The sequence below is a fragment of the Ruditapes philippinarum genome, unplaced genomic scaffold, assembly GCF_026571515.1.
Source record: "Ruditapes philippinarum isolate M1 unplaced genomic scaffold, ASM2657151v2 ctg3793_1_1_1_1, whole genome shotgun sequence".
NCBI lineage: Eukaryota > Metazoa > Mollusca > Bivalvia > Venerida > Veneridae > Ruditapes > Ruditapes philippinarum.
This window is the reverse complement of record NW_026863577.1, coordinates 49,578-113,686: the sequence shown is the minus strand read 5'-3', so window position 1 is coordinate 113,686 and position 64,109 is coordinate 49,578. Positions and strand designations below refer to the sequence as shown.

The 64,109-nt window shown below is 33.3% G+C and overlaps 3 protein-coding genes and 1 long non-coding RNA gene across 4 annotated transcripts; 2 read left to right on the top strand and 2 right to left on the bottom strand.

Annotated features, from left to right (window-relative positions):
- Positions 1-3,111: 3,111 nt before the first annotated feature.
- LOC132722563 (uncharacterized) lies at positions 3,112-6,783 on the bottom strand. The gene is made up of 2 exons (XM_060707083.1): positions 5,913-6,783; positions 3,112-5,200 (listed from the first exon to the last, which is right to left on the bottom strand). The coding sequence occupies exon 2, from the start codon at positions 5,197-5,199 to the stop codon at positions 3,232-3,234; it is 1,968 nt and encodes a 655-aa protein (XP_060563066.1). The 5' UTR covers position 5,200; positions 5,913-6,783; the 3' UTR covers positions 3,112-3,231.
- A 671-nt stretch (positions 6,784-7,454) lies between these two features.
- LOC132722564 (dnaJ homolog subfamily C member 13-like) lies at positions 7,455-35,860 on the top strand. Its single transcript, XM_060707084.1, has 18 exons — positions 7,455-7,463; positions 7,929-8,045; positions 8,632-8,988; positions 10,662-10,775; positions 11,949-12,065; positions 12,828-12,881; positions 13,450-13,585; positions 13,982-14,073; positions 14,465-14,639; positions 16,605-16,805; positions 17,581-17,662; positions 18,153-18,369; positions 19,669-19,848; positions 20,530-20,670; positions 21,098-21,238; positions 21,817-21,916; positions 23,639-23,653; positions 35,524-35,860. The coding sequence occupies exons 1-18, from the start codon at positions 7,455-7,457 to the stop codon at positions 35,622-35,624; spliced, it is 2,349 nt and encodes a 782-aa protein (XP_060563067.1). The 3' UTR covers positions 35,625-35,860.
- On the bottom strand, positions 30,518-32,444 carry LOC132722559 (uncharacterized). Its single transcript, XR_009624626.1, has 3 exons — positions 32,013-32,444; positions 31,561-31,638; positions 30,518-30,816 (listed from the first exon to the last, which is right to left on the bottom strand). It is a non-coding gene; the product is annotated as an uncharacterized LOC132722559 (long non-coding RNA).
- A 6,323-nt stretch (positions 35,861-42,183) lies between the features above and the next one.
- On the top strand, positions 42,184-49,044 carry LOC132722562 (uncharacterized). Its single transcript, XM_060707082.1, has 5 exons — positions 42,184-43,430; positions 43,592-43,750; positions 43,990-44,430; positions 45,233-45,323; positions 45,525-49,044. The coding sequence occupies exons 1-5, from the start codon at positions 42,840-42,842 to the stop codon at positions 48,116-48,118; spliced, it is 3,876 nt and encodes a 1,291-aa protein (XP_060563065.1). The 5' UTR covers positions 42,184-42,839; the 3' UTR covers positions 48,119-49,044.
- Positions 49,045-64,109: the final 15,065 nt, after the last annotated feature.

Below are 64,109 nucleotides of genomic sequence, written 5' to 3'. Positions count from 1 at the left end.
AACCCCCAAAAAGCCTGTTTTGGGGCCCCCGGGCCCAAAAATTTTCCACTAAGAAAAGATCGGGGAATAGGATAAGTGATCCTGGTTTTATTTTTTCTTGTTTTATTATGAACCTAATATTGATGATAATTTGGGCAAGAATTAAATTGGTATATATTCAAAATGTAAACAATTACTGTTTTGCAAAGAAACAAACCAATTTTTTGGGATAAAATTGATGAATAAGGAAAACAAATACAAAAATAATCAGATCAAAATAAAGATCAATTTAAGGATCAAAAGATAAATATTTGGACCACCTGTAAAATGCCAATATCTTGCAAAAATAACAATAAGTTTTATTTAAAAATTTAAATAAACATGCTGATTACAAATCCAGTTTTATCATGTTTAATATTGAATTTATTCTATTAGGATTAACACTGGAGAATATTTGAGTTTTAGATCTAATCTGTGATTTTTGATCCTGATCCTTAAATCTTTGTGACACGGGGGGCCAGGTTTTTAACAGTAGGGACAAGTTTTGTTAAAATCAGGGGGATTTGACTTTGAAGTCGGAAAACTTAGTCAAAATGACCCTCAGGATTTCATAGCTATTGTTTATTCAAGTTTAATCATAATTACTAAACTGACATTTAGGAAATGGTAACTTACTAAGATCTTGTATTGACTATCTGGTAGAATTTAAATAAATCATTTGCTGTTCCCTGACCAATTGGGAAGCGACACTCTACATAAAATATATTTATAAACTGAGCGATTTAGAAAATTAGGATAGGATTCTCGAGTAATCAGATTTCACTTAGATTTAAGCCAATCAAAATTGGTCAGGTACCGCAATCCTTAAATGAGTACAAAGTGAACATACAAAATTTGATTTAATCAATTTGTTGAAAATTAACACTAATGGTAACAAATTAAAATGATGGTAAATTGACAGGATTTATTTACGGGTACTCAAGTCAACTACATAAATTAACGAAGAAATAGTATCATCTTCTTTTACAAAACTAAACCATAGAAGTTAATTTCTTCAACAATTGGTGATACAAATTACAAATACATATTATGCAGTAAAGCTTAATATGCTTAAAAGTACGAAAATATGGATATTATTATGTACTAACCTATAAAATGGCAGCTTCGAAAAACATTATAGGAAAATTTAAGGAATAAAGATATTTATAAAAATGAGTTCAATAGATGATGATGATCAATGACCAATTACTGATTATTTCATGTGAATATAATGAATACTACCCAAATGATGAGAATCAGACATATTAATACAAAAGTGAAGTTAGTATCTTACTTTGAAATATCAACAATCAGACATGAAAACCAGACTATGAAATATCAATAATCAGACATGAAAACCAGACTATGAAATATCAACAATCAGACATGAAAACCAGACTATGAAATATCAACAATCAGACATGAAAACCAGACTATGAAATATCAATAATCAGACATGAAAACCAGACTATGAAATATCAATAATCTGACATGAAAACCAGACCATGAAATATCAATAATCAGACATGAAAACCAGACCATAAAATATAAACAATCAGACATGAAAACCAGACCATGAAATATCAACAATCAGACATGAAAACCAGACTATGAAAATTTTAATATCAACAATCAAACATGAAAACCAGACTATGAAATATCAATAATCAGACATGAAAACCAGACTATGAAATATCAACAATCAGACATGAAAACCAGACTATGAAATATCAACAATCAGACATGAAAACCAGACTATGAAAACCAGACTATGAAATATCAACAATCAGACATGAAAACCAGACTATGAAATATCAATAATCAGACATGAAAACCAGATTATGAAATATCAACAATCAGACATGAAAACCAGACTATGAAATATCAACAATCGGACATGAAAACCAGACTATGAAATATAAACAATCAGACATGAAAACCAGACTATGAAATATCAACAATCAGACATGAAAATCAGATTAGAAATATCAACAATCAGACATGAAAACCAGACTATGAAATATCAACAATCAGACTATGAAAACCAGACTATGAAATATCAACAATCAGACATGAAAACCAGACTATGAAAATTGTAATATCAACAATCAAACATGAAAACCAGACTATGAAATATCAACAATCAGACATGAAAACCAGACTATGAAATATCAACAATCAGACATGAAAACCAGACTATGAAATATCAACAATCAGACATGAAAACCAGACTATGAAATATCAACAATCAGACATGAAAACCAGACTATGAAATATCAATAATCAGATATGAAAACCAGACTATGAAATATCAACAATCAGACATGAAAACCAGACTATGAAATATCAATAATCAGACATGAAAACCAGACTATGAAATATCAATAATCAGATATGAAAACCAGACTATGAAATATCAACAATCAGACATGAAAACCAGACTATGAAATATCAATAATCAGACATGAAAACCAGACTATGAAATATCAACAATCAGACATGAAAACCAGACTATATGACAGTTTGCTTCATCTCTTTCACATATGGAATTAGGGATGACATACAGTACATACACATATGTATCAAAAAGTGTTTCATATGACAAGAAATTTGCTATATGAAAAAATGTAAGATGATGTTGAGCGCGAATGTTGCTGTCATAATCTAGCTTGTAGCTACCACTCATTTTTTTCCCACTGCCCTTCCCTTTAAAGCCCTTTCCCCCACATTTTTTGCAAAACCTTTTATTTTGGGCATTTATAAGTAACAGAAAAAGAGGTGGGTGATTTTTAAAATCTTTGCAGCGTTTATTTCTCCCCCTTTAAATATTAAGTGATTTCCAATAACACTTAAAGCATCTCCAGTCTACCTTCCTTTTTTCCTTTGCTTTTTCCTAAAAAGATTTGATCATTTTCCTAAATGATTTAAAAAGGCTGTTCCCCGATGCCCAAAAAGGTTTTGGGTTCCTTTTTTTTTTTGGGGGGTTCGGGAAAAGTTTGAAAAAACCCAGCTTGTTTGGGGGTCATGTCTTCCCCAAATGGCTTAACTTTTTTACCTGTAGAAAGTTTTATCTTGCATTTATAAGTACAGACAAGAGTGTGGTGATATGAATCTTTGCAGCATTATTTCTCCCCCTTATATTAAGTGACTTCCAATAACACTGTAAAGCATCTCCAGCTCTACCTTCCTGTTCCATGCATTTTCCTAGAAGATTTAGATGCATTTTCCTAGAAGATTTAGAGCTGTTTCCCGATGTCCAAGGTTTGGCTCCTCTTTTATGGTTCTGATAAGTTTGAAGAGAACAGCTTGTTTCTGGTCATGTCTTCCTAAATGGCTGTGAACTTTGTACTGTAGAAAGTAGAGGTAAGGGAGGGAATCCACCACAGCACAATCCATCCAATTGTTGTCTTCTTCTGTACGAAACATTCTGTCCTCTTGTGTAGATCTAAACATTTCATATCTGAGTTCAGTTGGTACACAGTGAATTTCACATTGCAGATATCTAACACATGATGCTGTTATATACTGTAAGTCTTCTTCATTATGATTGTCACATAAATCAAAGAATCCTTGTCTAGATAGTTCCCTCTCAAATTGATAACAACTACAGACAGGCTCAACAATTTGTAGATCATATCTTCTTTCAATCTCACTGAGTACTGTGTCAGCTTTTTGTATTTCTTGTACACAATATAGAATTGAAGCTAGTTTCAGTTTACTTGATGCAACATCTGTATTCAGACCAAGTGAGATGAGTTTGAGGGCATCTGCTGATACAGTGTTGTAATGATAGATGTTTAGTGAAGCCAGGACAGATCCAAGTGTTGTACAATACCATGGTAACAGAAGATGACTGGCTGTCTTATCTAATCCTTCATATTGACAGTTGATTGTCTTCGATACATAGTTCTTTAATATTTCTACAGCTTCATTAGGACTACATGTACTGTCCTTAAGATGATGATTAATTTTTTTCAGTGTCATATATATATGTACAGCTAGACTAAATAACAGTGATTCTGAAATAATGTCACTTGTCTTGATTGTACATAAATTATAAAACTTGTGTTGAAGCCTGGAACCAAGATCATCACATTTAATCCCAAGAATTGCCACTCCTGCACTGTTGATGATATTGCTTAATATTTCCAGGATGTATGGTTTGACTGCAGGTGAAATTTTCCCCCTCATTAAATTGTTCCCAGTTATGATAAAATGTGGACAATTTTCATAAATGATATTGTTGTACAGGAGATATAAACACAGTGATAGACAAGAAAGTAAGTTATTTTCTCTCCAGATGTTATTATGTGTATTGGAAATACAATGGAAGAGTACAGTTTTACACATAAAACTTGTAATAACATCTTTAAACAGTGGATTTATAAATGTTTTTGAAATAATTTTCATCAAGACATAACAGCGAATCTGTATAATATTCAGGTTGAACATTAAACACCTTTCTGCTAAAGATGTTGATATTCTCCATTCAACTTGCTCATGTTCACTGCCTCTACATCCAACACCAACAACAAAGCATCCAGTTCTGCTGCAATATTGTTTCATTTCAGCAGATGGCCATTGACCTTCACCTTGCTGATCCAACCATTGTCTAGCTTGTTGTGGCCATGTTGTACAATGTAGAGCATACACAAAATCTATATCACTCAAGCCTTGTTGTCCTTGTTGAAAACCTGCTGGCCCATGTATTTCAAGGTTTATATTGAGTAAAGATACTATAAAATTCTTTAAAAGTAATTTTCCTGTTCTGTCTTTGAATAAGTATTGATTAGATTCACCATCTTCAGGAAGAGGAGCATCAGATCTCAGACGTTGAAGTAAACAATATCCAGGAGATATAGAATTATCTTGAATCATCAACAGATTATTTACACCAGGTATCCAGTCACTCCAGTCTTGGATTATAGGGAGGTCTTTATTGCAATATATATGATCTAGGTCTGATTGCAAATCTATTGTAGTTGTACCTTCTGATTGACTCCCAAAAATGTATGCTGAATCATTTCTATTAAGTTGTTGGAGAGTTATATTTTGTATTGATTCCATCAGAAGCCATGTTCTTCTCCTCTTCATCACTATTCTCTCATCAACACCTATATCAGCCAGAACCTCTGATAGCTTCATTGACACAGTCTGGTTGTAATCTGGTACTTGATACATTCTGAAAATATTATATTAATGTCATTAATGTTTTAAAATATTATTAAGTTTCTGAAATATGTAATTTCTTTACTTCTTTGCTGATTTTCCATTTAAGATCACCACAATCAGATTTTTTTTTATTGTTAAATGTATAAATTTTCCTTCAAAGATTTTAAAAGTGCTTGGCACAAATGATCCCCACCATGACACAATCTGCAGAGCTCAACATCCAGCTTGCTACACCCAAGGTCAAGTTCATATGTTCTCCATAATCTTAAATTTGACTATATGGAAGATTTTAAATAACTTGGCACAAATAATCACCATTGTGGGACTGTGCTTATGATATGCATGACACAACATTAAGGTCATGGTTGGTAAAAGGTCAAGAAGTACACATTCATGTTCACTGCAGAAGGGGATTTAGCTGTCCTTCAGACTGCCTTGTTATAGCCAGACAGCGCAGCCTGAAACTGTTTTGAGTTTTCTGAGGTAATTATACAGGTACTATTGTCCTTTTCAATTCAACATTTTACACTTTTGTACAGTTTTGAGTGCTGATTATTATCCTTCCGTTGGTATTGTTTCTTGTAGATGCAGTCAAAATATGGTCGCAAATTCAAAATTGAGCATAGCATATAATCTTTAATCAAATACAAAACTTTTACCTCTTTTTGAAATAAATTTTAATGAAACTTGTCAGTAGTATACAATAATCATTAAATTATTACCTGTTTGTTTATATCTGCAGAAGATTAAAGATCATGAAGTCACTAGATTTTCAATATTTAAAAAGCAAAACAAAAAAACCCCACTTTTTTCAGGAATTTCCCAGTTGCTACTAATTGGGTTTCTCTGGATTTATTTTTAACTTCCTCTTATGAAGATAACTCTGTTGTGCAGTTAGTTTATATCTGACATTTTTTATCTCCCTTTGATAAGTTTGTTTATTTTTACACTTTGAACTTTGTCCAGGACATAACTCTAAAAGTATAAGAGGTATCAACATGAAACTTTGTAGGTAGATAGATCTCATTGAGTAGGTGTGCAGTGCACAAGAACCGTAACTCTGCCTTGCCTAAATTTTGAATTATTGCCCTTTGTTTATTTTTACACTTTGAACATTGTCCAGGACATAACTCTTAAACTATAAGAGGTATCAACATGAAACCCTGTAGGTAGATAGATCTCATTGAGTAGGTTTGCAGTGCACAAGAACCATAACTCTGCCATGCCTAATTTTTGAATAATTGCCCTTTGTTTATTTTTACACTCAAACTTTGTCCGGGACATAACTCTAAAAGTATGAGAGATATCAACATGAAACTTTGTAGGTAGATAGATCTCATTGAGTAGAAGTGCATTGTTAAAGAACCATAACTCTGTCTTGCCTAATTTTGGAGTCATTGCCCTTTGTTCATTTTGACACTTTGAACTTTGACCGGGACATTACTCTTAAATTATAAGAGATATCAACATGAAACTTTGTAGGAAGATAGGTCTCATTGGGTAGAAGTGCATTGCTGAAGAACCATAACTCTGCCTTGCCTTTTAAGCTCACCTGTCACAAAGTGACAGGGTGAGCTTTTGTGATCGTTTTTCGTCCGGCATCCGTCCGTCCGTCGTCTTTCGTCCGTAAACTTTTGCTTTAAATGACATCTCCTCATAAACCACTAAGCCAATTTCATCCAAACTTCACAGGAATGTTCCTTTGGTGGTCACCTTTAAAAATTGTTCAAAGAATTTAATTCCATGCAGAACTCTGGTTGCCATGGCAACCGAAAGAAAAAACTTAAAAAATCTTCTTTTAAAGAACCCAAAGAGCTAGAGCTTAGATATTTGGCATGAAACATCTTCTAGTGAGTGTCTACCAAATTTGTTCAAATAAAAGCCCTGGGGTCAAAATTGGCCCCACCCCAGGGGGTCATTGATTTTCCCTATATGCATATAGTAAAAACTTAAAAAAACTTCTTTTAAAGAACCCAAAGAGCTAGAGCTAAGATATTAGGCATGAAACATGTTCTAATGGGTGTCTACAAAGTTTGTTCAAATAAAAGCCCTTGGGTCAAATTTGGCCCCGCCCAGGGGGTCATTGATTTTCCTTATGTGTGTATAGCAAAAACTTAAAAAAATCTTCTTTGAAAAAACCCAAATAGCTAGAGTTTAGATATAAAGCATGAAACATCATCTAGTGAGTGTCTACAAAGTTTGTTCAAATAAAAGCCCTGGGGTCAAAATTGGCCCCACCCCGGTGGTCTTTGATTTTCCTAAATATGTGTAATGCAAAAACTTAAAAATCTTCTTTGAAAAAAACCCAAATAGCTAGAGTTTAGATATTAAGCATGAAACATCTTCTAGTAGGTGTCTACAAAGTTTGTTCATATAAAAGCCCTGGGGTCAAAACTGGCCCCGCCTCAGAGGTGTCATTGTTTTTAACTATATGTGTATAGTAAAAACTTAAAAAATCTTCTTTTAAAAACCCCAATGAGCTAGAGGTTAGATGTGTAGCATGAAACATCCTCTTGTGGGTGTCTACCAAGTTTGTTCAAATAAAAGCCCTAGAATTTAAACTGGCCCCGCTCCGGGGGCCTATATACAGGAGAGCGACCTCAGGGCCATCATGGCCCTCTTGTTTAACCTTGGTGGAGCTCCTTGAATATTTTCACCAATACTAAGTATGAATATTTTCACAAGAATTTCTCTGATATTTTCAACATTCTCACCAATGTTATAAATATGATTTTCAGGTGTGCATTCACATATCACGATGCTATGCTGTAGCTTCTCAGTTCAAAGGTTGTCGTGAGAGAATCCAGGAGGAACCAACCATTATCCGAGACTTGTGTAGAATACTCTACTATAAGGTTGAATTTTAGCTCCTCCTCTTTCCTTAATTTGTTACTATTTTTAGATCAGACTCTGTAGTCTCCAAATAATTTTTAAACAACTTATGATGAAAAGTAAATAGCAATAACTGGAAAAAATTAATTAGTCTAGATAGAATTTGAAAAAAAAGGTGCTATGTTTTTATATCCTGGTAGTTAATGTAAATGTCTGTAATAAACAAAATATGACTAATTGATATTTAAAACCATGTATCACAACTAGAATCTTACCGTTGCTGTTTTATAAACCTGTCCAAGAAAATGGTTTGAAGTTCTTTAGAATCTGACTATAGCAATTAATAGAATAAAAATTATATTGTATATATCTGTATTGTGGTATTAACAGAGTAAATTAATCTATTCTTGTATAGGAAGTATAAATTTTGCATTTGTCACATTTCTTGAACAAGAAATTTCTCTGTGAAGTGTGAATTTTTTTTTCATTTTGAGTATATATAAAAAAAATAGGTAAGCATTATTTCCTATTACCCTATCACAAAGGTAAAAATGTTGCAGTTAGTTATGAATGTTTTGTATATATCTTTGTTTATTTCTTTTTCTTCAGAACTTGACGAAACTATGTACAGTGGTAGCAGACTGTATTAGTGCTTTCTGTGTGGACTTTTACCTTCAGTCACAACTGTTCCAGAGTGGTGTTCTCTGGCATTTGTTACTGTATTTATTTAATTATGATTACACCCTGGAAGAATCAGGGGTTGAGAAAAGTGATGAATCAAATAAACAGGAAATATCAAATCAGTTAGCCAAATTGTGTATAAAAGCGTGCGCCAGGCTTGGTGGATATTACATTCAACAGGAGGAAGCAGAAAGCCCACCAGATAATCCGGCGGTGAAGAAATCACTGTCGGCCATGTTGACACCTTACATGTCACGGAAATTAGCCAATGAGAATTCTGCAGAAGTATGTATATTGATTAGTCTGCCATATTATGTTTTACTTTTGAACCGTTTTTAGCTCGACTATTCGCAGAATAATCGAGCTAATGCAGTCACCCATTTGTCGGCGTCGGCGTCGGCGTCGGCGTCCCTGTGGTTAAGTTTTTGTATGTAAGCTGGTATCTCCATAACTACTGAAGGGAATGGATTGAAACTTCACACACTTGTTCTCTGTGATTATCTCAGATGATTGGCACAAGTCCCATAACTCTGATTTGCTTTTTTTCATAATTATGCCCCTTTTTCGACTTAGAAATTCTTGGTTAAGTTTTTGTATGTAAGCTGGTATCTCCATAACTACTGAAGGGAATGGATTGAAACTTCACACACTTGTTCTCTGTGATTATCTAAGATGATTGGCACAAGTCCCATAACTCTGATTTGCTTTTTTTTATAATTATGCCCCTTTTTCGACTTAGAAATTCTTGGTTAAGTTTTTGTATGTAAGCTGGTATCTCCATAACTACTGAAGGGAATGGATTGAAACTTCACACACTTGTTCTCTGTGATTATCTAAGATGATTGGCACAAGTCCCATAACTCTGATTTGCTTTTTTTCATAATTATGCCCCTTTTTCGACTTAGAAATTCTTGGTTAAGTTTTTGTATGTAAGCTGTTATCTCCATAACTACTGAAGGGAATTGATTGAAACTTCACACACTTGTTCTCTGTGATTATCTAAGATGATTGGCACAAGTCCCATAACTCTGATTTGCTTTTTTTCATAATTATGCCCCTTTTTCGACTTAGAAATTCTTGGTTAAGTTTTTGTATGTAAGCTGTTATCTCCATAACTACTGAAGGGAATTGATTGAAACTTCACACACTTGTTCTCTGTGATTATCTAAGATGATTGGCACAAGTCCCATAACTCTGATTTGCTTTTTTACATAATTATGCCCCTTTTTCGACTTAGAAATTCTTGGTTAAGTTTTTGCGTGTAAGCTGGTATCTCCATAACTACTGAAGGGAATGGATTGAAACTTCACACACTTGTTCTCTGTGATTATCTAAGATAATTGGTACAAGTCCCATAACTCTGATTTGCTTTTTTTGCATAATTATGCCCCTTTTTCGACTCATGAATTCTTGGTAAAGTTTTTGCATGTAAGCTTGTCTCTCCATAACTACTAAAGGGAATGTATTGAAACTTGAAGAGTTTGTACCTTTTCGGACAATTTATGTATTCATATAGGTAAGCATTATTATACTCAATGAAACACCCTTGTGACAAATTTTCGAATAGTCGAGCGTTACTGTCCTCCGACAGTTCTTGTTGACAGAATGTTTTAGGCTGTACTTCAATTCGTTGCTGTCACCTCTGACTAGTTCGGTTATACAATAACTTCAGTATCATGAATTTAATTTAAACATTAACCTACCTAATAGATAGAGAATCCCAATGGGGAGTTTTACATTTTTACATGTGAAGACACTATTCAGCTAGCTTACAGAACGATGGTGGCTCACTTTAGATGCCCATTTGTGCCTGATATAATGCATGGAGGGACACCAGAGGTCTTCCTTTACTAGTAAAGCTGGAATGCTATCATATGACCTTTACAGTGTTAGTGTGACGTTAAACCAAGCCCCCAAAAAAACTTAATAGATCAGTTTAAATGTTTTAACTATTACAGTTGTTAAAGATTCTAAACAGTAACACTGAGAACCCGTACCTGATCTGGGACAATGCCACCAGAGGGCAGCTTACAGAATTTCTCGCAGATCAACAACAGAAAATGATAAAAACTGTAAGTACTATCATTTTAATATCATGTGTTGTATTGTCCACTTTTATTGAGGGTCCATCCGCATGTTTTAGCACAAAAAAGTAGCTTTCATTATTGAGAATGGACCTTACATGACACCAGTCATCCCTTACAGAGTCAAGTTTGAAGCACAAAGGTCTTGTGTTTTAGATTTGTATTTCTGCATTACAAGAAACTCACAACGAGAATTATAATATTTATGTTGTCATTGCTCATGGCATATATAAATGAATTGATCAAGAAAATGGGAATCTCAAATGAAGACTGGCTGGCTACTGTTTGTCAGATGTACAAATTTGGTATGATACTGCTTTACTTTGATTTAACAGAAGATATTGCTCTCATGACTTGATATGATACATTGAAGATTTAAGCGGACTATGTGACTATACTTGAATAACTTTTTCCAGTAGGCTGGTCACTTAGTTCAACTCCAGATTTTGTTTCTGCTGTATAAATCTATACCTCTAAGGATTTTCTTCAAACTATTCTCATATTACCACCTTACAAAATAGTGTGCAGAAGTTGTAAGACATTTGAATGTGTTGCTTTATAAATCCTTTAGCTCCTATTGAAGGGTTTTCTTCAAACTTGGTTGCTGCTTCTGTGCAAGGTCAAGGACATCTTTGAAGGCCAAATGTAAAACAATGTTGTGTCCGCTCTATAAATTCTATATTTTTAAGGATATAAGGATATATTGCTCATATGTTCACCTCAGCAAAATGTTGTGCAAAATTCATGCCACCAATGTGCTAGCACAAGGCCAAGGTCACACTTGAAAGTCAAAGAACAGACCATTTTTTGTTTAAACTATACAGTCTACTCCTGAAAGGTCTACCATCAAACTAACTCCACAGATATACCTTCAAAATTAATGATCAATGGTGTATTTACTTTTGTGTCATTGAGGGGGCAGTGGTGTTTGCCACTCCTGTGGCAGATGTAGTTGATCTTGATCCTTAACCTTCTGAATTTGAATTTTGAACTTTCAATTTGTTCCATTGTTAAATAGTAAATTGTTTTAGGTGAGTGAAAAAAAAACAGCATGTAAATAAATTATGACTGCACATACAGGTTTGAAAGGATGTACCGGCCATAGTTTTTCATCATTTTCATTATCAAATTCTGTATATTATCATTATTATATATTTTCAGGGTGAATGTGACCAAGATTTTGGTGGTATGTTTGTGTTTGAGATACATGCCAAGGAGCTGATAGTTGGAGAAATATTTGTCCGAGTCTACAATGAACAACCTACATTCCCATTAGAGGTAATACATACTCATTGGTTCAACTTCATATAGTTCCTTATTTCCCAATGTTTTTACTTTAAAACTAATGATAACTTTGATGATGATGATAATAACTTTGATGATGATGATGATTATCTTTGATGATGTTGATGGTGATGATAATGACCATTAAATGACATTTTATTGCTTAGATTTTCACTTAACGCCTGGTTACAGTGACTATTTGGGCCATGATCTCAACTTGGCATACACTCAATATAAGCCAGAGTATGCCTCTGGTTTAAATTTACAGTAGTGTATTGGGGTGAAATAAAACAACTCCACTATCTGTGTATTTTATGGACATTTATGATAAGTACTGGTCTTGTACCAGATTTAGATTAAATTATTTTAAGTCATTTAATTTATCCCGAACTTTTGTGAAACCATCTGTTTCTGTGGTCGAGGGATTAGAGTCGATGACTTCTAATCCAGTTACCTCTCTGGCGTGGGTTCGATCCCCGGGAGATGCTTTGGTAGTTTAGCGCGGAGGAAGGTAGTCTTGTACTGGTGTAACTCTCCAGGAACCATAGTTAGGAAACTACCCGCCTATATGACTGAAATACTGTTGGGAAAAGGCGTAAAATGCAACAAACAAAATTTGTTTCTTACAAGTTCAATTTATGACAAAAAAGTTTGAAACAATTACTATGAAAACAATAAATAATTCATATGAGTCAAAATTGTGAATAGAACAATTAGTTATGTAGTTTTTATAATACCCAAATTTTATCATTTCAGAATGCAAAAGGATTTACTATTGATCTCTTAGACTTTCTAGGATCTCAAGCCCAGGTTGGTTTTCAATTCAAATTTTACATATATTGTATAATGCATTAACCCTTTGGCTGCTAGAAATTTATTTATCACATACCACTGTTGCTTTTGCAACCAAGTAAAAAAAACAGTATTGCATGGCTGTGCATATATTTTGTCATGACGCCATTTGCATTATACAAACATAGTGTAAAGACACACTAAATGTTAGCCTTTCACTATCAATGAAAAAATGATTCTTTTTTACGTAAACAGTTCATATTTTAGATTTTGATAAATTGAATATTATATTCATGTAGGTTCATTACAGAATTTTTTGAACTTTTTGAATATAAAAAATATTTTGCTCGCCAAAGGCCGACATATTATAATTATATTTAACACGTTCAATAAATTCAATATTGAACCTACACTCATTCAATATCGTCTATTTATGAAAATATAATGTATTTGCTGGGGGGGGGGGGACTTTAAAAAGATTTTACTTGCATGATAATGCACGGACAGACATGTTTGAAGTAAAAATGTATTGTCTGTTTAAATGTGCTACAAGTAACTAAGAATTTTATCATAATGTTTATTTCAGTATCTGCATTCCTTATTGATGTTAAAACAGTCTAACCAGAAATCGTCAGAAGAACAGGGTTCTAGTCAGATCAGTAGATTATCCCAGGTGGAGATGGCATTAGAAGCTTTAAGAAATGTCATTAAAAATAATCCAGGTATGTCATTGTCATGCACAGCCCCCAGGGGGGAGGAGGGCATTATAAGATCATGATCCCCCCTTCTCCCATCCGTCAGGATTTGGCTTTTATGATATCAATTCAAGGTTGAGATTCATGTGGGAAAAAAAACTTGCGTAAATTTCTGAGTTTACACTAATTATATGATAACCTGAATTCATCTTGGAAGTTTAGTAAATTCTATGCCTGATATTTTAAGCATACAATGATTAACCCTTGGATTTAAAAATTTCTTCCATCACGTTCTATGGTACCTTATAACAAAAGATAAAGAAGTATGTACTCCTTATTAATTGTAATGAAACATTTTTAAAAAAAACAAGTAGGTTGTTGTATATTTATCACCATGTTGATGAATTTCTTGTATATTTTCAGGTGTAGAGATACAATGTATAGGCCACTTCAAGCTGTTGTTTTGTCTTCTAAGGTTAGATAACTGTGCCAAACTTCAACAACTTGCTCTAGAGGTAAGGTTGGATTTGTGTAACAGGTAAATAGCTTTAAAGGGGGAAAAGTAGAGGATGAAATATGTTATTTTGTATGCTAGTTCAGTGTTAAACAGCTTGCTAACAGCTCATAAAAATTTTCTAATTGCCCCAATTTGGAAATATATCTGCTCGCAGATGATGGGGGTCGGAATATAGACTTGTCCTTGTCCTCACTGGCATGCTGTCAGTCTGTTAAATCAAATTTTTAGTTAATATGAGTTAGTAAATCTAAGACTTTGCTTGAACATTAAGCTCAAACAAAAGTAAATAATCAATTTTGGTAGTCAATAATTTGTGTATCTTTCTATTTCAAGTAGTTTGTTGTGTATTTATAATTTCAGTTAATCAGTTTTGTATATTCCTATTTCAGGTTGTAAATTGTGTATCAGCTAATCAGGAATGTGTTAAGGACATTGCTGCAGCTGAAGTCCTAAGTTACCTGTTACTCGCCATACAAGCTCTTCCAAGTTGCCGTGTTCTTACCTTAGAAAGTTTGGCCTCCCTCATGTCCAGCACCAAAATTGTGAAGGAAGCATTAGCTAAAGGTTAATGTTATTACTTGATTAAGTTTTAAGAGGATTTAAAATTGAATTGTTTTGTTTCAAAGAAATGGTGGCCTTGTATCTGCCTCTTAATTCAGGTAGGCATGGGTTTAAGACTTACTTGAACCATGGCCATGTTTTCTCTGAGGAAACTGATAATTGTAAGTGCCTGGTAGCAGACTCCGCAAACCAGACTAATATTAAGTTGCAATCAATCATTTTTGACTGACATTAATTTTTAGCTCACCTGTCACAAAGTGACAGGGTGAGCTTTTGTGATCGCTTTTCGTCCGTCCGTCGTCCGTCCGTCCGTCGTCCGTCCGTAAACTTTTACTTTAAATGACATCCCCTCATAAACCACTAAGCCAAATTCATCCAAACTTCACAGGAATGTTCCTTTGGTGGTCACCTTTAAAAATTGTTCAAAGAATTTAAATCCATGCAGAACTCTGGTTGCCATGGCAACCGAAAGAAAAAACTTTAAATATCTTCTTTTAAAAAACCATAAGAGCTAGAGCTTAGATATTTGGCATGCAACATCTTCTAGTGAGTGTCTACCAAGTTTGTTCAAATAAAAGCCCTGGGGTCAAAATTGGCCCCGCCCCGTGGGGTCATTGATTCTCCCTATATGCATATAGTCAAAACTTAAAAAATCTTCTTTTAAAGAACCCAAAGAGCTAGAGCTAAGATATTTAGCATGAAACATGTTCTAATGGGTGTCTACCAAGTTTGTTCAAATAAAAGCCCTGGGGTCAAAATTGGCCCGGCCCCGGGGGGTCATTGATTTTCCCTATATGCATATAGTAAAAACTTAAAAAATCTTCTTTTAAAGAACTCAAAGAGCTATGGCTAAGATATTGAGCATGAAACATGTTCTAATAGGTGTCTACCAAGTTTGTTCAAATAAAAGCCCTGGGGTCAAAATTGGTCCCGCCCCGGGGGTCATTGATTTTCCCTATATGCATACATGTATAATGAAAACTTAAAAAATCTTCTTTTAAAGAACCAAAAGAGTTAGAGCTGAGATATATAGCATGAAACATGTTCTAATAGGTGTCTACCAAGTTTGTTCAAATAAAAGCCCTGGGGTCAAAATTGGCACCGCCCCGGGGGTCATTGATTTTCATTATATGTGTATAGCAAAAACTTAAAAAATCTTCTTTGAAAAAACCCAAATAGCTAGAGTTAAGATATTAAGCATGAAACATCTTTTAGTGAGTGTCTACAAAGTTTGTTCAAATAAAAGACCTGGGGTTAAAACTGGCCCCACGCCAGAGGTGTCATTGTTTTTAACTTTATGTGTATAGTAAAAACTTAAAAAAAATCTTCTTTAAAAAGCCCAATGAGCTAGAGCTTAGATGTTTAGCATGAAACATCTTCTTATGGGTGTCTACCAAGTTTGTGCAAATAAAAGCCCTTGAGTTAAATTGGCCCCGCAACGTTGGGGTGGGGGTTGGGGGGCCTATATACAGGTGAGCGACCTCAGGGCCATCATGGCCCTCTTGTTTACATCATATGAGCAATTAATGTGTTATTCATCAAAATTGTTTACTACAGGATAGGTAATATTATTTTTAAAAAAATAATTTTTCACACAAACCTATGTGTTAACATTAATAGAGAAAACTGTTGTAGAGATGTTTCAGGTTTTTATCATTCTTTTGGCTTTAAATTTGATTCCAAACCATTCGGACTCCTGCATCTGAGGAAGCTATCCAGCTAGCTTAAAGAATGTTGATGGTTTTATCCAGGTGCTTGTTCGTGACTGAAATAATGCACAAACAGACACTTTAGGTCTTCCTCCACCAGTAAAGCTGGAAAGTGCCATATGACCTTTACACAGTTCATATGATGTAAAAAAAAAACAAACAAAAAACACACACACGCAAACAAACTTGTTTTGGTCATATAAGATTTCTTTGGGAAAAAAAACTTCAATATTACAATATTTCCTGGTTATATTTTCAGGGGCCACAGTCTATTTGCTGGACTTGTTCTGTAATGCCACAAATCCTGCCGTCAGAGAAAAAACTGCCGAACTGTTTGCCAAAATGTTATCAGATAAACTAGTGGGTCCGAAAGTGAGAATTATTCTTGGGAAATTCCTGCCAGGAATATTTATGGATGCCATGAGAGATTCCCCGGAAGCAAGTGTTCATATGTTCGAAGGTAACAATTCTTGTATTATCAGTAAGATGACACTTTAAAATTTACAATTTAGTTATCATAATTATGTGTGTCCCTTTTTTCTGACATTTAAAACTTACAAATGTAAATTGAGGGGAAGTGATGCAATTTTAATATGAAAGCTATATATACTTCCTATTTGAAATATATGGGGTTTTAAGAACACCAGTACAAAGTCAGATAAAGGGAGAAAGTGCTCTGTTTGTTAAAGGCACATTATGCCTCAAAAATAAAACATTTTTTACTTTCTTGAGAAAGAGCAAACAAGTTTTTTTAATGTTAAAATAATGCTGTAATAGTATGTTAGATGCCTATCACATGAAGAAAGTGTATCTATATGTGAAAATATTTGTGAAATTGTCATAAAAATACAAATGTAGAAAAATGTAAACAAAGTGGTATTTTGCCTTCCAAAGAAAATACTTAATCATTAAAACTGTGATTGCCAAAAACAACAGAAAAAAAGATGGTTCAGGTAATTGGCCAATGAGTAACTGTCTGGAGACAATAAAAGTAGACCAAAAATAAAAAGCTATTGAGAAATAAGAATAAAGGCATTTCCAGGACAGGATAGTCCTTTATAGTGTTTGCATTTTCAAACATCTTATTCAATATTTTCATAGTTATAACACTATGAACTGAAGAGAACAGAATGAATTAAAATCGCCCTTTTAAAGTACATGATTGAATTTAATGTGAGTGAACATTATAGATGTAGTGGATTAGTGTCATGTTATTATTTTGTGGTTGAATTTAGGTACACATGAAAATCCTGAGTTGATATGGAATGATGAGTCTAGGGAGAAAGTATCGAGTGAAGTCAAGAAAATGAAGGATCAGTAAGTGAAACTGTTTAATAAATGTCTATCAGTTACTGTTAAAAGATTAAAGATATTGTTTTTCTCTCTAGTGTTGATAGATGTTGTACTTTATAAATGACTTCTTAAACCTTAACCTGAAGCTTTATCTATCTTATGATGAAGGTTAAAATTATGCGAGGGACTTTGGATTCTTTTATTTGAAAAAGCTACCCAACTGGCTTATGGAATGTCAGTGGTTCTACTCGGGTGCCCATCATTTCCTGTAATAACTCATAAAAGAGATGGAAATTCACCAATAAATAAATTTTATAAGCTGTTTAAAACCATGATTTTAAGTTGTTTTGTGGTTTATCTATGTTCAAAGATCCAAAATTCCATAGAGAAGCCCTGCACATTTGGCTCCTTTCTTTAAAGTTCAACAATGTTGTTACAAAATATCAAAATAAGCTGCTTGTGCTACATTTGTTTAATTAAAGTGTTTTAAGTTTAAAATATTTTTATCTTACAGACATTATAGAGCACAAAGAGATAACCCTGATATCAAATGGAATCTTTCGGAAGAGTTTAACGTCGTTTACAATGAAGTTGCTGGCGAGCTTGTAGTTGGTGGTGTATTCTTGCGACTCTTTATCGCCAATCCAGGCTGGGTGCTACGAAAGCCAAAGGAATTCCTCACAGAATTGTTAGAAATTTGGTCAAAATTGGTAGCTCTTGATAAACCAGATGTAAGCCAAAAATTATCTAAGTGTTGAAAGATTTTAATCGTTAACCTTCTGAATTTATTTAATGAATTTTTCCTGCAGTTTATTCAAAGTTTAAGGGATATACCAAAACAGAGCAAACAACAGTATATAGCCTGACTAGATATTCAGGCTGGCTGGATCTATAGTGGTGGTAAATGCTAAACACTTAAAGTTCTTACATGTTAAAGGATAATTAGATTATAAACCACAGGTATTGTTTGATTGAATTTAAATGTAAATTTTGCAGTCTAATTTTTGTGTCGCCTTGAAAAGGTGACATATAGGGGTTACTTTTGTCGGCGGTGTCGGCGGCGTCTGTGTCGGCGTCGTTGTCGGCGTCCCCTAAAGCTTGTCCGGAGCATAACTCAGTCACTATAAGTCTGATTGACTTCAAACTTGGTATGCATGCTTCTTTCAATAACCCGAAGTGCAGTGCACAAGGACTGGTACTCTGCAGTTCTTATTTTTTGAGTTATTGCCCTTTGTTAATTTTCATACTTTAATTTTGTCCGGGCCATTTCTCTTCAACTAAAAAAGCTATGGACTTGAAACTTCATAGGATGATAGATCTCATTAAGAAGAAATGCAGTGCACAAGAACCAGTACTCTGCACTTCCTAATTTTTGAGTTATTGCCCTTTGTTAATTTTCATACTTTATTTTTGTCCGGGCCATTTCTCCTAATGTATAAAAGCCATGGACTTGAAACTTCATAGTATGATAGGTCTCATTAAGAAGAAGTGCAGTGCACAAGAACTGGTACTCTGCATTTCTTATTTTTTGAGTTATTGCCCTTTGTTTATTTTCATACTTAATTTTTTGTCCAGGCCATTTTTCTGAAAGTATAAATATTATGGACTTGAAACTTCATAGGATGATAGATCTCATTAAAAAGAAGTGCAGTGCATAAAAACTGATACTCAGCATTTCTTATTTTTGAGTTATTGCCCTTCGTTGCTTTTCATATTTCATTTTTGTCCTGGCTCTGCACTTATTATTTTTTTAGTTATTGCCCTTTGTTATTTTTCATATTTCATTTTTGTCCTGGCCATTTCCCCTAAACTACATTGTTCACAAGGCGACACATCCGACTCGCGGAGTTCTAGTATTAAAGATATTTTGAATAATGTTTAGTGATTAGTGTTACTTAATATTGTATATAAACATGATACCTTTATCAAATTATCTTAGGGAGTAGGGATGGGATTTATTTATTAAGACGGACAAATATTTTTACTCCTGAATCTATCTTTTTCAAATGAATCATTTTATTATTGATCAGGGAGAAAAATTGGAGACGTTAACAAGCGCAGTTGTTTGTCTGTTTTCAAGTAACAATAGTTTACTTGACCAAGTTCCGTCCCTTGGATATATCCCCAAAGTGTTTGCAGCAATGAAGCAGAAAAACGATGCAATACCAAAAAGTGCAATACAAGTGTGTCATCAGTTAGCATCTAATGAGGTAAAATATTGTTGTTACTTTAATCATTCAGTTTTAGTTCATGTCAACACTTGGCATGTTTAATTTGTATACTTTGAATAAATGTCATTGTCCAAACAAAAACCAACTTGAAGGTCCTTGAAATTGTCTATTTTTTAAGTGGATTGGTCTACAATCTTTGCACATTTTCCATAATTATTTCAAATATTGATAAGGCAATAAAAAAAGGTATCATTTGGATTTTGCTATAAAATATTGATTGAACAAAAAATGCTTATCAAGTTCTAAGAGATCCTGTATTAACATTTATATTATTAGTTTTAAAACTTTTTGACAGGTTATACGGCCCTATATAAATGTCTGTTTAGAAATATAACCTGAGCCACTAGGCAAATGTTATTTTGCAAACAACCGTTTATATAGGGCCATATATCCTGTCAGGAATATTTAAAACAATTTTATAGTACAGCAGACTTCCTTGTTGAGAAAAAAGTGAGATTTCTTAGAAAATTGATAGCAACCACTTATAAAACTATATAAATGTCACGATTATCCAATGAAAAGTGCCTTTACAAACATGCAGTATTATAGGATGAGAAATAATATTTTGTTCTAGAACACTTTATTATCTGCTATATTATATAACTATATATAATATAGGATCATGTAACTTGCATGTGCCAATCGTGTTTCTATAAACAGATTTGTATACGAGCAATGGCCCAGGTTGAATCTATAGGACCAATCAAAATAGCAATGAAAATACGCAGAGATGCAATAGCCCTTGCTGCCGAGGCTCTCAGTAAAATGTTCGACAAAGGGGAGGAGGAGTTAGTTGCTCAGGTTAGTAAAATATTGGTTACTAGGACAGTCCTTGGTAATAAACATTTAAAGACAAATTTTGAGCCATAGAAATTTTTAAAAATGCAGTCTGTTGGTAATAGGAGAAATATGGGATGGGACTAATTTAAAAGTTTAAAAGGATGATTGAGAAGCAATCATGGTGTTTATTGAATATTAGATAGATGTGGACGTCTAATTGGCTTCAAACAATTGAATATTGTGGGAAAGAAAGGCAAAATTTAGTCCCTTAAATTAGACTTTTCAGTTTTGCAATTTGATATTTTCATATTTTCATTAATAATAGTAATTATAAAAAGTCTTCTTAAAATGAAATTAATATTTTTTAACTTCGCAAAGCAAGAAGTGACTTTATAAGAAAATAATCAAATCATAATTAAATGTTACTTTCCATGGTGTACTATTTCAGGCTTTAAAAACAGAAATGGTGCAATATTTACTCAGACTTTTAGAAGCCGGTCTCGAATCACTTGATAATCCAGCGTCCACAAAAGCTCAGATTGTCAAAGCTCTGAAAGCTATGCAGAGAAGTCTCCAGTATGCAGAACAGGTGAGTCTGTTTGACTGGTTACAATTTTCTTTCAGTCCACTAACATTTTAAAATGGACTGGTTTTGTTTTGAATTAAGAATTCTTTTTAAATGGACTAATCCAGTTTGGAATTTGGAATGCTCTGAATAACATTCAAGCAGTTTTATAATTGAGGAGATAACAGTGAATAAGCATTTATTAGACTGTAATTGAAGTGAGTGTTAGATGAATAAGAAAATAAATCTGCTGTATTTGTGAAATGGATTTGCCCTGCTTTGAATTTGAAAAAGTTCATCCAGGGCTTAGGGAGTTTGATATAAAGATACAAAAAATGAGGTGTCAACAGCATAGAGCCTGGTCAGACTTATCACTTCTAGTTTCAGGAGGATAAAAAAAATATGTTAGCTTTTTGCATCAAAACTTGACAAACAAATATTTCTTACATTTCATGCATATTTTTTCATATACATGTATGTGTAATTACATATAAAAGTCTAATAAAATCCAAAACTGAATTTCTTTTTTAATCTACTGGAATAATATACGAAGTTTGTTAAAACTTAAGATTGAATAAAAGATTTTTTGTATATCAATCTAGATCAACACAATTCTGGATGGTTCGCTTACATGGCGCGACTACAAGGATCAGAAACATGACCTGTTTATATCAGACAACCAAATTGCCGGCTATCTCACAGGTAAATATAGTATATTTATATATTTTCATGTGCTATTCTTCTAAGGTGCAAATAATAAAATAGAGTTTAATGCAATAAAATGTTAACCGGTATAACAGTACAATGTTAAAATAATATTGTGTTCTATAAATCCATGGATGGAGTTTTACTTTATGGCATTGGACTCTTTCAGGATTACATATGATATACATTTCTTACTGTTAACTCTTGCTATATATATATATATATAATTGAGCCGCGTCATGACAAAACCAACATAATGGGTTTTCGACCAGCATGGATCCAGACCAGCCTGCGCATCCGCGCAGTCTGATCAGGATCCATGCTGTTCGCTATCACTTTCTCTACTTGTTTTAGGGTTTGTAAGTGAACAGCATGGATCCTGATCAGACTGCGCGGATGCGCAGCCTGGTCTGGATCCATGCTGGTCGCAAACCCATTATGTTGGTTTTTTCATGACGCGGCACAATATGTTTATACATGTAGAATCTCATACCAGTTGTCATTACATATAGACTTATATAAAACAAATTTAAAAACAAGCCATCTGTGAACTTTATCATCACTCTGTGAAGAGTATATTTAGGGTTCGAAATTCAACTAGCAGAATGGTTTTAACTTGCAAATTTTGTCAATGAAAGAAAAGAGCACCTGAAAAGCACTTTGCGTTTAAGTAGGATTTTTTTACACTTTTACAACAAATAGTTAACTTTGGCTATGAGAAGTATTAGATATGTTTTGAAGTGGCCTGCCTGACCAATAAAGCTTTTGCAAGTAAACACTCAAATATTTGATGAAACAAACTAACACTGAATGTCATTGACAGTGGTGTAAGCTTTTTGCAAACAAATTTAATGAATGATGGGAGCTAAACAGCCAACTCAGTAAATTCAAATTAGAGAGTTTTATTTCTCATTTTGCAAGTTCATCAGACAGTCACTTGGAAAAATTTACTAGTGGAAGAAAATGGGAAAATTCTGCCCCTTTATTTATATAAGTTTATATGAAATGACACAAAATGTGAGATTCATTTTATGTGATGTTATAAAGCCCAAAAAATGGTAAAAAAAAATGTAATGAAACATTACAGTTGCCATTTAGCATGCTGTTTTTAAACACCATGGACTTTACAAAAAGTTGTTTTTTTCTAATGACCTTTTGAGTAAACTTAAATCAAACAAATAGAACTTTGTGTATATGTTAATATTTACTGTATTATGTTTTGTGGTGTAAAAGCTCAGTAAATTCCTATTTTCTCATAATATTAATTCAAATTTCTTTTTCACCTAACTCCCTTTCATTATAGCCACTGTTTGGATATATATATATATTCATGTAGATTTAGCATTTTATTTCCTTTTAAGAAAAAGAAAAAAAGAGATTAATTTTATTGTTTCCGCTTGTATTTGAAACCTAGGGGTAAAAACTGTGTTTCATTTTTAGGAGATATATTATAAAATTCTGAACACCTTTGGGCATAAATTTACTCCCATATTAGGGATGGGGGCTGTAAAACAGTTATCATATCATATTTTTGAAGAAGAAAGAGCTTAAATCATTCAGTCAAAGTCTTCTGATTTAATAGGATTTAATGTATTATGACCATCTATCCATATGATTGTTATGTTGTCTGGAAAAGTTTTCCATGTTTACTTAGTAGGGATATTTTTTAACTTACATATCAGATTATAATATAGAATGTCATGATAATTTCTTTCACAGACAAGGCACATCAAGGTAATTGGATGAATGAACACTTTGAAAGTTTGTCTGACTTACTTTAAAAATTTACTGCTTTAAAATTTGTTATTGTTGCTGATTGCTTTACATGGAGAATAAACTGACTAAAGCAATGATTGTTGTTATTTGTTCTTAAAGGGACTCCACTAAGGTGATTTGACATGATGGGACTGGAAATAATATTTCAAGATTAATGTTTCATTTGATGAAGGTTTCGATCAGCTACTTGTGTCAGAAAACTTGCTCTTTCCATTTTGAAAAATGACACAAAATTGCAATCCTTTTTACTCGAGAATAACACAGAAATACAATTTTCTGAGTATATTTCATAATTATCTTTTGAATATCTTTCTTTTTCAAATGTCCCAGCTGATCTATGTCAGAAATTCAAATTTATATTTTTAGGCTTATGGACCTCAGTGAAGTTCCTTTAAAACATATATTTACAGTTCATGTGTGTTTTTCTAGACTGACTGGGAACAAAATTATTTTGGCATTATGGGGTATATAAAGTGAGCAGAATATTTGTGGCGTGGTCTCCATAACTCAATATACAAGTGTCTAATATATGAAGAGTCAAAAGCAAGACTCAGCTTAAAAGATAATGTGCATTTGAAAAACTCATCTTGAAGAATAGAAAAGCACCTCAAACTGTGAATAAGAGGGATAAATATGCATGGACTTTGGTAACTTTGGATAGTAAAGGGGTGGGATTTGATTACAAATTAAAAAGGGAATCAAGACCTGTCAGACTTTTATCACATATAATGAATTTTTTTTAGTCTTTATTATCAAGACTGGTAGGAAGAAAAGGCTAAAAAAATATGCTTGTCCATACTCTTGGAGACAAGTTTGGCTGGATGGTTAAGGTTGTTAACTTCAAATCACATGTCCCTCACCGGTGTAGGTTTGAATCCTGCCAGGGACTTTTGATTCTTTATGCGAGGAAGCTATCCACTAGCTTTGGGAATGTCGGTGCTTCTACTCAGACTCTAACTAATGCTTGAGATAATAATGCACGAGGGTCACCTGAGGTCTTCCTCCATTAGTGAAGCTGGAAAATTGCCATATGACCTACTGTGCTAGTGCGACGTAAAATCCCCAACCCATAGTCTGTACAATAATATTCCACATATGTACTTCTATTTAAAGCATCAATACATAAGTTATAAGTTCATCATGCTACATATATTAAAATCTTTCTCATTCTGGTAAATGAAACTATGCAGGGGCCTTTAAAGATATTGGAGGTTTTATCTTGACTTTTAACAATGTATTTGGGGACACATTTGGGTGTTTCTGCATTAAATAAGTTTAGTACACTTGGAAACATGTCATATGATTCATTAATGTGATAGAAAATCCCAATGAATGGACAGACATCATTAGGTTATCTGTTTGTCTGTCTTCATTTTCATCTTACAACTATACATATTTTGACTCACACTTGAAACTAGAATCAGTTGCACAATTTAGTAACATTAATTCTGGGATATTTTATTTGATCTTACTTTTGCTTTGTTCTTTTAAAATCTATCTACTGATTTACATGTATACGAGGGTTGTTCAAAAAGTAATAGGACTGAGAGTCTTGCATATTCATATTTCATCCAATTTAGAATATTTCCATATGTATAGGGATCGTAAAATGTTTTCTACAATTTATGCATAAGTTTATTAATTTATTGTGATGAACACGTGTTTCCTGTGTTATTGAATAACCATTGTAACATGCACCCGGCGCAGCACATAGAAATAGTTATTGAAGCTAAGTGGTACTTCTAATTAATATATAATTAATACTCTGTTTGTCCATTCCACCAACACATTTATATTTAAGTGACATTATATCTAAATTTGATGTCATTTGGGCATGAAATGGCATAATTATTTAGTTTTGAACAGATGTGGTCATGACGTTAAATGTAGAAATTCGGCACTCGGTAACAAACAGAAACAAACAGAAATTCGTGCGATCGTTAAATTGTGCCAACAAATTGGCAATATTCTTTCAGAAACATACAAAATAATAAAATTTAGAAAAGAAAATTATCCTGCTATCAGGACACTCGTTTTCAGCTGGTACAATCAATTTAAAACGGCGAATACAAAATCACTTACAGGAGAGGGTAAGGATGAAAGCAGAAAATTGACGGAACGTTAGTGACATCAATTGCAAATGCTCTGTAAATGGGGACGCGGACTGTCCGGCAATTTTTATGTCTGTTTGGGTCTACTTTTTCAGTTTTCACCAAATGTTTGAATATTATGACGTTTCTATCAAACACAATTTTATTTATCTCATTAGATATACGTGGCTTTAATAAACTTAGATAAAAATGATTAACGGTAATGATTAGTAACGACGTCATGAACGTCATTTATTGTATTGTCAGCGTGCGCTGGGTTTCGTACCCCTCGTCATTTGAAAATTTCACAGAATTGTTATCTGTAAACATTTTGTATTGATTTTTTCACTGTATATAGAGAACATGTTCCGATATTTGTTTCTTGTAAAATTATGAATGTAAATTTAAAAATGTGAACCGTAGCGCTGCAGTCCTATTACTTTTTGAACAACCCTCGTATCTGACTGTTAAAGCAATATGTGTACATTAGAATTTGGCTTTATGCAAAACAAGTGTAACTCATGAAATATTTCAATGATTTTTATCTTGAATATATCATTATTTTAGATATGCATATATATGGAAGAGCTGTCCTTACCTGAGCATTGGCAGTTAATGTCCATGTTAGGCCTAACCTTGGTTAAGTTTTTTGAACAACTCCCTTTTTCTTCATGGGACTTGAGTGTTGACAGTGTCTTGTTAACAACAATTAACTCTACTTTATGCAAAGAGTGCTAAACTCTGTCTTGGAATTAAAAAAATTATGGCCCTTCTTCAATTTATACATTCACACCCGCCACAACACTCCTTTGTCCTCTGTGATACTTTGTTATTAAGTGGAATATTTATTTTCTTAAAAACATAAATCTGTTAAAATATTGATATAGTCATGCCTCTTTTTTCATACACATGTTTCAAGGCATGTCCTTATTCCACTCTCAAGAATTGAGAATAGTCATATGCACTGTCTGATATACAGCCCTTGTTTAAAAATAACTTTTTATTAAAGAGAAAAAACAACGGAGTTACAGACATTTTGCTGTTCTTGCTTTATGTATTAAGTTTTCTCAAGTCAGACTGGCTTTTAATATTACTGTTGTGTAAAAAGTGATATTCAAAAAACTAACCAGTGTTAAAAAAAAACAACAAGAAACTAACATGAATGTGTCACTTACACTTCTGTATCTACATGTTTATATGCTTGATTATAATAATGCTAGACTGTGTATCGGTGTTTGGTACATCAATAGCATGTATAGATTTGGCAAACTTTGTACCAGTCTATTTATTTTAAAAGTCATTTTATGACCCAATTTTTACTCTTCGGGCATGTTCATTGGTTTTAAAGGGTTACTCTCCCTGGTCATTGGGTGGCGGAAGAAATTTTTATATATATCAAGTGACATTGTGTCCATCTAAGGGTATATACTGAGTGAACAAGTTAAAGTCAAAATAAGTTTATATTTTGTCAAAATTTCTTTCAATATCATAACTTACTTCTTATGAAATTTCTTTAAACATCCATCAAACATTATTATTCTGTAATGTTCAATTGATAAAAAGAGTGGCAGTCTTTTAATAGTTTAAAGCAGATTTATATTTTTATGCCAAACGATTTCCAGTATCAACTTTTGGTCAGTCACCATAATAACAGTCAATCTTTTGAAATATATAGTCATTTTAGTTCAATGGAAAGAAGAGCATAATATCACTTTAAGATGAATTGGCTACTAAAATAATTAACCCTGGTATAGAGCCAGCCTACACTTCAGTGCAATCTGACCAGGTTCTATACTGTTAGTCACTCAGTTTTTGTATTTTAATATTTTCTTTTTAAGAAACCCTGCAGGTATTTGGTTTACAAACTTGACTTTAGGTGAAGGTTTTTAGCTCACCTGAGTTTGCTCAGGGTGAGCTTTTAGGATCGGTGAATGTCCGTAGTCTGTCGTATGTCCACAATTGCTTGTGAACACTCTAGCGGTCACATTTTTGAACCAATCATCATCAAACTTTGTCAGGATGCTTGTTTAGTCAATTGCTTGGATGAGTTCGAACATGGGTCATCTCCGATGAAAATCTAGGTCACAGGAGCTATAAATAGAAAAACCTTGTGAACACTCTAGTGGTCACATTTTTGACCCAATCATCATGAAACTTGGTCAGGATGCTTGTTTAGATAATAGCTCGGATGAGTTCGAATATGGGTCATCTCGGATGAAAAACTAGGTCACTGGAGCTATAAATAGAAAAACCTTGTTAACACTCTAGCGGTCACATTTTGCATCAATCATCATCAAACTTGGTCAGGATGCTTATCTAGTTGATAGCTTGGATGAGTTCGAACATGGGTCATCTCGGATGAAAAACTAGGTCACCGGAACTAAAAATAGAAAAACCTTGTTAACACTCTAGCGGCCACATTTTTGCATCAATCATCATCAAACTTGGTCAAGATGCTTGTCTAGGTGATAGCTGGGATGAGTTCGAACATGGGTCATCTCGGATGAAAAAGTAGGTCACCGGAGCTAGAAATAGAAAAACCTTGTTAACACTCTAGAGGTCACATTTTTGCATCAATCATCATCAAACTTGATCAAGATGCTTGTCTAGGTGATACTCTGCATTTCTTATTTTTTGAGTTATTGCCCTTTGTTGATTTTCTTACTTTATTTTTGTCCTGGTCTTTTCTCCTCAAGTATGAAAGCTATGGACTTGAAACATGGGTCATCTCCGATGAAAATCTAGGTCACAGGAGCTATAAATAGAAAAACCTTGTGAACACTCTAGTGGTCACATTTTTGACCCAATCATCATCAAACTTGGTCAGGATGCTTCTCTAGTTGATAGCTCGGATGAGTTCGAACATGGGTCATCTCGGATGAAAAAGTAGGTCACCGAAACTAAAAATAGAAAAACCCTGTTAACACTCTAGCGGTCACATTTTTGCATCAATCATCATCAAACTTGGTCAAGATGCTTGTCTAGGTGATAGCTCGGATGAGTTCGAACATTGGTCATCTCGGATGAAAAAGTAGGTCACCGGAGCTAAAAATAGACAAACCTTGTTAACACTCTTGCGGTCACATTTTTGCATCAGTCATCATCAAACTTGGTCAAGATGCTTTTCTAGGTGAAAGCTCGGATGAGTTCGAACATGGGTCATTTCGGATGAAAAACTAGGTCACAGGAGCTAAAAATAGAAAAATCATGTTAACACTCTAGAGGTCACAATTTTGCCTCAATCATCATCAAACTTGGTCAGGATGCTTGTCTAGGTGATAGCTCGGATGAGTTCGAACATGGGTCATCTCTGATGAAAAAGTAGGTCACCGGAGCTAAAAATAGGAAAATCTTGTTAACACTCTAGCGGTCACATTTTTGCATCAATCATCATCAAACTTGATCAAGATGCTTGTCTTGGTGATAGCTCGGATGAGTTCGAACATGGGTCATCTCGGATGAAAAACTAGGTCACAGGAGCTAAAAATAGAAAAAACCTTGTTAACATTCTAGTGGTCACAATTTTGACTCAATTGTCATCAAACTTGGTCAGGAAACTTGTCTAGGTCATTGCTGGGAATAAATTGAACATGGGTCATCTCGGATGAAAAAGAAGGTCACCGGAGCTAAAAATAGAAAAATCTTGTTAACACTCTAGTGGCTACTGTTGTAATCCAAATATTCTGTTAATTGGTCTGAAAGTTTGTTTTGATGATTTCTAAGTCAAGTTCGAACATGGGTCATCTTGGATGAAAAACTAGGTCACACCGCCCAAATATGGAAAAACCTTGTTGACATTCTAGTGGTCACATTTTCGACTCAATTATCATCAAACTTGGTCAGGATGCTTGTCTAGGTAATTGCTTGGATGAGTTCGAAATCGCATGTGGAACTAGGTCACCGGAGCTAAAAATAGAAAAATCTTGTTAACACTCTAGTTGCTACTGTTTTGATCCAAATATCCTGGAAATTGGTCTGAAAGTTTGTTTTGATGATTTCTAGGTCAAGTTTGAATATGTGTCACCTGGGTAAAAAACTAGGTCGCACTGCTCAAATATGGATAATCCTTGTTAACACTGTAGTGGTCACCTTTTTGACTCACCTGTCATGAGACTTGGTCAGAATGCTTGTCTAGGTAATTGTTTGGATGAGTTTGATAAGTCAGGTGAGCGATCTAGGGCCATCATGGCCCTCTTGTTATAATAAAGCTGTTTACATCGATGGCCTCCACTTTTGTCTAAAGATCAAGTGCATATTTTTTTGTTGTGTTTGTTACTGAACTTCCCGTGCAGAAAATGAACAAGAAGTCCTGGGACTATCCCAGGAATTCCTGAGAAATCTCAGGAATTTGTCCTGAAAAATCCCAGGATTTCCTGAGAAATCCTGAGACTTTTTTCACGCCGTTAAATGGGACTGGACAATCCCAGGAACTTCTTGAAAACAGGAAAAAACAGGAAAAATATATTGCTCTGCTATCCCAGGAATGTCTTGTTCTCAGGACAGTCTTATAATCCCAGGAAAGTCCTGTTCCCAGGACAGTCCTGTAATCCCAGGAAAGTCCTGTTCCCAGGACAGTCTCATTATCTAATAAATGTCCTGTCCCCAGGACAGACATGTAAAAATGTAGAAAATAGTAAAAGCTGCTTTGAAATACTAATTTAATGTTTAAAAATATTTATTTTATAATATTTCATCACATTTTATATGTATATGATTATTACATAATTATAATTGAAGGGATTAGAACAAAAGAAAAACGTACTATGAAAAAAATCACACACTATTTCCAATGTCAGCAAATTAGAACTTAAGATCCATGAAAGTTTATAGATTTGAGAAAAAACACTCTGAAAAGTTTGACTGTGATGGCAACTAATGAAACTAGCTTTGATTCACAAGTTAACAAACTTTTCCTGTATGTCATTTACATCATTTTGCTCTCAGGATAACTGTCATTTTCTTCCAGCTGACTATCTCCCAGACTTGAACTCAGTTGGCACTCTGACTGACACTCTGACTCCTTCATTATTTCTGTAAAAAAAGACATGTTTAGCAATACTGAGTACAGTTCTATTCTTTTAAGCAGTGTAACAATTATTTATCATAATGTGTTAGTATAAATAAACCAAATTCTAGCCCCCTTAGCATTTTCAAATTTAACAAAAATGTGCATATAATTAGCATGAGAAGAAAAAGGTCTTGTTCAAGTGATTTTTAAGAAATGACATAATCACCCTGCATTTAACCTGCCTACAACAAGACTTTGACTTCTTTCTTTAAAAAATCAATTTAAAGAAGAAATGTGTTCTGATTTTTAATTGTCTTTTATTTCAAAAATAAGATTTGTTCATTGTAATGGAGAAGAAAAAGTTTTGTTGAAATTAAAGTTTTGTAATATCAAATAAGCAGTGATGTCATGAAACTTTACATGCAATATAAACTCAAGTGGTGGCATGGCCAAATGCAGGTTAACAAATCAGACCAGTAATCTAAAGATTGCTTGCCATATTGGTTTAAACCCTGTCAGCAAGCCATTGTTTCATTGAGAAAGAAACTTTACACTTATAATGCTTAGTACTGTTGGTTGCAGAATAATTTATTGCTTAGAAGTTAGATGTAAAATTCAACCAAGGTAAGAAATGCAACTTTAATTAAAATAAGAATTTTAAAAGAAAGATAACAAATGGTTTAAAATAATTGTGCAATGAATTGTTTTCTTCCTGGGAAAGATTCAGAATAGTCAAATATAGAGATTAAAAAAAATAAGGCAATTACCTTTTGGGGCTCAATACTGCACATCATTATTCACCTAGCATCTCGGAGTCAGACTCAGAACTGGTCCCACTTTTAAGCCTGCAATTTGTGTGAAATCTAATATCAGATTTTTCCATTGAAAACAACACAAAAAATGATAAATAATTATGATTCAGCTGCACAAAACTTACTGACAGGTGTCAGTATAGAACTGTACCATTTAGTCCTCATAATTTTAATTTGTTTCACATTATTTTAAGTTGCAGAAATGTAAAAGACGTACAATCTATCTATTTATATGCTATTTTGTATATTATATATGTTACAAATTAATTTGACAATCAAATCTAGATTTAAATCAATTGTTAGTAAATCAATGTATGAAGTGGTTACAAATTTTAGTTTGCTACCTTGATTGTTTGATATACATATATAACCTGTTTCTGTATAAATGTAACTTAAGGTTTAATTACCTGATTCTGTTGTATATCTCCTTGTCCAAGGTGATTCTGATTCTTGTCATTCTTATTAACCATAACTATACTTATTAAACTTAAACACATTATCATCTTAAACAAAACAATATCTCCAAAATTGCTTAAACATGAAGTAGATCCTCTGTAATTTACACTATTTCCAAGCTTCTAGCTGACCATTCAAACTGGACAGGTACATCATTAGGTAAAACAGGGTTAATCCAAAAATCAAAGCAGTTATCATTTTATATAACATTCATTGAATGTAAAAAACCACATCAAATAGCTAATAGATAAGTAGATTTAAATAATCATGAATTTAATAAAGAAGAAAAATTGCAATGTCCTAGACATATTCTGCATAGCATTCAAATTTGTAATGTTACCTCTCCCCAAAATAATCACATGGAACAGTCTGATTTGTAGGAATGACCAGTGAATGACCAGAGAGTAAATTAGTCATGCACATATGGTGGGAGAACAAAGGTGGCCAGTTTTATCAGATCTTTGATCTGTGTGGTGTAATATCTAAGTGGGTGTAGTACTTATTTATCCTAAGTGTATCAGGCAAAATTTGGTTCCTTGATTTGAAATAGATAAAAAGGACAGTTTCATGAGCTGTTTTATTTCTGTTAAATATCTAAAATACAGGCCTAAATGTCTAAAAAAAATTACACCTGTCTCTCTTGGTAAAATTTCAAACTTGAGCAAAAAAGAAATGTAAGAAGTACAATAGGTTGAAAACATAATTATACATTTCAATGTTTGTAAGTGCAAAAAAAACCAATAGTAGAATAATGCTTTGGGTAACTTTTATGTGAATTGTTTTTGTTTTGAAATGGAATGACATAGAATTTCATTTCTGTCCATGGTCCACACAGAAATCCCTGATTCCATGCCAATTCTAGCTGTCCCAGTATTCCGCTCAGAATCTGTGTCAAACTATCTGCAGGTTATATACATGTATATTTGATTTTCCCTATTACAATAACTTATTTAATAAAAAAAAAACAATTTCCTTGCTATGTTCAAAAATCAGTTAGCAACTTTTTCTCTTTTTTGAAAAAAATCTTAATAGTTTTCATTAAGGTCTAAGATTATAGAATTTTAAATTCTGATTATTTTGATACCCATTGTGTTAAAGAAAACTTTTACAAACCAACTTCAATATATTTTTTATCAATTTTTCTCATGTTTTTATACTTAGCAATTTTTCAGCTTTGCTCAGTAATAAAAAGTCTCACAGAAGTTATTTCATTTATTCCTCTGTCCAAAGAACAGGAATTAACAAGACTTCTTACTTTTCACTTTACAGAAAGGCTTTCTAAGAAAATATTTTTCTTGTCTTTGACTAAAGTCCTGATAATTCCTGTCCTCAGGACATATTTGAAAATAAAAGTCCTGAGATTTCCTGTTTTTTCCTGTTGGTAAGATTAAAGTCCTGACAATTCCTGTTTTGTCCTGTTCAGTATCTTCAAAAGTCTTGAGATATCCTATAAACAGGACTTTTGTTAAGAGGTAGAAAACAAATCCTGGGATAATCCTGGGATTTCCTGGGACTTCCTGAGAACAGGAAATATTTTCTGCACGGGCTATTTACTTTAACTTATCATACCTTTTAAAATAAGAGCTTCATTTTGAACACAATTCTAATTGAATTAGAATGGTCTTGGTCTTCAGGGTTACATTTTCAAGAAATTTTATCTGTTATTTGTCTACCAATTTGGCAAGTGGGGGGGTATTTGTTGTATTATTATTTTTTTGAATTATTATTTATTTTGAAATATATTTATTTATATATTGATCTATACAGATCTTGTATTAATGTTGTGAAAAAATAATATTATATAATATTGATTGATAATATCATTGTGTATTAAGCAGGATATTTAAAAATATGATAGAAAGTTTGAGTTCTTCATTTAGCTTCCAAAAAGAAAGTATGGGTCTATATACACCAGTTTGCATGTTACAATATTATGAATATCATCAGTCTGTGTGTTTGTGTAAATATTAAAATTGCATGCTATTATCCAGAGAAGATAATCCCATGGAGCAATCATATCTTTTTCTTTTGTTTGTCTAATAGATAATTAAACAGAAACTTAAGTGAAAGAATTATTTTTACATGCTCAATATTTTGTTTGGCATTCTTATCATTGAAAAGAAAGTGAGTTGAAAAGAAGTTAATGGGTAGGGAATTTTGAGCTTGACTTTTTACAGAATTATAAGGCAGGACTATTGTATTCGCATAGGCTTTGGCATGTAAGTTGGTGTCTCAAAAGGACTGAAGGGAATGTGTTGAAACTTCACACACTTATTTGGGAGCATAATAGGAGGTCACTGACCAATGTCCATAACTCTAACATGGATTGTGACAGAATTATGGTCCTTTTTTTAAACTGAGGAAATTCAACATTATCCAGGCTTTTGTAAAATCAAGCACTTAGATTAGTTAAGTATGCTGTCCAGCCAACAGCTCTTGTTCTTTCATTGAAAAATCATCACAGTTAACATGATGACTTTTCCTAATAATCTTCCATTACAACCTTTATTTTGAAAGTTTCCTTATCAATTTCACGGGTATCATATTCATTAATTAAAAAAATTAAGTTTGTCAGTCAAGAGTATAGAGCCTCGTCAAATTTAAATGGAAGTATATGGTAGCTTATCTTACCTTACCTTCATAAAGGTTGTTTATTCTGCCAAGAGTCATCTTTTTCTTTTTTTCTTTTTGTTGATAAAAGATGCATGGTAAAGAATTGAGGGTGTTTGGTCTCTTGCACAGTTTTACTGTTAAAATGATCAATATAAATATGTCTGAACACTCAAACAGGATTTGTAATATATGTTAATAAATAAGTGACTTGATATTGGCCCTGTTATTTGTCCGAGGACAGTCGTATTGGCCGAAGGCCGAGGGCCAATACGACTAACCCGAGGACAAATAACGTGGCCAATATCAAATCACTTATTTATTGACAATTTTATTAAATAACTACATGTACTTATAATATTTCACATTTAATCCTCTGATATTTTTTTTCTTATTTTAATTCTCTTGTTTTAATTATTACAAAGAACAACTGTAAAAATAACTACACTGCTTTGTTAGCCAATCAAATTACTTTAAATGCGGGCTTTATATCTATATCACTTCTCGGCCCGAGGCCGAAAAAGTGATATAGATATAGGCACTGTTTTTAGGCAGGCCATCGTGTTATTGAACGTGGCAGATGCTGTTTTATAGGACTAATAACGTATAGTTATTTAATAATATATAAACAAGTACAAGTTTTCTACTGAGTTAGATATTATGTACTAGTATTGTTTAAAGTATGTTAATTTAAAGTGAAATTAAATATAATGAGGAAGAAGTTGAAGACCAATCATTGCAGGTTTAAAACATTTATTTTACAGACTTTGTTGTGACACTTGTAGTAAGTGATTTGTTTTTAACTTTTCGTAGATTTTATATGATTTAATTTGTTGTATTATATTATTTCAGGTCCCACAGGACCGTCTGTAGCTGGATATCTAACAGCTGGTACCCGTTCTGCCATGCCAGATAAACCACCTCCTCTTGATCACCACGAGGACCATCATTGATGATGTCATCAGTGATGTCATAATAGAACGAAAACATGTCTCCAGAATGATGTCATCATAACGGAAAATAATACCAGAAAAACATTTATTCAAGAGATGTTAGAAAATATCAAGAAAGCTTTTATTACATGTTATAATAATAAACAAAATCTTACTTTGTTTGAGTACAATGAGAATATACATTTATTTTACGATAAGTAAAGTAACTATTTTAAGACTAATTGAGTATTATATATTCAGCTATTGGTATGGTCTGCTTTTGATACCATATAATTTAATGTGAGACTAGACTCAGTAGAATTGAACTATGAGATGATCTTTAAAATACAAGAAGTAAAACAAATAGTGTTGCCAAAATACTAACGTATTGCAACAAATGTAATTGCAATGGTTTTTACAAGTTCAAAAGATATTAAAATGACATTTACAAGGGTTTAAGAAAATGAAATATGTGTTTTTAGATTTGCTAAAGGAAGTTTTTATCATGCCCTTCAAATAATTTTGCAATTCTAATTTTCATGATGAATATAAATACTCAGATATTATTTTGAAACCATGTTGTTATTTTGTAATTATTATAAATCAAATGTCTGATTTATATGAAACTAGAATTGTTATGTGTAATGTTACATTATATGTTTAACTGAAAACTAGTCAGCTTCATCTATATCAAATATGTGTTCCATATTATAACATGGCCCAGTGTTCATTAAAGCTGCATTAGTCCAGATAATCCAAACTATTTCAAGAAAATCAAACTTTAAAAAAAAGATTTTAAGAAAAAATGGAAATATTTAAGATTTAATTAATAATTTATATGTTATGTGCAATGAATGACTGATTTTGTCGTATTTGCTACAATATTTTTACTGCATGACTAACACAGTAAGGGCTATTTTTGCAAATTTTAACCTCTTTGCAGTTTGCAATGTGTAAATCACTTGCTTTATTTAAAGGGACTCCACTGATCTTGTTGGGATTGGAAATATTTTTTCAAGATTAACTTTCCATTTGATGTATGTCTAGACAAATAACATGTGTGTAAAATTACAGATCATTTGTTCACTCCATTTTTCTAGAATAATTATTCTAATTGTGAAAAATGACAGTTACAATGCTTTTAACTCAAATCAGGCTTAGGATAGGACAAATAGCATTTTCATTTTTCATTTGTATATTCTTAATATTCCTGTGAATATCTTTTGGTTTTAAGTGCCGAAGCTGATCTATGAAAGAAATTCAAATTTCATAGTTTTAGACTTTTGAACCTCAGTGGAGTACTTTTTAATGTCATAAAATAAAACCATGGTAATGTTTCCCTTCCCATACCCCAGATTTATATGTACTATACATTTTGTAAATATGTAAAATTATATATAGATATTGTATGTTTTATATAATAGATCAATTTTAACTGTCATGTTATTTAATGTCTTGGGGTATATATTTTAATTTTGCGATTTCAAGTAGGGATAAAATTTTATTAGTAACTTGCTATATTTGTTCTAATTAATGCAAATCCATAAGGAAATGTGTTGAAGATTTCATTTGCACGTTTGTCTTGTAATTTCTGTAATTGTTTTAATCTACAAAGAATATTCAAGTTATTTTTATCAATTGTTGACATGAAAATTTCAGGGAAATTGTTTTCCATTCAAGAGTGTGTGAAAAATCATCGTGTGTTTTATTACAAAGGTATAAAGTCTTTCCGTACTATTTGTTATTTTGTACATTACAGTTAAAAATTCCCAGAGGAAATGGCCAAATTGTTAACTTATCTTAAGAACTTTGTCGGTTTCTGACCAATCAATACCTGAAATCTAAAGTTTGAGCTGAGAAAATTTCTGTATATCTTCCATCGTTTCATAGTTGTTCAGTTCCAGCTCTATACAATCACGTACAAATTCATAAATGAAAAAAAAATTTGTTCATTATGGCAAAAGCTAAATAATCTGTTATATTTAATTTCAATGTTCACAAAAAAACTCCTTACTCTGTCTAAATGTGATTGTCCTTTGTCACAAGTGTAGTATTCAGGCAGTCTGACCACTGGCTGTATGCTGTTAGCTAATTAAATTTTCATCTTTATATCATCACAAGTGATGATTAAAAGTTCCAAGATATGGAAGCTGTGATTTAATAAATTCAGTAGGCTAATTAAAGCGGCCATATATTACTCATGAAATTGTAAATACCAAATTTTAAGAATTCATAGCTTAGTTTTAACTTTGTTCAGTTTGTATAAATTGTAAAATTAAATAGTATTTTAATTTATGCTTTCCAAATGTATTTTGTATCTTTTCATGAATCAATAACTTATGATAGATTTGTAAATACAGAAATAGATGAGCTAGTCCCATATTGGATGTAACATGATAATGTCACTTTATTGGAGAGAATTTTACAGCGTTTTTTTTTTTTTACTTTTTTTTTTGGGGGGAAAAATTGGGGGGAAATTTCCCCCAAAAAACCCGGTTCTTTTTTTGGGTGTTTTAATTTTTTTAAATTAAACAGTTTCATTTTGTTGTAACTCTGTATTTGCTGTAATTTATTATTGATCAACAATACTGTGCAGGAAACCATGTACTGGAGGTACTTGTTGCGATGAATTTAATGTAATTTCATTGAAACTTTAAATATATCTGTGAAAACCCTAGATTTCCTTGAATGTCTGTTAAATATATAAGTCTGTAAAACCCTGAATGTTTGTGTATCAGTTTTAGTACAAGAAATGTCTGTGAAACCTTTGTGTATCAGGTTAAGTACATGAAATGTCTGTGAAACCTTGAATAATTGTGTAAATGTATCCTGGCTAGTACATGAAATGTCTGTGAAACAAATGTCTGTTAGTGTATCAGTAATGTCTGTGAAACCCTGAATGTCTGAAATGTCAAACGTCAAGGAGACCATGAATTGTTTAGTTAACCACAATCATTTTTGTAATGTTAATGTATTACATTTTGTATAAGAATTAATCATGTTCAAGAATATATTATAATGTGAACTGTTTGTTATATTAACTTGTTATTAATATTGATGATTATGATTATGGTAAATGAAAGAAATAAAATTTTAAAATATATTTTATTTGTTTGTGATTAAACAAACAGTGTAAAGGTCATATAGACACTCGTGTGCCCCTCTGCATTATTTCAGGCACAATTACTGATGGAGGAAGATTTCAGGTGTCCCTCCGTGCATTATTTCTGGACCATCCCCCTTTGATACTAATAGCTCACCAGAACCGAAGGTTCAGGGTGAGCTATTAGTATCAAAGGGGGATGGTCCGTAGTCCGTTGTCATGCATGAACAATCATCTTCTCTGAAACCGCTGGACAGATTTACTTCAAATTTGGTCTGTAGCATCCTTGTGACAGTCACACTTAAATTTGCTCATATGATTTCAATTGGCCCCTTATAGGGGTCAAGAAAGCTAAAAATAGAAAAACCATTAGACATCTTCTTCAGAACCAATTGGTGGATGATCTAGTCTTTTATCAAATTTGCTCATATTAATTTGATTGGCCCCTTTTAGGGGTCAAGGGAGCTAAAAATAATATAAACCTTTAGACAGCTTTTTCTACAGAACTTATGGATGGATGATCACCAAACTTTGTTATTAGCATTCTTATTGTAATTTTTTATAAAAATTGCTCATATTTATTTGATTGGCACCTTTTAGGGGCTGCTAAAGCTAAAATACCCCAGACCATGGCATTTCTACAAATTATAGTTTAATGAAAGGGAAACAACTCATGTTGGAATGTCTTTCATACATCTGAATGACCTGTTTGCTGATGAAATTATTTGAGGTCATGACCTCTGGCAAGAGAAACTCAGCACATTATAATAAATAAAATTTGCCTGATGTTTCATGTGCATAATTGAATTTTGGTATCAGCTGGGCTGTTATTTATATTTTTGAAAGATTTCACCTACTTTCTTGTTTTTTGATGTACAGACTTGAAAGTTGGACCAGGAATGTAATTTCTGATGTAAATTGAATTAAGATAGTAACTGACTATTTTTGATATTAATGATATCGTTTGACCTTGTTTCTTGTTTTTTGATGTACCTACTTGAAATTTGGACAAGGGGTTTAATTTCTGATCCTGAATTGAATTTTTATATCCACTAGCCAACTTTTGATATTTTTTGATATCGCACAACCTACTTTTTTTTCTTTTTTATATGCCCGAAAGAATTTGGGGCATATTATGTTATACCCCCTGGCGTCCGTCCGTCCGTCCGTCTGTCCGTCCGCACTCACAGGAGAGTAATTATGTGGCTAGAGGGACAATAGGTAACTGTTCTTTCTCTTTGATGTCATTCATTCCGTAATGCTTTTATGTGGCTATTTTCTTTTGTGTGGCTAAAAAGAACAATAGAGAGAACAATAGAGTAGCCACATAATTACTGTCCTGTGAGAACTTCCGTCCGTCCGTTAGCAATTTGGTTTCCGGAGCATAACTTAAGTTCCATGTGGCCCATAACATTCAAACTTCATAGGATGATTGTCCATATTGGGTAGAAGACCCCTATAGATTTTGGGGTCACAAGGTCAAGGTCACTTTGACCTTAAAACTGAAAACAGTTTCCGGAGCATAACTTAAATTCCATTCGACCCACAATGTTCAAACTTCATAGGATGATTGTCCATATTGGGTAGAAGACCCTTATTGATTTTGGGGTCACAAGGTCAAGGTCATTATTACTTTTAAACTGAAAACAGTTTCGGGAGCCTAACTTAAGTTCCATGTGGCCCACAGTATTCAAACTTCATAGGATGATTGTCCATATTGGGTAGAAGACCCCTATTGATTTTGGGGTCACAAGGTCAAAGGTCAAGGTCACTATGACCTTAAAACTGAAAACAGTTTCCGGAGCATAACTTAAGTTCCATTTGGCCGAAAGTGTTCAAACTTTATAGGATGATTGTCCACATTGGGTAGAAGACCCCTGTTGATTTTGGGGTCACAAGGTCAAAGGTCAAGGTCAATTTTACTTTAAAAATGAAAACAGTTTCTGGAGCATAACTTAAGTTCCATGTGGCCCACAGTATTCAAACTTCACAGGATGATTGTCCATATTGGGTAGAAGACCCCTGTTGATTTTAAGGTCACAAGGTCAAAGGTCAAGGTCACTATTACCTTAAAACTGAAAACAGTTTCCGGAACGTAACTTGAGTTCCATTTGGCCCACAGTGTTCAAACTTCATAGGATGATTGCCCATATTGCGTAGGAGACCCTTATTGATTTTGGGGTCAAAGGTCAAGGTCGCTATTACTTTAAAACTGAAAACAGTTTCCAGGGTATAACTTTATTTCTATTTGGCCCATAGTGTTAAAACTTCATAGGATGATTGTCCATATTGGGTAGAACACCCCTATTGATTTTGGGGTCACACGGTCAAGGTTCAAGTAGCTATTACCTCAAAACTAAAAACAGTTTCCAGGGCATAACTGAAGTTCCATTTGGCCCACAATATTCTAACTTTATAGGAGGATTGCTATTTGAAGGAGGTAATACTTTATTTAATTTATGTAATGTCTTACAAATGCTTCATCCTTAGTAAAGAAAAAAAAAACACTTTCGGGCATATAATGCTCCGCCTAGCGGTGCTCTTGTTTTTTTATGTACAGACTAGAAATTTGGACCATGGGTATAATTTTCTGATGTCATATTGAATCATGATATTAACTGACTAACTTTTAATATAATTGATATTAATTGATCTACTTTCTTGCTTTTTGACATACAGACATGGAATTTGGACCAAGGGTGTAATTTCTAATGTCTAATCAAAATTTGACATTGAAGGCCCCTGTGACCTTTACCTTTGACCTAGTGACCCCAAAATCAATAGGGGTCATCTACTAGTTATGACCATTCAAGCAGAATGTGAAATATGAAGACTTTGTTACACATTGTTTTTAAGATGATCAGCGGAAACCATGTGGTCTACCGACGGACGGTCCGTCAGACCGACCTACATTATCGAAACAATATATACCCCGGGCATAACAACTACATATAACCTATCTTTGAGTTTGTAAAATAAAATGATATCTTGTCAGTGAGAACTTCATTGAAGTCAACGAGACACAACAAGATATTTGCCAAACGTTTTATAAATCATGAATGCAGATATTTTTTTTTACTTTTTTTAATACCATAATACACATGTACATTGAACTTTTCAATAAAAGCATTAAAATTTTATATATACCAAAATTATGCAAGATAAACTCATTAATCACTACAGTGGCATAACAGTTTCATGTTACGTCGGTTCTGAATGACTAGGTAACGTGAATCAGTGGGCGAAACAATCTCTTTTCTAATACAGGGATAAGAGGAATGGCAACACTTGTCTAGTAAAAACGTGAAAACACAGACAACGGTTTAATTGAGTCTGTCCATGAGAAAAAAGTGTACCCCCTCGCACCCCTATCAGCTTGAGCAGTATTCAATCTTTAACACTAAAATCAAATATTTGATCAATGATCACGAAGTACTGGGAAACGATCCTTCCTGATCAAATATAGAATACACGTGAAAAGTCACGTGTTTACTTCCTTTATTTAAACTCAGAGAAAAGTAGTTATTTGTGTGTTTCTTTAGAACGGAGTTTTATGTTCGATAAAGTTTCCATTAAATATCCAAAGAAATTATAAGGATATATGGTAACTTTAGACATTTCATTTGATATTGTGAGGTTTAAGGCTTAGAGAGTATATTGCACAGGCTATGCATGGGCAGGTACGTATATTAGTAATTAATATCTGTACCTGGCATGGGTGACTTATGACGGATTTTTCGTCGGGTATATTTTTCGGAGGATTTTTTACTTTTCTTTATGGATAACAAAGTTTACTTTTGTATTTGATTTGTTATATGATACAGTCATATAGTATGATTTTTGTGTATTTAAATCATCTAACAGTTTGATATATATTTTGTTTAATTTGATAAATTAACGTTAATGATATTGCACTATCGACTATGCACTTAAAGATTTCCTGTATGAATAGGCGGAATGTCTCCGGTTAAAAGAAGCCTATATCTATAAATAAACGTATCATATTCACATGACAGTTACTAATTTAATTGCGTTACACTTGCTATGTATAAAATGACATTCTACGATCATGTATAAGGCCATAAATGGAGCTATATTTAATTCTTAATTACGACAAAAAGGAAACAATATAAATGGACATAATCATGATGACTCATAAACAACGTTTAGAGAACCCCTTATATATAAACTGGATAAGAGGGGCTTTATGTCTCGGATATGCCCACGAGGGTTTATACGGCTTTGTAAATGAACTGGCGATGAAACAACAGAAGGAGCTAGTTGCTAAGGTGATATCTACAAACCATTCGTCTGCTCGCAACGTTCCAATCGTTTGTTCCCAATGCACGCTTGATAATTTACTTCCACACCATGCCAGTTGTGGTAAAATATGTATACAGATGATAAAATCTAAATGTTTGTGTAGTTCAAAACATGGAAGAAGAATATGTCCTAATGGTATTTGCAGTTACATGTACGACCTGATAGTGGAGCAACACGTTTATACAGACCCGCTTTGGAAGAATACGGACCCGGCACTTTGGTGTACACATTACTGGAGTATAGCAAATTGTTTCCATACAAGTCAAAGTCAGTCAACTTCTGCCAAAGATACTGACATATCTGGACTTCTTGCAATCATTACAAATAATACATTCATCAGGAATGAGCTATCCATCACACTGTATCCAACCAATACACAGAGTAACGATCCGTTTACAAGAGTAAGTGTAAAAGTGCATGTAGTTATAATAGTCATTAGACATTTACAGTTGATTGAAATTAAATAAATGGAATTTGTTATGTACAAGCTTTAAGTGTTTTCATATGAAATATGCACACAATTTGACCAGCTTGCACATATGTATTGTATTATCTATTACAGGCTCGGGAAGTACGAAATAAAATATTTCACAGTCCAACTCTTGAACTCCAAGAAACTGAAATGAAGGCATATATTGATGTATTTATAAGTATGCTTTCGGATCCAAAGGCATTTCATAATGACAAAGCAGCCAAAAAAGCAATCAAGAATCTTACCGAGGTATGTGGTCATTGATTATTTGATATATAGGTGACCGCTGCTTTAAATTACTCATTAACTTAGGTATATATTTATGGAGTAAATGTTTCTTTTTATACATTTTGAAAGAAAAAATCTTGTCCGGAAACATATAATAATACAAAAAGGGCATATTAATTGGTTTTCTGTCTTGTTATGTATATGATACTTTTAATTCATTGAATTAATGAAATAATTTTGTGTTTTTTCTTTCATTAAAGCTTAAGACATGCCCTTTATTTATTAACATGAAAGACGAATTAGAGTTAAGAAACAATGCTATACATGCTTTAGAAGAAAGGAGAGCAGACGCGTTAAGTGAAATAGAATTAGCTCAGGTTGAGGCTTTAAGGCAAATTGAGTCCAGTATCGACACAAAAAGTGAATCTGCAACAGAGCAATTGGAAAATACACGAGGAGAACTTAAACGTATGTCAACACAGTTGACAAAGATACGGAGCTCTCATATAATCGGACAAAGAAAACAACGTGAAACAGATGATCGATTAAAACATTCTGAGGAGCTTCAACAAGAAATTATGGAGAAGATTAGTCAAAATCAAGAAGTTATAAAGGAGCATATTGAAACAATTGAAAATCGTCAGCTTATTCAGGAGCAGGTCCACAGTCAATTAACTCTTCAAGTAAAGGAATTACAACAGGTATTTATCTGTTTGAACCACCTTAAACATTGTTTATCACTACTTGATTCATTTTTAACACTACCATGTTTCTCATTTCGGCACATATTTTCCTTACCCGACACATGTTTTATCATAAACCCGACAAACGTTTTATCACCAACCTCATGCATGTTTTATAACTTACCTGAAACATGTTTTCAAAAATTCTAACACATGTTTCTATTTAGTGTTGGGTATCGGACTCGAAAATCACTATCGATAATCGGACCACCACAATCGATTGTCTGCCGATAGTATAATTGAGTTTCGCATTTATTATGGCCCTTTTTTCTTCAGGTACCAATCCTTCTATGTATGTTTTTCTACAGTAGTGACCACATTTTGAGAATAAATAAACTCTTGTCTCCAAGATTAAAGTAAGATGTACCCTTTGAATCCAAAACAAAAAACACAAATACCTAATACAACTTTGTGACAGGCAGTTTTTGTATTATACAACTTTATCGATTTTTAAAAGGACTATCGATTATCGCCGATTTTGGGTTGGTCCGATTAGTTATCGATTTTCAGAGACAATCGAGACAACACTATTTCTATTATATATGTTTTATCACACTATTATTTTTTACTTCTACAATCTAACACAATTTAGTATGTATTTTCTGTTTTCATTTCAACAGATAGATTTTACCCCTTTAAAATTAGAGCAAAAACTAAAGATATGTTTTAATATTTTTGAATATGTTAATCAAAAGAGTTGTTGGTTGTCTCATTTATCACCCTTATCTGAATGTAAACATTTCTCTTTTTTTTGCAAAAGAAAATAGACGACATGTCATCGTCCAATAGAAATCTACAGATTGCAAAAGAGGGACATGTTGATTATACGCATACTCTGGAAAGGAAAATAGGTCAGTGATCAGAACTTAAATTTTTCTTTAGGATATGTCAGCATTGACCGTCTTACCAACCTCTGTAAAACAATATTCTATACAATATCACTGTATATTTAGATATAAGTCTCATGTAATAATAACATCTAGGAGTACCAATAGTTTATTAATGCTTAATCAATTTTGAATCAGTACTTCATTAATCTTTTTGTCTTTTAGATTTACAGACAGAATTGATAACCCTGTACCAACAATATTATCTGAAGACTGATATATCACCCCTACTACCCGAGCAAGACATTGATGTAGATGATATATATGTGCCTCTAATTATGGAAAGAGTGTATAAGCCCGACCAGAAAGTGTCCTGTAAAGGAGAACCTGTTTACTTCTACGAAGATATATTTTTCCAAGATGAAAACAAAAGATTTAGAAACATTTTTATTACTGCAGACGCCGGTATTGGTAAAACAACGTTCTGCAGGAAACTTACATCAACCTGGTGTAAAGTTCATTCCCGTAGATGCAGAGATGATATGTTTTCTCTTTTTACAAACAAGTCAAAGTTCAGGACCAGGGAAAATATAGAATCTAGAGATAGGGAAACAGTAAGTAGATTTACATATCTATTTTACATAAGTTTACGGCATACTGATAAAGAAAAGACGATTGAAGAAATGATATGTTCTCAATTACTTAATGACAACTCCAAAGATTTGCTAAGTGTAATTTTAAGGGAACACTCTGATAGCTGCCTGATTCTCTTAGACGGTCTAGATGAATGGGAAGCTCCATACAAGCTACCAAAATCGCCTTTTATCACCAGTGGTCTGCCAGAGAAGGAGGTTAAAATGCCATATGTTACACTGTACACAGCAAGGCCTTGGAAATTAGAAAAGATACGTCCCAAAACAGGAGAATGTGATGTTGAGATAAAATTGATAGGAATTAATTCATCAGATGCCAAGACACTAGCAAAAACTGTAATTGAAAGACTTAATGATAGTTCATATACGTCTGTTGAAGATGTTGACAGTTTTATACAGTGTTTGGATTTGAAATATTTCCAAAATTTAGAGTCAGTTCCTATTCTTCTCAAACTGTTGGCATGTCTGTGGCACGAGCAATATGGTATCGGCTCTTCCTTATGCGGTGTATATTCTTCGGTATTAGAACAGTTAATTCGAATTGCCAAAGAGCGAAATTGTCATGACGAACAATTTGAAGCAACTTTGAAAAAACTGCAATCTAGTCATACTGCTCGGAATTTATTTCCAAATAAAAACAATTGTCAAAATATGATACAGTTTCTAAAAATCCTCGCTAAGTTTGCATTTAAGGCATTGTTAGGAGGTGGGGGAAAGACTAATTTAGTTTTTGAGGGCTCATTCCTTGCAACATTTGGAATATCTGATGAAGAAATGCAATTTTGTTTGAAAACTGGAATTCTTTCTCAACGTTTGTTACTCGGTAGGTCCGTTATAAATAGATGCAAAACAGTTACTTTTATTCATAAGACCTTTCAGGAATATTTTGCTGCTCTGCATGTGGTTATTTCGGAAGACAATGCGGCAGTCGATACTCTATTGGAAGTGTGTAATAATGTGGAAAAGGTCTTGGAAATGGGGAAAGTGATTCAGTTTATTGGTGGTATGAGTCCGCAGATTTTATACAGAATCTCGAAGCATATTGCAAATCTCACTGATAAAGATACTCGTTTTACATCATATAGATCTGTGGATTCATCAAGGATTTATATTTTGATGATACAAGGTTTATTGTTTTCAAGCATTAAAGAGTCGGTTGAATGTCAGAATACTACGTTACCCAAGTTTAAATTGAAAGATGTGCATCTATGGGATGAAACTGTGAATAAATATATTTTGAACTTTGATCCTCTATGTGTAGAATCATTAAGCACGAATTCCGGACTAACAGATGCAGAATTAACTCATATTTCCAAAACAAAATCACTAAAGCTTCTAGTTTTTAGTGGTCTTTTTGGGAAATTTCCGAAAAAAGAGTTCATAGATATACTTAACCGTTCAAGTAGCACATTGGTTTGTCTTGCAGTAAAAACAGGAAGAATCGAAATACCAGAACATTTCCACCTATCAAAATTACAAAATCTAAGAAAGATTTCATTGAACGATGTCATGTTAAATCATAGTACAATTACACGGTTACTTACAGACTCGAATCATTTGTCTGAATGTCACGCTCTCTGTGTGAACTGTTTTAAAGACGAAATATGTCAGTGCAATAGTACCATAGCAACTGAAATAACTACTTCGGATTTAGTCAGTACAGAAATGAAGTATTTTGACAGCAGATTTGGATGTGGTATGCTTCGTCATATAAGCAAGGCAGATCGTCTAGAGGAACTGCGTGTGTTTAATCCAAAGGACCCGGAAATAGTGGGTGATATTATGAGAATTATCAAGTCGTGTAAAGAATTAAAACACATGCAACTCCATGGTGTTGGATCTGAAATAATGTCGCTTCCTTTTCCATCAGACCCGCGATGTTTGCGCTTTGTTCAACTGAGTGAAATACGTGCACGGAAGGAAACAATATTAGAATTCATTAAGGCAGGGCAAAGTGTACATGAGTCATGTGTCTTCAAATTTGAAGATGTCACATTAACATCGGGTCAAATTGAGGAACTGAAGGAAGAAATAGGACAATTAGATATATTTCAAATAAGTTCATTTCAGAAACGTTTCAAAGTGAAGGGATCCTTCAGACGACCTAAGTACAGGAGCTCTTTTGGTTCAGAGTCGGTGTTCTCAATGATTCTTGTGAAAAAATAAAGGAACATTTAAAATCTTGCTACATCCAAAGAAGGATTGTTTTTAACATTAGATGAGAATTGTAGATAATTTGAAAATTATCGTTTTTTGGTTTGGGTTTTACGCCACACATACACAGTTAAGGTCACAAGACACCTTTTAACTTAAGTGGAGAAGAAAACCCTTAGGTGCCCCTCCGTACATATTTCAGACACGAGCATGCCTTTGCACCGACGTTCCGTAAGCTAGCTGGATAGCTTATCTTAAGTCTCTGGCGGGTTTCCTTTCTCTGTCGTCACAATAACTTAACCCCAGAAAAATGAGCCAATCAATGGGCATTCTCTGGAGTGCGGGTAACTTATACCTGTACTCCAGTTAATGCACTCTACATGTATATGTTTACGATTTAACATTTTCAACAGAAAGGTCCCAAACTATGATACAATATTATTTGTTTATAGACCATATGTATCGTTATAATGGCCACCGGTAACCTTTAACCATAACCCTGCTAAATTTCTTAAATAGTCAAGCTTCATTTTAGGAACTGTTCATAATCATTTTAGTGATATGTAGATGCAGGAAGCCAATAGCAACAAGGTTAATTAGCACGTTAATGGTTAAAATTGCCTGAGTATGTAATTACATGTACAATGTTTATGTTATGCGTGATAATGATTTTCTAAGTTGTCAGAAAAAATATTACTGTTAAGCCATATAAAGATACATATGCATGAAAACCTAGCAGGTTATTCTAAACTTTAAAACAATATTTGCAAAGGCTGAGCAGTTCCGATTACAACCCACATATTGTTTCGCGAAGTTAATTAGTAATTTAAGCTACAATATTGTACGTCAAAAAGGTATTAATTTTGCGTGCTCTTTTGTTTGAAGAGAATAAATATGTACCAACTGATTTTATTAGATTAAAGTGCATTTTAAATTCTGTTCAATCACTGTATATGAGCATGGACTTGATTTTATTGTACACCAAAATTGCAACGGTTATTTCATGTAAAAAAAGAGTTATGTACATCAACATCGAATCATACTAGTATTTGCCAATAACCTGACATACACTAGCAAACTTTCGATATTTGAAGTACCGGTAATACACTTATATTGTCGTGCATTGAATCGTTTATACCGTATAGAAGGAAATACATTGTATATATTCTCTAGAATTGATAAAGTTGTACAAGAGATACAATCTCTAACTAACAGAGTCAGTGATATGGAACTTAATGGAATCTCAGCACGAGGAGTTCAAGATGGTGATCATGTAACTGGTACTCACGTGCAGGCCTCGTTTAGACCAGAAAATGCGGACGACTCGGACATATCCGTTATCGCATATGGCGTCACTCAGGAACCAGAGGAAACACCCGAGTGTCTCATACGCAAGGCACAAAATATCATTGACGCGCTAGGGAACGGAGTCGGAACAAATGTATGTATTCAAAAGGTCGTGCGATTTAAAACCCGGGTCGCTGGAAAGCCGGGTCTTGTTAAAATAACACTTAGCAAACCTGATGAAAAAGTGCTGGTTTTGCGCAGTAAATGGTCGTTGAAAAATTCCAGGGATTATACAGAAGTATTTCTACAAAGTTGCAGGAGTCGCGCTGAACGAGATATTGTTCAAACTGCACGCGCCGTACTACGACAACTGCCCGACGGCGGGAAAAACTTCCGTGTAGATGGTAACGGACGAATCGTCCCTCGACGTGCACGTGACGTAAACTCGGAACCAATGGAACAACATATTGACTAGGGTATTTCCCGACCTAGTGACAAAATCCGTTTTGTACATTTGAACGTATGTGGATGGACTACAGAAAACTCTAATTTGCGTATCTGAGATCTCTATTGTTGAAAGTCTCAATGCGGATATAATCTCTCTTTGTGAAACACATCTCGCAAACGATGCAGTGATCGAAATGCCAGGTTTTGTATGGTATGGATTTAATAGACGTGAAATCCATCGAAATGCTCCTATAAAGCCTCTGGAGGAGTCGGATTATTAATAAAACAGTGTATTGTTGATGCATTTAATATTGAAATCATAGACAAATTATTCGATGGAATATTAGGACTGAAATTCGTCAATAAATCGACCGAAATTAACTTCATAGTATATTCCTGTTATTTGCTGCCTGAAAATTCCGCCAGGGGAAGGGACGCCCAATCGTTCTTTTCTCACCTACTGACCCAGATTTACAGTAATTATGAAAGTGACTATATCTTTGTCGGGGCAGATTTAAACGCTCGAATAGGGAACCTATCGGACAACATTGACTACTGTGATCTCATATCGCCTCGTGAACCGTTAGATCTCAATGTTAATCAGCACGGTCGTGATTTCATTGACTTTCGCATTGACTCGAAATTTGTGGTTTTAAATGGGCGGTTTAATTCTATAAATCTGGACAATTATACTTCAATTAGTAGTAAAGGTCGCGCAGTTGTAGATTACTGGTTTGTACCGCAAGACATTCTTACAAAATGTACCAATTTTCGCGTTACAACAATGCAAGAGATCTGCGATCAAAATCTACTATATAGGTTACATGGCGAACGCTCTAGGCTACCTGACCATTCGGCCATTTTTATGGAATTTGACTGTCACGGTTACGTGCTTCTAGCCTATCAGACCCTTTAAGCACAAATGCCCACGAAAGGCGTTTTAAATTACGCAAAATACCCTCAGATTTTATGGATAATGACCGGGCTAGAACAGCTATCGATAATTTAATATCAGAAATTGAATTTTCACGGGAAAATCAAAGCGACATTAACACTGTATATGATTAATTGTGTGACACAATCATGGACGAAATGATTATGGTTGTCCCAATGTACAATAGTAAAAGTAAAACACGAAAACGCCGAAAGCAAGGTAAACCATACTGGAACGATGATTTGCACAAAACTGTTGGAACGAAATGCGAGCCAAAGAGAGACAGTTTTTGAAATATATCGGCAATAATCAACAAAAACGTTATTTACGCAGTCTTTACATTGAAGCGCGAAATAAGTTCGATAAACTACTGCGGCAAACGGAAAGGGTATATCGACAGCTGCAAGCAGTTGAGTTGGAGGAGATATCAATATCGAACCCAACAGAATTCTGGCGTAAAATCAAAAGCCTTGGGCCCAGAACCAATAAAACAATACCAGTTGAAGTTATTGAAAATGACAGTGTTATAAGTGAAGAGAGGCGGGTTTTAGAAAAATGGCGAATAGACTTCAAAAACCTGTATAACCGATGTGAAAATAGTGATTTTGATGACGTACATTATGACCGAGAAAAATTACATAAACAATACTCGAAATGAACATGCAAGACCCATTATATGAAAGCAATATTACAATGACTGAAATTTCAAATATAGTTATGCAAGCGAAAAAGTACTCATCCTGCGGCCTTGATAACATACCCTATGATGTTTTGAAAAATGCACCAGTTATTGCCACTTTACAAAAACTATTTCAATTGATCTTTGACTGTAGCATCATACCGTCTCTCTGGCGTAAGGCGATAATTTGTCCGATATTAAAAGATCAAAACACAGACAAACGGATACCGTTAAACTATCGTGGGATTAGATTAGTAAGCTATACACCTCGTTTGTTAATAAATGATCTCATCACATGGAGAACGCGGCCGACGAAAGAAAGAAGGGTCACGCAACGAAAATAATTGGAAATAAACTTTTATTAAACAACAAACCATTCCAGAGATTCATCAACGGAAAAGAACAAACTTATAGCCACGATAGAAGAAACTAGTGGTGTCATGAGAATGATATAAAACTGTTATCGTGGAATATACACGGATTAGCGCGAAAAATCTCGGACTCAGATTTTATAGAATTATTAAGTGACTATGATATAATATTTTTACAAGAGACATGGATATCAGACAAAACCCATTTAAATTTGGATATTAATGGATATAAAAGTTTTCATCTTTTTGGAAATAAATCATTAAATACTACAAAAGGTCGTTATAGCGGCGGTATAAGTATATATTACAAAGACATTTTAGATAAACATATTAAAATTGTTGAAACTATTCAAAATGGAATAGTACGGGTGAAAGTAGATAAACAATTATTCTGTTTTAATGAAGACGTTTATTTGTGCTGTACTTATATAACACCAAATAGTTCCACGGTAATTAACACAGACAATTTCTCCTTTTTTGATGAAATTGAATCTGGTCTAGAAAAGTATAAACTGTTAGGTAAATGTTTTATTCTAGGAGATTTAAATAGTAGAACCTCAAATCAATCAGAAATATTATCATATGATAACTACATTGATCAAGAAAATGGACTATCATGTAATGTTGAAATTCCCCCGCGTGTATCTAAAGATAAATTAATTGACAGCTTAGGTAGACGTTTAATTGAATTTTGTCAAACAACATCGTATATTATATGTAACGGGAGGCTCCATAGGGACAAAGTACATTTTGTTCAATTAACGGATCAAGTGTTGTAGATTATCTACTTATACACATGAATGATTTGAATTGCATTTCCGACTTTTCAGTCGCCGAACCCAACGAATTTTCCGACCATAACGGATTAAGTTTTAATATTCCTTGTAATAAAGTAAATGATAACTCTAATCAAACTGAACAATGTGATACCATTATTAAATGGGATGAAAATAAAAGGGAATCATTTTTAAACCTTCTTCGATCAAAAAGGAACATTTTAAATGATGTAAATGAACAGATTTGTAGCAACGAAAATGTTAATATTATTGCAGATAAGTTTACTGAAATTTTACACGAATGTGCATCTAATGTCTTCAGCGTTAAGCATAAACACAATAATTCTTGTAAAAATAAACTTAAACAGCCCTGGTTTAATCAAGAGTGCTATAACGCTAGACACAAAATTTTAAGAGAAGAGAAATAAATTTGTAAAAAATAGATCAAATGAACAATTTAAAAGGGAATTGATTTTTGAAAGAGCAAATTATACAAAAGTTAAGAAGAAAAATAAACGAAAATACAATTTCCAACAAAAAGACAACTTAAATAAACTAGGCAAATATCAACCAAAAAAGTTTTGAAGCAAAGTTAAAAAACAATACGCAAAGAAACAGTCAGAAGCAGATTCTTTAAACATGAATGAGCTTTATGATCATTTTAAAAATTTATACAGTACTGAAACAAACAGCCGATCTGCAGATATAAACTATAACATATATGACGATGACCTTGATAAAGAAATTGAAATGCAAGAAATCAGAAAAGCTGTTTTTTTCGCAAAATGATAATAAAAGTAGCGGGATAGATTCTCTTGTGGCAGAAATGTATAAATGTTCATTTGATGAAATATCAACAACACTTCATTTACTTTTCAATAAAATATATGTCAGTGGAGAATATCCAATCTCGTGGGGGGGGGGGAGGCATAATAGTACCAATCTTTAAGAGCGGAGATAAGGAGGATGCAAAAAATTACAGGGGTATTACATTGATAAATATTATCTCAAAAATCTACTCACAAGTTCTTCTAAATCGTTTAACCGAATGGTCCAAAAAACACCAAAAAATTATTGATAATCAATACGGCTTCCAAAAAGGTAAATCTACAGCCGATTGTATATTTTCTTTTGAATTCTGTTATTGCTAAAACACTCTCTCAGGGGAAGAAACTCTACTCAGCATTTGTCGATTTTGAAAAAATGTTTTGATAAGCTAGAAAGATCGTATATATTCATTAAACTTTTCCAAGAAAATGTCAGCTCTAGATTTGTTAAGGCGATTCAAAGTATGTACATGTCTGTGAAAGCGGCAATTAAATACAAAAACTCTGTATCCAACTTTTTCGAATCTAACATAGGCGCAAAACAAGGGGAGCCCAGCTCTAGCTTACTTTTTCTCTATTTCGTAAATGATTTAGTTAATAATATAAATAATGATATTGAAGGATTGTTTACCATCGATGAGATAAAACTTTTTGTTATTTTGTTTGCAGACGGCGCACACACCGGTCGCCTTACAGTCAATGCTCAATGATTTACAACTTTATTGTTTCAATTGGGGTATGAAAATTAATACAAAAAAGACAAAAAAATGATTTTTGAACAAGGAAGACATTCTTCTTACGATTTCAGACTAAATAACGAATCATTAGAAATTGTAACACAATTCAAATATTTAGGAGTGACTCTATTTAAGAACGGTCATTTGAATCGCACCCAAAAAACTCTTGCGCAACATTCCCTTTACGCTCTCCATAATTTATTTATTGTATTCAATCAGTTAAAATTAAAAGTCGTGGATAAATGCAAGCTTTTCGACAGTCTTGTAAGTTCTATTCTTAATTATGGGACAGAAGTATTTGGATATGACGAAGCAAAGGATATTGAATTAGTTCATTGTAAATTTTTACGAAAAGTACTTAATGTTAGGAATTAAAGTCAACAAATTTAGAGGGTCTATACGGAGAGATTGGCCGACATCCAATGAGAATTCGAAGAAAAATTATACTTGTTAAATATTGGTTAAAGATTATAAATCTCGAAGAAAATTGTTTACTTAAACAAATGTACAACATACTTAAAATTGACGCTGACAACGAAAATTCATATAGAGGGAAAAATTGGGCCTACCATATCAAATCTATTCTTCAGGAGATAGGGATGTCTAATTTATGGTTAACTCATACTGCTAATCAAAATAATTTCATTTCTAAAAAAATCAGAATTTTGGACATATATAAACAAGACTGGTATAGAAAAATAAATAATTCAAATAGATTATCTTCCTATTGTATTTTCAAACATGAATTTAATCAACACTCATATCTAAGTGTTATAAATACGAATAAATTCAGAATAGCTTTAACAAAATTTAGACTGTCAGCACATAATCTTGCCATTGAAACAGGTAGACATCAAGGAACGCCTAGGGAAGAAAGAAAATGCCAAAAATGTACCATGAATGTAATTGAAAATGAGTTTCATTTCCTCCTTATATGCCCAAATTATTATAACTTAAGGAAACAATATCTAAAACCATATTTTTGTAGGTGGCCTACTATTAAAAAATTCGAATTACTGATGACAAGTAGAAATCCTAAAGAAATTATCAATTTATCAAAATATTTATACTTTGCATTTCAAAAAAGAGAATTACAAAGTACAATGTATTTAGAATAAAATAAACTGAAAATATATAACTTTTAAGAGGTTAATTTATTGTTCTATTCTGTTCAGTATTAATTGTTGTTTTGTACCATTCTTCTGTAAATTGTTAAATATTGTACAATGTTTGTAACACGTTTATCCCTTTTCATATGTAATTGAAAGTATATTGGCTATATGTATGCTCATGCTATTTTATGCCAAATAAAGATTATGTTATGTTATGTTGTTAATAAAAGAGTGACTAAGTATTTAGACGATAACCAATTGCTTGCAGACGAACAGAATGGCTTTCGGTCAAACCGTTCCTGTGAAGACCACATTTTTACGTTACATAGCATAATACAAAATAACCCAAAGGTGTTTTCCGCCTTCATTGATCTAAAAAAAAATGCTTTGACTTTATTGACCGAGAAATGCTACTTTACAAACTATTGCTGCACAAAATTGACGGGAAGGTGTATAACTCAATACGGAATATATATGCAAACTCATTATCATGCATTCGGATCAATAATAAACTTACCGACTGGTTTCAATGTGAAACAGGTGTAAAACAAGGCTGTCCACTCTCGCCTACATTATTTGCAATTTTTGCTAATGACTTAGTAAAAGAAATAAACGATCTGAATATAGGCATTAAAGTAAGTGACACATATGTTTCCATTTTGATGTACGCAGATGATATTGTGTTGCTTGCAGACTCCGAGGAGAAGCTTCAGACCATGCTAAACACATTACACAATTGGTGTAAACGCTGGAGGGTTTTAATTAATACCTCGAAATCAAAATGTATGCATTTCAGAAGGGGTAGGGCACAGAAAACAAGCTTTGAATTCAAAATTGGTGACAATATACTTGAACTTGTTGACTCATACAAATACTTGGGTGTAATATTCAATGATAAGAATGATTACCGGCATAATAGTGAAGCATTAGCGAAAGGTGCAGGTAGAGCTCTTGGTGGATTAATGAGTAAAATTCATAATCTTAAAGACCTTCGTTTCAGAACATTTGAAAAATTGTACACTTCTTGTGTCGTCCCAATTTTGGAATACGGTGCATCCGTTTGGGACGCAAAACAATACCAGGCTATTGATAATGTGCAAAACCGTGCGCTAAGGTACTTTCTAGGAGTTCACCGCTTCACACCGATACTTGCCTTATACGGGGATACTGGGTGGCACCAACCAGTTATCACCGGTGGATATGTATAATCCGTTACTGGAATAGACTTATCAGTATGAGTGATTCCAGATTAACAAAAGAAGTGTTTAATCATGACTTCAACCTTAAGAATAACAACTGGTAAAGCGACGTAGAGCATATATGTGATCAGTTTGGTCTAAGAGATAATTTTGAATCAAAACGTGCCATTGATTTAAAAGTTGTGACAGAATTGACGGTAAATATGTACAGTACAAAGTGGCAAAATGAAATCCAAAATATATCAAAGCTACGGACATACAGACAGATAAAATTTAACTTTGGGTGTGAAGATTATTCAAATCTAAACCTGAAGAAATTCGAACGGTCGATGTTATCCCAACTAAGAACTGGCATTCTCCCTCTTAGAGTTGAAACGGGACGTTATATAGGTGAACCAGTTGAACAAAGGATATGTAAATTATGTCAAACCAATGTTGTGGAAGATGAGAGGCATTTTATATTATATTGCAATTTGTATGATGACATCAGACAAACTCTTTTAAATGACATAATCACACCTGATGCCTATAACGTACTTTCTGATGAGCAAAAACTTAACGTCATTATTATTGACCACGCTAGAAAATGTTCAAAATTTATTCTACAAGCATACCTCCGCAGAAGAGGTATTCTTCATTCTTGAGACATTTTTGAATGTATTGGTAAATCATTATCATGTTGCCATCTGCCACTCATAACTTACTGATTGAACTGTATACATTAATCCTCTAATTTGTTGTTGCAAAATGTAGTATACATTATTCCACTTTTCTTTCTCGTTATATATATGTATCAATTAACCAATGTCTTATATATTTTGAATTAATGTTAAAGTCACTTATAGGCCCACTGGGCCGGGTACCTCTAAATTGTATGTATAAATTGTTGAAAATAACTTGCAAATGTACAATGTGACTATAATAAACCAACTTCTTATCTTATCTTATTCTAATCGATTGTTTATGCATGGTGAAATTGAAAAGAAGCATTTTAGAAATTAAATAGATGGCTAACCAGTGTTATATCTGATCAATTATCTGTAAATAATTGGCATGTGCATTGATCCTAGAAACATTAAACACAAAGTTGATTCATAACATTAATCTAAGAGGTCGAACACTGTACTTAATCATAGAATAGATAGATAATTTGCATAAAGATTATTTGCCAAGTTTATAGTTGTGTGTCATTGAGATTGTATTTTGAGCCAGTTGTATTATATATCATTGCTAAATACCTATACACTCCAAGTACTAATCTATGCACAAAATATTACTTAAAGATTTCATGAATGTCTGGCTATAAACCATCTTGTTAAAGTATGATGTAAAAAATTGATAATAATGCTAACTAATTAAAGATATCAATAGTAGATGTATGGATTTGTTATTTACTTTATTTACATGAAAAGACTCGTGATACATACTTTCTCTTTTATTATATATTTTTTTTAAATAATTTTATTGATTTTATTTTATATTGAAAATAAAGATAAGATGACATATCTGTCAGAAATTCCATCAAAAATCATCACATGGTCATGTAATATTGGCATTTTTTAAACGCAAAATGAAAAACGGAGATAATGTTAAGGAAGGAAGTAATTAGGTAGATTCAGATTTAGTAAATTCAGTAGAAGATCAACCAGATGGAGGTATTCGCGCTTGGCTTGTTGTAGCATCGTGTTCAGCAATTATACTTACTGATAGGAATATTGGAACCTGGTGTACGTCTAGCTTTGTTAAATAAATGAGGAAAAGCTCGTAGAGATATACAATATTTATAATAGCCTTGCGGGAGTTTATGGTGAGTGGTGTATTGATACAAGTGTTGTACAAAATAAACTGATGATATAATTTAGAAACCATTGAATTTAGAAACCTTTAGATTGTAATTATTTTCACTGATAACTAAAATGAGGCTTTGGTATTAATTTTGCATGATCTACTGAATGTTTCAAGAAGTTTATGCAACCCTTTGTAATTCTATAAGAGCTATTTTTCCGGGTTTTTTTTAATCTTATATATAGTTACATATAATACATATATATTTAATTTTTCATATCTCCTTATTAACATCTTAGGTCTAAACATGTATATATTTTGCTTTTATATATTTCAGCACCTATAGCAACTGTTTCTATGTTTGTACTAGGATATGAGTGGACCGTTCATATAGGTTCATGATGCTTAGCTGTTTCATTTATTATACTGTCGTTCATCAAAAATGTTCATGCCATAAATTTTCTACATTAAGTCAAGACAGGTTAGTAAAATTGTAAAAATGATTCCCTATAGTAAAGGCTTATCCGAACGTTTAAAATTAAGTTAAATACTAGAGACCTTTAGAACATGTATCTAATGGTATGAAGCATGTATAAATATTGCATTATTATTACATATAACACCATCAATAATTTTTTCGTCTTTTATACATGACAAATTTTCATCATATTCAAATGCACACTGCTAATAAACTACTCACGCATTATGATTTCACATATATTTTTTCTCCATATTTATTTAGGTATCGGGTCGAGTTTAGTTCAACTTGGTTCTTTAATTCCCATTTTGGTGTACTTTATCTCAAAGAGAATACTTGCATTGATGATCACTAAAGTTTGTAGATACTGTGGACAGTTTATTACACTAAGTATTGTTTTATCTGGTGAAAAAACAACATGGCAGTCATTATATATATGTAGTAAAGATTCGCTCTTTCCGGTTTCCATCTAAAATTTATGCTTCATTTTTTTTAAATAAATAAGATTTTACCCTTAATCTGTTATTGTTTTTGTGATTGTTTGGAACAATGCATTGGAAGCTTGAAGGATTAAAATAACAAAACACAAAAATTGACCTACAAACAGTATATCTAGTCAGAATGCAGGGTTGTGAAGGACTGGTCCTGGCTTTATACTGGTGGCTAAGGCTTATCACTTTAGATCCAAGTAAGTTAAAGGTTTATAAAAATGTAGAACTAACTCTCAATCACCAAACTGTTTCTAAAGCATGTTCTATTGTTGTTACAGAATTTGTATGGGAGAGAGTAATTGGACTTATAGTACCTACTCTCTTATCAAACCAGAATACAACGTCGACATCCTTCATCGATAGAATTCATGTTTATATGAAAGTGTTCAAAAACATCTTGCTTTGGATAGTGTGTACTCTCTTTTTCATTACCAAATTGGTAAGTTAGAAACACTCGCTGGTATATTTTACAACGTTATTTTGGTTTTGTGATAAAAAAATAGTACGCTTACGTAACAAGGTTCATAACTCTAGCTTGACTATTCCAAGAATTATTCCCCCTTGAACTTGGAATTTATGTAAACAATTTGTTTTTACTATAACTTAATACATTATTATACATAATTGATTTTTCTTTCATAGTTTTATCTTCCTTACTGCTTCCAGTTTTTTATTAGTCCAGCTTCTGTGACAGTTCTTGTTATTTTTAAATTCTTAAACACCATTTCTTTTTTAAATGTCAAGCTATGAGCAAACAAAGGCGTAAGTATTTATGCTTCACCAAGTTCATCAAAGCCAGCTTGTGACTTTTCCACTTTTGAGGTTTTGGGGTTCTTTTGTCATTTCTATACTTTTGATACGATATAATAGATTATAAGGTCCCAACATTTATTATACGAGTCATGCAATGAGCTGTGTCGATAAAATAAGCTCATCTTTAAATGAAACAATACATAAATAAATAAATATGAACGGTCAATATTATTGTAAGGCGATTGTTTATAGAGTAGGATAACACTAGCAGGTTTCCAAGACAAATGAAACAATTTACAAACTTGAAAGCGAATTTATAGCATCGTAGGAATACTTATCTCATATGATGTCCAATTAAAGTTGTAGGTCATGTAATATTTCGCTAAATTAATAACTTGTATGCCAATTCAAGTGTTTGGGCTATTTTTAGCATTTATAGAAGAGCTTCGGGGACGTATTTGACCAAGTAAATTTGAAGTTGGTAGAAGGACTCATACAGATGTTTGTAGGAATAGGGGGAGTCATCTCAAGTGAAAGTGCAGGTATTTGTAGCAATGTTATATCAATGTAATGTAGATAGATGAAAGTCGAAGCTTATTGAACTTTTTTAAGATTGCAACAAATGAAATTGTATCAACAAGTGTACTTTCCTTTTAGTCAGTGATGTTATTAAGAACCAGTTACTAGTTTCACATACCTGATAAATTAATAAGATTGCTTAATTACCATTGCTTAATAGAGCAGCAGATACGTATTATCAAAACTATAATTGTTATGTAACTGTTCCGTACAGGAGAGTTACAACAATCATGTTCGTGAAGTTGGCAGCCTAGCAGCCTAGCAGCCTGAAGTTGGCAGCCTAGCAGCCTAGCAGCCTAGCAGCCTGGCAGCCTAGCAGCCTAGCAGCCTAAAGAAAACTAAGAATAGTACATACATGAAAACCGTCTGAAATACATTAGTAGCACTTCTTTAGATCATTCCACGCCTTTTTCAATATCGTGATCTTTATTTTTTAAGATGTTGAACTTTATCGTAACATATTTTTTTCATTCTGACGCTTCGAAATTTGAAGTTAGCAGCCTAGCAGCCTGGCAGCCTAGCAGCCTAGCAGCCTGGCAGCCTGGCAGCCTAACAGCCTAAAGAAAACTACGGATAATACAAATATGAAAACCGACGGAAATGAGTCGGTAGCACATACTTAGACTATTCCACGTCTTTTTTCAGTATCTCCAACTTAATTTTTTTAAATATTGAACTTTGCTTTTTTTTTTTTCCTCTTCGAAATTTGAGCAGCCTAGCAGCCTAGGCTGCCTGGCAGCCTAAATAAAACTAAGAATAGTACAAACATGAAAACCGTCGGAAATACATTAGCAGCACTTCTTTAGATCATTCCACGCCTTTTTCAATATCGTGATCTTTATTTTTTAAGATGTTGAACTTTATCGTAACATATTTTTTTCATTCTGACGCTTCGAAATTTGAAGTTAGCAGCCTAGCAGCCTAGCAGCCTAACAGCCTGGCAGCCTAACAGCCTAAAGAAAAGTACGGATAATTCAAACATGAAAACCGACGGAAATGAGTCGGTAGCACATACTTAGACTATTCCACGTCTTTTTTCAGTATCGCCAACTTATCTTTTTTAAATATTGAACTTTGCTTTTTTTCTTTACTCTTCGAAATTTGTGAAGCTATCAGCCTAACAACCTGGCAGCCTAGCAGCCTGGCAACCTAGCAGCCTGGCAGCCTAGCAGCCTAGCAGCCTAGCAGCCTGGCAGCCTAGCAGCCTGGCAGCCTGGCAGCCTAAAGAAAACTGCGGATAATACAAACATGAAAACCGACGGAAATGAGTCGGTAGCACATACTTAGACTATTCCACGTCTTTTTTCAGTATCGCCAACTTAATTTTTTTAAATATTGAACTTTGCTTTTTTTTTTATTTTACTCTTCGAAATTTGAGCAGCCTAGCAGCCTAGCAGCCTGGCAGCCTAAATAAAACTAAGAATAGTACAAACATGAAAACCGTCGGAAATACATTAGCAGCACTTCTTTAGATCATTCCACGCCTTTTCAATATCGTGATCTTTATTTTTTAAGATGTTGCCAGGCTGCTAGGTTGCCAGGCTGCTAGGCTGCCAGGTTGTTAGGCTGATAGCTTCACAAATTTCGAAGAGTAAAGAAAAAAAGCAAAGTTCAATATTTAAAAAAGATAAGTTGGCGATACTGAAAAAAGACGTGGAATAGTCTAAGTATGTGCTACCGACTCATTTCCGTCGGTTTTCATGTTTGAATTATCCGTACTTTTCTTTAGGCTGTTAGGCTGCCAGGCTGTTAGGCTGCTAGGCTGCTAGGCTGCTAACTTCAAATTTCGAAGCGTCAGAATGAAAAAAATATGTTACGATAAAGTTCAACATCTTAAAAAATAAAGATCACGATATTGAAAAAGGCGTGGAATGATCTAAAGAAGTGCTGCTAATGTATTTCCGACGGTTTTCATGTTTGTACTATTCTTAGTTCTATTTAGGCTGCCAGGCAGCCTAGGCTGCTAGGCTGCTCAAATTTCGAAGAGGAAAAAAAAAAAAAAAAGCAAAGTTCAATATTTAAAAAATTAAAAGTTGGAGATACTGAAAAAAGACGTGGAATAGTCAAAGTATGTGCTACCGACTCATTTCCGTCGGTTTTCATATTTGTATTATCCGTAGTTTTCTTTAGGCTGTTAGGCTGCCAGGCTGCCAGGCTGCTAGGCTGCTAGGCTGCTAACTTCAAATTTCGAAGCGTCAGAATGAAAAAAATATGTTACGATAAAGTTCAACATCTTAAAAAATAAAGATCACGATATTGAAAAAGGCGTGGAATGATCTAAAGAAGTGCTACTAATGTATTTCAGACGGTTTTCATGTATGTACTATTCTTAGTTTTCTTTAGGCTGCTAGGCTGCTAGGCTGCCAGGCTGCTAGGCTGCTAGGCTGCTAGGCTGCCAACTTCAGGCTGCTAGGCTGCCAACTTCACGAACATACAACAATCTAAATATTATTGTGTTTAATTCTTAACTTAAAATTTCTTCTCTTAAAACCCGAAAGAGCTAGAGCTGAGATATTTTGCATGAAGCATCTTCCAGTAAGTGTCTACCAAGTTTCTTCAAATAAAAGCCCTAGGGTCAAAATTGGCCCCGCCCCGGGGGTCATTGATTTTCCTAATATGTATATAGTAAAAACTTAAAAAAAACTTCTTTTTAAAATCCCAAAGAGCTAGAGCTGAGAAATTTTGCATGAAGCATCTTTAAGTGGGTGTCTACCAAGTTTGTTCAAATAAAAGCCCTAGGGTCAAAATTGGCCCCGCCCCAGGGTTCATTGTTTTTTTATGTATATAGGAAAAACCTAAAACATTTTCCTTATATGTATATAGTAAAAACTTAAACTAGAAATGTGTCGTTACGCCACGGATGCCCCCGCATTCAGCTTAAATTTCAGATGTTGTAATATTAACTTCCAAGTTCGTTTGCACAAATTATTTTTTTCATTTTAAGTTCAAAGGCCTTAAAACTATTCAATGTTTACACCAACCATTTTTATATAAATTTCAAGGAACTGAAACTAATCAGTGTTAACCTTTTGTAAATTGCATATTGCATATTTGTAGCCAAAATAATGACTACATACACTTCCACAAAAGTATGAAATTCAAAATTTTTCCAACATTCAAGATAGATAACTTTATCCAAAATCATCAAACCATGATAAAAATTCGAACTTGACCAGTGTATTATTATTGCATGTCCATATTTTAAATGTTAGTTGAATATGTACGGAAACTGAAAATTTCTTCTTTTTTTTCAAAGTAAAAGGGGCATTACTCTGCCAAAAAACATCAAACCATGACCAAATTCGAATTTGACCTGCGTATTCCTTTGACGTATTTATATGTCAAATTTGAGTTAAATGTGTAATACAGTTGGGGAGATAATGAACGAAAACTGAAAATTTCATATTATTTTCAAAGTGTAAGGGGCATAACTCTGCCAAAAATCATTGAACCATGACCAAATTCAAGTTTGACCTGCGCATTTCTTTGACGTATCCATATGTTAAATTTGAGTTGAATGTGTACAACTGTTGGGGAGATAATGAACA

What these genes read in the sequence shown, in the direction of transcription:
- LOC132722564 (XM_060707084.1), top strand. An exon ending in AACAGAAAATGATAAAAACT is followed by an intron (nt 10,776 to 11,948) that starts GTAAGTACTATC and finishes ATATATTTTCAG; the next exon opens with GGTGAATGTGACCAAGATTT. An exon ending in AACCTACATTCCCATTAGAG is followed by an intron (nt 12,066 to 12,827) that starts GTAATACATACT and finishes TTATCATTTCAG; the next exon opens with AATGCAAAAGGATTTACTAT.
- LOC132722562 (XM_060707082.1), top strand. Translation starts at nt 42,840, where the DNA reads ATGGACATAATCATGATGACTCATAAACAACGTTTAGAGAACCCCTTA. An exon ending in GTAACGATCCGTTTACAAGA is followed by an intron (nt 43,431 to 43,591) that starts GTAAGTGTAAAA and finishes TATCTATTACAG; the next exon opens with GCTCGGGAAGTACGAAATAA. An exon ending in TACTCTGGAAAGGAAAATAG is followed by an intron (nt 45,324 to 45,524) that starts GTCAGTGATCAG and finishes TTTGTCTTTTAG; the next exon opens with ATTTACAGACAGAATTGATA.
- LOC132722563 (XM_060707083.1), bottom strand. Translation starts at nt 5,199, where the DNA reads ATGTATCAAGTACCAGATTACAACCAGACTGTGTCAATGAAGCTATCA.